At 43.3% G+C, this 72,089-nt stretch overlaps 1 pseudogene; it reads right to left on the bottom strand.

The window, feature by feature from the left end:
- Window positions 1–28,831: 28,831 nt before the first annotated feature.
- LOC115088466 lies at window positions 28,832–29,809 on the bottom strand (annotated as a pseudogene).
- Between the last annotated feature and the right edge of the window lie 42,280 nt (window positions 29,810–72,089).

Raw genomic sequence — 72,089 nt, 5'->3', positions numbered from 1 at the left:
TATGGGATTTTCCCATATTATTCTTTCTATTATTTGCATCCTTCACTTCTGTCCCAAGTGCTACCACAGCAGGCGGCGCGCGCCTCTCTTTGGGCCAGATTCATTAAGGCTTTTCTCCCATTTTTGTGTCTATGGGGAAAACCCTTAGAGAATCAGATACTTTGTTTTCATTACTTCTGAAAACATCATCAATAGACTTTTCAGACCTCTTTAGCGGCTCCTGTGATTCTTTCCCACAGTGGTCATTTGCTATCCCTGCTCTCTGAAACTTGCAGTTCAAACTTCTATTTATTTATCTATTAACATTGATATGCTCCCAGCTCAACATGCACACTCCAACATGAACTGGTAAAAAAGAGGTAAACAGTCTGATCTCTCGCTGGGAATCTCCACTTTTCTTGGCCGCACTGTTTAGTGATGGCTGCACGGTCCAAGGGCCAGCTCGTGATTTGCATTTCTGCCAGCCGTCACATCGGGGCCTGCTTCTCTGCTCTGTGGTGCTGCACCCCATGGCTCACACCTCTTCTTTCTGTGCACCACCTGGAAGAGAGGGAATAGGGAGATCCAAGTGCAAACCGTTTCTTCAAACGTTCCCCTGCACTGGAGCACACCCTAAGCACCTTACCAGATTAATTAAAAAAAAAACCCCAGTGCCTCTGGTTTATGCACTTCCCCCTTCTAAACCAGTATGCTGAGCCGCCGCTAGTCCTCAAGTCACCACATTCCCTCTTTAGTTCCCTGGTAGGTATATCTGAGCGCCTGGCTAAAACAGGCTTCTCGAGCTCCCCATGGCTCTCCAGTCTGCCTGGTCTGCTCCTGTAGATCCCTTCCCAGTCTTCTCAGCAGAATGGTCTGACTGAGGAAACCTCCCCTGCTTCAGTGCACTCACCCCTGCTGTCCTTCTTTTTCTTTCTACTCGTACCGACCAGGGCTTTTCTCTCCTTTCTTTCTTCTGTGCTTTGAATGTCTCTGTGATCGCATCTCCGCTACCATATGTCAAGGCTCACCATCATTCTTACCTTATAGAGCTGCTGCAGTGCTGACTTTTCAGTGGAAGCTCTGCCTGTGTTTGCCTAAACATTCTGTCTGCCACATAGAGGGTTGGAGATTAGCTCCATGCAGGAGCAGCAGGCTTCTCTCTCTCTCTCTTGCTCTTCTCTCATAGATGTTGCAGGACACACTCTACCATTCCCCATTTTATTTACAGTTATAAGCATACATTCTGCTAGACATTCCAGTCCAAACCTTAGCCTATTAATTGCAAACTTCCTCTAACTCCAACGTTTTAATAGTTCTTACATTGCAGCCCTTAACCTCCAAACTCCAATCTGCTGCCCTTGTATTTCAAGAAAAAGCATTATCCCACCAGAGCAGCATTTTCTGTAGCTCATAGTTCTCTCCCAGATCTTTGTATGCACTGCCATCCAGGACCTGCTGATTCCTGCTCTCCTTCCTTCTGGGCTAGGAATTTGGGTTTTTACCTCTTGCCAGCAGCTACTAATTAGTTCCAAGAGTTCAGTTTACCTTAACTGGAAGCCATGCTACAACTGTCCTTGAACCACATGTCCCAGAAGGCATTTCTTCCCTATGATGTCACTTCCTGTTTGATCTGGACACTCAAGGACTCCACTCTTCAAAATTCCTGTGGGATCACTTCCTCTCCAGTTTCTCATATGCTCTCACGAGCTCCCGTGATGCCAAACTGCTTCAAATCCAGTGACACACATAGATAGACATAGAAAATTGTTTGCAGAACCATGGGGCTTACCATCTTGTCAAGACACAGACAGAACAAGTAAGACATCTTAGGAAATGCAGTATATTTATTATTGCAAGCACAACTCTAGGTCTTCAACATCATTTCTAAACCTGGCACAATAACTTTTCTCTGTAATACCCTGGTGGTCACCTCCCTTATCCTTGGGGTGAACTTTGTTTACAATTAATGTGTATTGCCTGTCAGTCAACCTGCTTCTAATACATTTCCTGCCTTTAGGATGCATTCACAGCCTGTGCAGGTTGTGACTCCTATATAGAACAATGTCAAAAGTCTTAACTAAAATCCAAGTAGACCACATAAGTACACTTTCTGATAGAGTTTCTTGCCCACCCATTCTGAGAAATGACTCAGATGTGGTTGATATAATCTCCTCCGGTGAACCCACACTGCTCCGGATGCTGTAATTCACTGGATTCAAGATATTCCACAATCTGTTCCTTTAGTAATGGCTCCATTAATTTCTAAAAAATCAGGGTCAGACAAAATGGCCTGCAGTGGCTAATCTCCTTGCTCCTGCTTTTGTATGAAGGGCTACAGGAAAATGAGTGGTAATGCATGTTTTATACCACAACAGTTCATGTTTTTGTTTTTATTTTTTTTATATATATGTATATATATATATATATATATATATAAATACTATATTTGTGAGGGAGGTAATTAGAAAACTAAAAAAGTCATCCTGTTTTTGTAGGCTGCTACACTGAGTGTCAGTGAATATGGTTCTGAGAAAAAGACTGCAGCTGTGATTATAAGCAAAATTGTTTCAATGGAGAATAATAACTTAATAGCTGGTTATATCATTAGTAATGTTCTGCGGAGCTGTTAGAAGGTAACCCTTATTAGTTTTTCTCACTATCGTGTGTCCACAAACGTTTAGTGAGGGACAAGAAGACAATGCAGATTGTTCCTTGAATACCAAAAGGAAAGATTTGCTTGTATTGGATCTGCAACAGCAAGGGTCAATATTCCTTATTTTACTGTGGCTTATTTTACACTGGGATATTATTCATGCTACCCTTAGAAGAATATTGTGGTAATATTATTAATACACTGCTCCTCTATCTTGTACCCAAAAACAACTAGGAAGGACAATTAAGGTTAGGGTTACACATTTTTTAATGAAACAAATACCCTCTGAACCTCAATGCAATCCGGTGGGAACACTGAGAGGAGAGGATCACCTTGCTGGTGGCTGAAAAAATGAGAAAGTACTACTTGGTGAAATAAAAAATGAAGGGACGGATTTTAAAAGGGTTGCGCACGTAATATACGAGCCTAACCCTTTAAAACCCGCTCCTGCGTGCGCCGAGCCTATTTTTCATAGGCCCAGCGTCGCGCACAACCCCGGGACGTGCGTATGTCCCGGGGCTTTAAAAAGGGGTGGGGGGGGCAGTCTGGGTGCGTGGCAGGGGCAGGACCGAGGCCTGCAGTACAGGTGGGGGGGGGGGAGGGATTTAGGTAGGGTTGGGGGGGGTGGAAGGAAAGTTCCCTCCGAGGCTGCTCCGATTTCAGAGCGGCCTCGGAGGGAACTGGGAAAACCATCGGGGCTCCCCTAGGGCTCGGCGCGCACAAGGTGCACAAGTGTGAACCCCCTTACATGCGCTGACCCCGGATTTTATAACATGCGTGTGTAGATTTGAGCATGCCAGGTTGCACGCACAAATCTATGCCCGCACGTAATTCTTAACATCCGGCCCTAAAAGTACTGGGGTGAAGTAAAATATTGGGATATATTATTTAGTCAGAGGGCAGGCAAAAACCAGTAGTGTATTTGGATTTTCAGAAGGCGTTTGACAAAGTCCCACATGAGAGGCTTCTAAGAAAACTAAAAGTCATGGGATAGGAGACGATGGCCTTTCGTGGATTGCAAGCTGGTTAAAAGACAGGAATCAGAGAGTGGGATTAATTGGTCAGTTTTCACAGTTGAAGAAGGTAAATGGTGGAGTGCTTCAGGGATCTGTACTTGGACCAGTGCTTTTTAATATATTTATAAATAATCTGGAAAGAGTTATGATGAGTGAGGTTATCAAATTTGCTGATGATACAAAATTATGATACAGAATTATACAAAATCGCAAGTGAATTATGTTAAATTGCAGGAGGACCTTGCGAGATTGGAAGATTGGGCTTCCACATGGCAGATGAAATTTAACGTGGATAAGTGCAAAGTGATGTATATAGGGAAAAATAATCCTTGCTGTAATTAAACAGTTATGTTCTATCTAAAGAGTTACCACCCAGGAAAGAGATCTAGGTGTCATAGTGATCGCCATAGCTCAGTGTGCTATGGCGATCAAAAAATCAAACAGAATGTTAGGAATTATTAAGAAGAGAATGGGAAATAAAACAATGGATGTCATAATGGCTTTGTATCTCTCCATGGTGAGACTGCATCTTGTATACTGTGTACAGTTCTGGTCACCGGACTCACTGCATCTCCAAAAAAAGATATAATTGCACTGGAGAAATGCAGAGAAGGGTGATCAAAATGATAAGGGGCATGGAACAGCTCCCCTATGAGGAAAGGATAAGGAAGTTAGGACTGTGCAGTTTGGAAAAGAGACAACCGAGGGGGGATATGATAGAAGTCTAAATAAATCATGAAAGAACTTGAAAAACTTAATGTTAATCGGTTATTTACTCTCTCAGATAACAGAAGGACTAAGGGGCACTCCATGAAGTTAGCAAGCAGCTCATTTAAAACAAATTGAAGAAAATTCTTTTTCACTAAGCCCACAGTTAAGCTCTGTAATTCATTTCCAGAGGATGTGGTTACAGCAGTTAGTGTAACTGGGTTTAAAAAGGTTTGGATAAGTTCCTAGAGGAAAAATCCACAACCTGCTATTAATTAACAAACATTAGTAGCTTGTGATTTATCTAATGTTTGGGTACTTGCGACTTGGATTGGCCACTGTTGGAAACAGGATGCTGGGCTTGATGGACCCTTGGTCTGACCCAGTATGGCAATTCTTAAGCTCTTATCTCCTTTGAAGTGCCAAAAAGCGGAATATTTAAAAAAATAGATGATACCTCTGAAAGTAACCAACAGTTTTTATTGCATTCATTTTTGGATCCTATTCAAGTGCATGGCACAAGGAAAATTGAACTTTTTTTCACTACTAGGTAATTCATCATGGAGCAGGGGTGGGAAGGGACAAGGAAGATAGATGACCATTCAAGGTGAAGCACCTATGAATCAGCCACTTCCAGCCAGCATCTGTTTAGATTGACATTGAATTCCACAAATATGTTTTATTTTCTAACCTACCGCGGCGTTGTGAATCGCACGGTACAGAGCGGCGGGGGGGCGAAGCAGGAGACGGGCCTGAGATAGCCGGCAGCAATCGCACCTCCTCAACATAGGCTCGGCGCGCGCAGGGGGAACTTCGGGCAGGTTTTCGAGGGGTACGCTCGTATCTTACACACATACCCCTTTGAAATTCTGGCCCTATATGTTTTATTGTTAAACCTTCCTATGTATTCTTGTTTCACCTGCATAACGTTATATGTATTGTTGTTTCTGCTGTAAACCGTTGTGAAGGCCAGTTCCAAACAACGGTATATAAAAACACATAAATAAAATAAAAACACATACCGGAGTCCACTTAGACAAGAAAACTACTGAATCATCAAGACCTTCAGTTACAGCTAAAAGATGTTTTTAAAACAAATGGTATGATTTATTTATTTTGAGATTTATGTCCTGCATATACAAAGTTCAAAGTGGGTCATAAAATTTCATTAAAATAAATAGTACAAAAACAAAACAATGCAGCTCAGTGTTCAGCTATTATGTGCAAACATATCATATTTTCAAACACAGAATGAAAATTCTAACTCTCACTTGAGGCGTGTATTCCACAAACCCTGTCAATCAATGATTAATATTAAACAACTCTCTAAACAGAAAGGTTTTCAATAGTTTTTTAAATCTAGCTTTATCCAATGTTAGCCTGATTTCTTCCAGGAGAGAGTTCCACAGCGATGAATCCATCGACCACCGAGAAAGCTTGGTCTCGGGTCTCTACAAGATGAACCAGTTTTATTGACTGTGTCCTGAGTAAACCCTTGTTAGCATGACGGTTGTTAGACGAAGAGAAGAGAACTATAAATTGTCAGAATTATTCATAAGTATAACTTATCAAACCAGCAATTTTATATTTCAAAAGCCAGATTAGCAGTAGCAATGAAAAGACTGAAAGATCAGAATAATATGAGTAAGCAAACTGACTCCAAACAATAGGCACATTACAGAGTTCTGAATTATCTGAGAGAATTGTTGGGGACACCAATAAAGAGAGCACTGGAATAGTCAAAATGGAGGGAATATTAGTGACTGTAGTGTAGTGCAAATAGTGTCCCACTCCAGTGATGGCTTCAGCCTATGAAAGAGGCGTGACTGTAAAAAGAAATGCAGTTTTTTTTTAACAGTTTTAAAGTGATCATGCATGGCTAACGAGGTGTTAAGAATGGCCTCTAGATGGTTATACTAATCTTTTTTTTTATTTTGGTTTCTAAAATTGATAGCCCTCTTGAGAGATTACTTTACCCGTAGAAAATGTTATGTTTTTTAAGAGTGTGAACCCTGGGCCGAGGTGAGAGGTGTCTCCGCCCGCAGGGAGGAGCCCTGTGAGCCTCACCGTCAGTAGGCGTGGTCTCAGTAGTCTTGGACACAGCTGTAAGGTAGAGACTTTATTATGAAGGAAGGAAAAGCGGTAGTGGCCCACAGAGCGGGGTATGGCAGAAAGTCTTTTCAGAAGTGTAGCAAAACCTCAGACGTGCAGATCCGGTAGTACGCCAAAGTTGTCTGTTCTGTGTTGATGATGAGAAGGTAGTCTGAGGTGCAGGAACCCGGAAGAGGCTCCTGTAGATGGTGCGGTAATAACCTGCAACTCAGGGTATACCGGAGCGACTCCTACGGGGGAGGATACGGTAGTGGCCCGAGGCAGAGAATCCCACAATAGGTTCGGTATCGTTGAAGTCCGTAGTCATGTACTCACAAGAGGTAGATCCAGGAGAGTGTCCCAGGAAGCAGGACAGGTAGTAGTTCAAGGCAGGAAGGCCCTATGAGGAGCGGATAGCCAGAAATGCGGAAGGGCCCCAAAGGAGCGGGTACCCAGAGAATCTCACGCCAAGGAAGGAATCTGGAACTGGAAGTCCAAGGATGGAGCAGAATTCAGCAATGAGGAAACTCCTTGCTAATTCATCGAAGCATAGGGCTGGTGGGTATAAGTACAGCAGGGAGACGACGTCATTCGGAGGGGTCGCCCCCGAGGTTCCCGCCATGACGTGTACAAAGGTGGCCCTTGCCCGTGTGCGCGCGGCTAGGTGATTCCTGAAACAAGATGGCAGTCGGCAGCGCCGCCCATGCCGTCCTGGGAACGCCAGGCAAGTCAGCAGTGACTGGCGGAGGTCACACTTCCTAGGATTGACGGTGCAGCAAAGAAAGAGGTGAGCATAAGTGGTTGCAGCCGTCTGCGACCGATGGGTGTAACAGAAAATTTACTAATTTCATTGTACCTTGCCTTCAATGCAAATATGTTTAAAAAAAAACTATACAAACCAAAACACCACCATTAATCTAAAAACAATGGGCATCATAAAAATCATGAGGAATGTTGGGGGAAATGCATTAAAAAGTAACTGAAAATGAAGTTTAGAAAGATGCCATATTTGAGTTAGCAGTTTCCTGTTCTTCATCACCCATTCCTGAGTTACCGTTTGCCTTTTGTGGCCCAGATTCTCTCAGGAATATATATTTAAAGGGCAAAGCACTTTCTGAGTCCTTAAGGCCATAATAGGTCAAGAAAGGAACAAATACATGAGACTATTATCAATTATTATTGCAGCTTCCAGTAATTTCAAAGGTCATTGAGAGATCAATAGACAAGTCCTAGAATATCTTGTTAAGAATAAAAATGACACCCCCTTCCATTGAATTTTAACGCGTGGTTTCATTTTGTTAGAGTTTACTGGAAAAAAAATTTTTTACACTGGATTTAGACAATATCCATTGACCTAATAAAAGCTTTTGATCAGGTCGATCAGAAATATTGATCTGAAGCCAGGAATCTTATGTTTTTCCCAACAATGTGAGTTGTTTCACGTCTTAATTCTCTCTACTGCAGTCATTTTTTTTTTTTTTCTAAATGAGGTGTTCTTTATTTAAAGAGATATTGAATTGAAGGCCTACCCCACGAAGGCATATTTTCAGAGCCTTTGTACTTACATGGATATGCTCTTTTGGCCAGTATAATTAACTTGTTACTATATGGGATTTTAAGCACTATCTCTCTGATATGTTTCCTAATGAGCTTTGTTCTGAATTACAAGCATGCTTTCATTACAGTTATTTTTTTTTCAACTTACATCTTTAAATATTTGATGATGTGGTAAAAGAAAAGGTATTTATATTCTTATTAAGAACATAAGAGCATAAGGTATGCCTGTTTCGCATCCTGTCCGCGCCCGGCCCGCGCACGGGCCTGCTCACTTCCATGGTTCCACGGCAGGTCCCGGGTCGGCCTCCCTAGTGGCAGCTGCAAGCGCTTCCAGGCCTCGGCATCCTGCGGTGGCAGTGGCCGGGCCTTCCACTGCGCACCAGGCCTCACGCCGGAGCTCGGCATTCTCGGCTGTGCTGGCCACACCCCTACGTGCGTGCAGACCGCCCGGCCTCTTGTAGGGCCAAGGGCGGGTCCTAGCTCCGTGGCGCGCCCTGATTGATTCCCTGTTATAAGGAAGTCCCTGCTTGTACTTCCTTGCCTTGGCAATCGGGTCGTCATTTGTGCTAGATTGTCACTGCGTTTGTTTCTTGCTCCAATCTTGTTCCAAGTCTCGTTCCAGGATCCTTCTGTTCCAGTTCTGTTCCTGCCTTCTTCCTGTTTCCTAGTACTCCAGCGTCCTTCTGTTCCTGTTTGTCTGTTCGTCTTCCCAGGTAGTACCTCCGGACTGTCTTACTGGTACTGACCTCGGCTTGTTTCTTGACCTGCTTGTCTACTGCCTGCCTTCTGACTCCAGCCTGCTCGCCACCTGCCTTTTGACTCCAGCCTGTTCCTCGACCTGCCTGCCTGCCGCCTGCCTCCTGACTCCAGTCTGCCTCTCGACCTGCCTGCCTGCTGCCTGCCTTCTGACCTCGGGCTGCCTGTGACCTCGTCTGACCTCCAGTACCTGACCTCTGCTTTGCTGACCATTCTTCGGACTGACTCCTGGACTCTGATCTCTGCCTGCTTGACCACGTCTCTAGATTCTGGCTCTGTTCCTAGCCTTGTCATCACCTATGCTATTCTGGGCCTCCTTGTTCCATCTGACCTCCAGTCTCGAATCTGACCACGCTCCCCCTCTGTCTGTGGGCACGCCGGACTTCCATTCTCCCAGGAAACTCTGCGAGGCCCACCTAAGTCCAAGCGGCCCGGGTCCCTACGGGCTCCTCCCAGGGGGACCTCCAGTAGTGAAGCTCTTCCTAGCCTCTGTCTCCTCCAGTGCTCCACCCGCTGAGGGCAGTTGCTTCCTGGTCCCTACCAGGAGGCAGTTCTCCACTGCCTCAGGACAAGGGTCCACCCCCGAGTGCAACAATGCCATACTGGGTCAGAGCAAGGGTCCATCAAACCCCAATTATATACATTCCAAATAATATACTTTCATGCATGATTAAAGGAATACCAAGTCCTTCTCAAAGTTCCTGTTTGGATATTTGATAGGGCTGTGCATTTATTTGAAAACAAAAGGTAATTTGAAGTGAAGTGGGCATTTTTGTTTTGGTTCATTTTACTGCAAATCAGGGAGGTGGAAGACCAAACCAAAAGCAGAAAATCCAAATCCAATACAGTCCTCCATTCGGAACATGGTTCCATGTCAGGGGACCGTGTAAAACGGATTACAGATGCACTGCTAAAATTGCAATACACTTTCAAGCTGCTATTCAGTCATGTGATAATTTCCAAAAATTACTTATGGGCTGGATTTGTTCTGACCATTCTCCGTAAAATAAATGCCCAATCTCCCACCCCAAAATTCTAAAAAAAATGTTCAGGATCATTTGTCTGAAAATAGCAAGCACTATTTGCAAATAGTGCACACTATTGTACAAAATGAAGAAAAAATATATTAAAATGGAAACACAAATAAAAAATGATCCAAAAACAAAACATTAAAAAAACCCCAGAAAATAAAATGAAAACATTTCTCTTCTTATGTTCTTATGTTCTTATGTTCACTTCCCTAATATTTGATCAGATGAGTGATTACAAATTCCAAGCTATTAACCAATTAAGATGAATGAAAAGGACCAATTGTCCATGGAATAATTCAGTTTTTGTTTTCATTGGCGAATGTATAGCCACTGTTTTCTACTGTTGTCAGATTTGAACAAACTACATTTTAGCTGCTTGTGTTTTAGCATTCGCCACCAAATCAGTTGACAAACCAATCAGTTGTGCAGGCACAAAGCGGTTTGAGCCTTCACACTGCTGCAGTGTGGAGTGCATTTGTGAAGCCTCTTTGCATTGCGATTTTGCATTTGTTTAGCTGTTGTTCAAAATTGCAGCAGATCCCCGAAAGCTTGCCCTCCACCCTTATTATGATATGCATAGGAAGGTCCAGTAAGGACTGGGGGATCATTTTCAAACCAATTTACTCAACTTCACTTTTGCTTACAGGCAAAACAGCAACAGCCTTGGGCCTGTCATAATAGGGAGCCCATGGCATGAGCCCTCAGGGCTCTGTCTGGAAGACTTGGACAGTGACCCGAATCTCAGGCAGGAGAGAGGATCTTCAGGGGCAGGAGGGGAGGGAGGAAGCCCCTGAACGACAGAGCAGGGCTTTCCAAAATCCACTTCATATGACCTCAGATAATGATCAAAGCTATAACGAGATTCCCTTCTCCCAATATTGCTTCCCTCTCTCAGATTCCCCCTGCAGCGGATCCCTCTCTCTTACCCTACAGTCCTTCTCTCGCATCCTCTTAGTGGATCCCCTTTTACCTTCCCCCCACCAAGACCCTCTTACAACCCCCAGCTGATTTTCTGTCATCCTCTTTCTTACATCCCCTCATCTTCTGTCTTCTTCTAATCTCATTCCTTCCTTTCTCTAAACCTCCCATCCCTTCCTCTCGCTATCTCATCTCCTCCAGCTTTTCTCAAATCACCCCTAGCAGATCCCATCTTACATCTGCAATCCCTGTCTTCATCCTCTCTCACTCACCCCCTCAGTCTCACCCTTCTCAGTCAGACCTTTCTGTCACCCCCTCTCTCACCTCCATCCTACCCTTCACCCCCTCATAACCAATCCTCTTTTATTCCCCCCCTCTCATACCACCTACACTTGCCCGTGCTTGCTCCTCTAACTCCATACAGTTTATGGCCCTCAAGCCTGCCATCCAGTAAATCCTTGCCTCATATGCCTAGTCCTTTCAGCCAATCTGGCCCTCTCAAACCTTCCTGTGCCAGTCAATCCTCTTCTGAAACCCTCTCTTACACACCCAGATTCTCCTCCCCAGAACCCCTTCTGAAAGCCCGCCCTGCTGCCCCTCCCATCTCAAAGTGCTCCCCCCAGCCTGCCTCCCTTTGAAACCACCGCGGCTGAGCTTCCTCCTTCAAAGTCCCCCTCTCAGTCGCCCTCCACTGATTCCCCTGCCCCCATGGGTCCCCTGTTGTAAGCTCATCCCAGCATGCTGCTGCCTGATCGGAGGCAAAAGTAGGAGAAGGAGACCAGGGGCACGGTAGGGCCCTCTCCTCTTCCCTTTGCAGGGATAGTTTTAGCCAAGGCCAGTGGCAGCAGCGATCGCAGCAGGGAGGAGTGGAAGGGGCGAGCAGGCCTGCAGCAGTGGCAGTGAACACGGTGCAGAGAGCAGGAAGGAAAGCAGACCTGCAACACCGGCAGGCTTTTGGCCTGGGCTGGTGGAAATGGTGATCACAGCAGAGCAGACTAGTCTGCGACAGTGGCGCATATTCTGACATCTGGCCTAGCAGCAGTGGTTGTGGTGAGAATTTGTTTTAGTGGAGGAGGGGTTTAGTTTTTATGGCTGAAGGATGGTTGTTACGTTGACTGTAATTTTTAACATTGTGTTTGTGAACCACTCTGGCCAGATCTGATATCTGTGATGTGGTATATAAGAAACATTATTTCATTAATTATGAGGGGAGGGACAGGGAGGGGATACTGGCTGGAAATAGCATAAGGTTTAAGGGCTAGGTTATCAAAGGATGAGGAAGGGAGGTGAGGGAGGAGATCAGATGGCAATGTTTTTCGCCCTCGCATTAACATCATTTCACTGTAATTCCTGCTCTGACTCTCCTTCTCTGGCAGCAAATGCATGTGGCCAATGAAGAAAGTGTGGGCTTTCTGTTCTTACCAAGTCACGCATTAAGAAAGGAGGAAGGAAGGCAAAACAATTACCGGCATGGTTAAAAGGTGAAGTGAAAGAGGCTATTTTAGCCAAAAAAAATCCTTCAAAAATTGGAAGAAGGATCCAGCTGAAGAAAATAGGAAAAAGCATAAGCTTTTTCAAGTTAAGTGTAAAACATTGATAAGACAGGCGAAGAGAGAATTTGAAATGAAGTTGCTGTAGAGGCAAAAACTCATAATAAAACTTTTAAAAATATATCCAAGGCAATAGTGAGGGTGTTGGTTAGACTGTTAGATGACTGAGGGGTTAAAGGGGCTCTTAGGGAAAATAAGACCATTGCAGAAAGACTAAATTAATTCTTTGCTTTTGTGTTTACTAATGAGGATGTTGGGGTGATACCAGTTCTAGAGATGGATTTCAAGGGTGATGAGCCAGATGAATTGAACCATATTACTGTGAACCTGGAAGATGTAGTAGGCCAGACTGACAAACTAAAGAGTAGCAAATCACCTGGACTGGATGGTTTGCATCCTAGGGTTCTGAAGGAACTCAAAAAATGAAATTTCCGATCTATTAGTTAAAATTTGTAACCTATCATTAAAATCATCCATTGTACTTGAAGACTGGAGGGTGACCATTGTAACACCAATATTTAAAAAGGGCTCCAGGGGCAATCCTGGAAACCATAGACCAGTGAGAATGAATTCAGTGCCAGGAAAAATAGTGGAAAGTATTCTTAAGATCAAAATCATAGAGCATTTAGAAAGACATGGTTTAATGGAAGACAGTCAACATGGATTTACCCAAGGGAAGTCTTGCCTCACAAATCTGCTTCATTTTTTAGAAGGGGTTAATAAACATGTGGATAATGGTGAACCAGTAGATGTAGTGTATTTGGATTTTCAGAAGGCGTTTCACAAAGTCCCTCATGAGAGGCTTCTAAGAAAACTAAAAAGTCAAGAGATAGGAGACGATGTCCTTTCGTGGATTACAAATATGGTTAAAAGACAGGAAACAGAGAGTAGGATTAAACGGTCAATTTTCTCAGTGGTAAAGGGAAATAGTGGAGTACCTCTGCATTAATGGTGGGGGTGGAAGGGAAATAGAACCAAAAGGTTACTAAGAGCCAAGAGTAACAGATAAGTATGAAAAAAAAATGTGCAAAGCTTGCTGGGCAGACTGGATGGGCCGTTTGGTCTTCTTCTGCCGTCATTTCTATGTTTCTATGTTTCTATATGTACTTGGACTGGAAAGGATTATGATGAGTGAGGTTATCAAATTTGCAGATGATACAAAATTATTCAGAGTAGTTACATCACAAGCAGATTGTGATACATTGCAGGAGGATCTTGTGAGACTGAGAGATTGGGCATCCAAATGGCAGATGAAATTTAATGTGGACAAGTGCAAAGTGTTGCATATAGGGAAAAATAACCCTTGCTGTAGTTACACGATGTTAGGTTCCATATTAGGAGCTACAACCCAGGAAAAGGATCTAGGGATCATAGTGGATAATACTTTGAAATTGTCAGCTCAGTGTGCTGCAGCAGTCAAATAAGCAAACAGAATGTTAGGAATTATTAAGAAGGGAATGATTAACACAAGGAAAATGTCATAATGCCTCTATATCGCTCCATGGTGAGACTGCATCTTGAATACTATGTACAATTCTGGTTGTCGCATCTGAAAATAGATATAATTGTGATGGAGAAGGTACAGAGAAGGGCAACCAAAATGATAAAAAGGGATAGAACAGCTCCCCTATGAGGAAAGGCTGAAGAGGTTAGGGCTGTCCAGCTTGGAGAAGAGACAGCTGAGGGGGGATATGATAGAGGTCTTTAAAATAATGAGAGGTCTTGAACAAATAGATATGAATGGGTTATTTACACTTTCAGATGATAGAAGTGCTAGGGGGCACTCCATGAAGTTAGCAAGTAACACATTTAAGACTAATTGGAGAAAATTATTTTTCACTCAATGCACAATTGAGCTCTGGAATTTGTTGCCAGAGGATGTGGTAGTGCAGTTTGTGTAGCTGGGTTTAAAAAAGGTTTGGATATGTTCTTGGATTAACTGTTAATCAAGTTGATCCAGGTAATGGCCTTTGCTATTACTGGCATCAGTAGCATGGGATCTTCTTAGTGTTTGGGTACTTGCCAGGTTCTTGTGGCCTGGTTTGGCCTCTGTGGGAAACAGGATGCTGGGCTTGATGGACCCTTGGTCTGACCCAGCATGGCAATTTCTTATATTCTTATGAAAGGAGGCAATGTCCTAATGTGGATTACAAACTGATTAAAGAGTATGAAACAAAGAGTAGGACTAAATAATCAGTTTTCCCAGAGTAAACAGTGTTGTGCCTCAGGAATCTGTACTTGGACTTTTTAATATGTTTATATATGATCTGGAAAAGAGAACGAGTGAAGTGAACAAATTTGCAGACAATACAAAATTATTCTGCGTTATTAAATCACAAGGAGATTGTGAAAAATTGCAAGTAATACCAGCACATATCACAGGACCCTACAGCTATCCACGTGGTGAAAGCATTCAGAATAAAAGGTTCACATGCATGCTTCTCTATGAATATTGTGTCCATAATTCAGTGCAAAAAATCTAGACTAAAACTTTACAGAGAGAAAGAGAATGACAGCTTAATAGGTGATGAATTCTCACAGGAAGGACATAAGAACATAAGATATACCATAGGACCCCTCAGGAAACCACGTGAAATTAGGAGAATTAAATACTTTGAAACAAACAGAAAAAGATTCAATTAGGACATTGGACTTCTCACTCATTATCAGGCCCTTTGAACTGCAAAGCTTTACTGTCTCATCCCCTCTGTCACCTCCTCCCCCATTTCCCTTCCCTGAGCTGTAATGGCTTATGTAGACAGCCTGAGACCTACTTTTTAAACTCAGTGTAACTGTGCTGCTCCTTCTCTTACCTGATGAAGAGAGGGTAACTCTCAGATCTACGTTCTGCACCTTTTGTTGACCCTTAATTTCTCATGTTGGTCTAATAAAAGCTGTCACAGCCAGAATGAATCCAACATTTTTTTCCCCAGCACTCTTCTCTCTAGTCCATAGTAGTAGAAAACATTAACATTAAAACCTGACACAATTACTGTTAGCTTTTACTTGTCCTAGTGATGATTAAACAACATGAAACAGTATGGTTTGGTCTCCTGGGAAGTGCTAGGTGCTTGGCCATGCCTGCAGCTGCCCATTTCAGCCGCAGTAAAATCGGTGGAAGCTCTGTGCATTTTCTATTGTCCTGAGTGCAGCCTTTACGCGCTGCCCACATTGTGGTCTGGTCTCCTGGGAAGTGCTAGGTGCTTGGCCATGCCTGCAGCTGCCCATGTCAGCCGCAGTAAAATCAGTGGAAGCTCTGTGCATTTTCTATTGTCCTGAGTGCAGCCATTACGCGCTGCCCACAACATGTGATGTTGGTAGGGCAGCGTGTAATGGTAGGGGAAAATGCACAGAGCTTCCACCGATTTTATTGCAGCTGCCCATGTCAGCTGCAATAAAATCGGTGGAAGCTCTGTGCATTTTCTATTGTCCTGAGTGCAGCCATTACGCGCTGCCCACATTGTAGTCTGGTCTCCTGGGAAGTGCTAGGTGCTTGGCCATGACTGCAGCTGCCCATGTCAGCAGCAGTAAAATCGGTGGAAGCTCTGTGCATCTTCTCAGCAGACTGCTCTGTTAGGGCTTGTTATAGCAGGTGTAACTGTACACAGCATAATTTTAACAACTTGGTCATCTGTGTTTCCAGACATTGTACCGACTTGTCTCTAAGGTTCACCTGGTAGCATGCAACAGAATGGAAAACACTTGCTCGCTTTAGCTTTCATATATGTGGTACTATTGGAATTCTCCCGGATTTTGAAATGGTACAATAATTTTAAACTGTGCATTACAATGTAAGGTGACTTATGGTTAGTGAAAGCTGCATCTTTTTATGAACTTTCTAATTAGGAGATGAGTCAAACCAGAATGGTAGTGGTACTACAGCGTATCACCTCATATCCTTTTAAAGTTACATTACCTGAAGCAACTTAAAGGGTGATTGTGGATATTAGGCATCCTCTTAAAGATTCAAAGAATATCACGTTCTTGGTGTGCAGGTTGAGTGCATGTTCTTCCATTCGGTTGAATGCACGTTCTTCCATTCGGTACAATAACGTTTGTTGCTTCATGACATTAAGCACCTCTCTTTTTGAATCTTAAAAAATGTTCCAGTATCCAGCTGGATCCAGTATCCAGAGTATCCAGCTTTTCACACGTATTCTTCCCAAGAGGTTTTTATTTGTGGACATGCATTTATATTTGGAACAATTCCTAACAGGATAACTGGAGCTGGGGGGAGGGGAGGGGGTATCCTGCAGCATTTAGAGTTGGGGGTTGGTCTAATGAGCTAAACTCTTTTGGGGGATGGGGAACTATCTGGAGAGAGGGGGGATTTCTTTTTTGCACAGATGATTTCTATAGAAGGGGGGGGGAAGGTTGCTAAGGCAGGTTCACACCAGATTGTTGCCCCTGTATGTAAGTATCACAGAGCTGGACTATGATTGTGTGAGGTCGTGGCCAGGAAACTGTGAACATCTCTGGCTATGGCAACACACTCCCAGAACAAACACAAGAATCACTAACCACAATACTCAATCACCACAGTTTAATAAATCTCACAGGAATTTATTATTCATGTTAAAACAGCATGTTTTATGAAGTTTTAGCAGAGTTTAATAATTAGGCCCCCTGTTTTTTTGTTGGTTTTTTTTTTCTTTTGCATTATTGTGTAATGTTTTATGCAATTTCTTTTTCCATTGAATCACTTATACAATATTTATAGAGAAGCAGCATGAATGTGAACCTTTTATTTTGAATGTTTCCATGGTGCGGGTAGCTGTACAGTCCTGTGATAAGTGCCATTTTCTTCTATTTGCGATTCCATTTGGATCCTACTTCATATGGAATTTTTTTGTCAGAAAACTGTAGGAATGTTGTAGGAAGGCTAGGACTGGGGGAGCAGGGAATATATCTTTCAGCAATTTATCCTCCACTAATAGCTCATTAGGCCAACCCCCAACCCTAAATGCTGCACAATACCCCCTCCCCTCCCCCCAGATCCTTTATGATTTTCCATAGGTTACACTATATAACATGCATTAGAAACTTGCTCTAACAGATGAGGTGATTTGTAAAATTTGCATCTCATCATCTTTTATCATATGCAAACATCATATTAATATTAATGCAGGTATGTTCTTTTTTTCAATTTATTTATTAGATTTTAGTACATGCACATGAAAATAAAACCAAAGAAATGAGTCATAAATCACAAATAGGTACATATTGCAGAGTAAAAGAATCACAAGCCCAGGGGAAAAGAAGATAAGTCAAATGACATAAGGAAATGAAATTAACCCCAGCAAGCTATCCAGGTGATACCACCTAACCAAATGGGTCTTAACTATCCTGCACCTTAGCCACTGAGAAGGTTTCTAGATGAAGAGGGTCAACAAATCCTCTGATTGCAAGGAAACTTCCAGAAGCCCTAACACCAAGGGCTCCAGGTTTAAATTGAAGAAATAGCTTCCTCCGTACTTGAGTTTCTCTGGAAATGGCAAGGAAGGTTTGACTCTTCTGACCACAAATGAGACTATTTTTATACTTAAATATTGCGGAAATATGGAATGTTTATCAGATTCAAGTATGAATGTAACAGTAAAGAGTAACCTTAGTTACAATATATCTTAGGAGGGCTTCAAGGAAAGAGACATATCAGAACTATCAACTGCAGCAAGAATGCCAGACAAACCTTCTGCAGGATCAGAGATCCTCCTAGAGATTGGAAACCAGTCATTATTTTCAGGGGGAAAATGCAAGATTTCTATTGCATACTTTTAAAACCGCTCAATGCCAGATAAGAGTCTAGTCTTGGGAAAGTTAAAAAAACAAACAAACACAAGTTCATGGACCTCAGTTTCTTTTCCAAATGTTCCTGTTTGTAATGAAGACTTAAATTATCTTTAATTGCAGCTGTTGCACTGGCTTGCAAGATAGAAATTGCAGCCATGTGAGATGTACCAAGGGACTCAGTATGTTCAGCTCTCTGGTCTAACTTGGAAAATGTTGAGGATGTTTTAGGTGGGAACTGAGAGTTGTGAGACCGATTGAACCAAAGATGGTTCCATACATGTCACAACCTTCCAAATGAGATTTCTAGAGGCTCCAATGCATATTCAAGAGCTTCTGATGAGGAAACAGGTAGTGGAACTGCAACCTGCTGAACCATCAAACCTGTTGCGTGAACCGACGCAGAAGTGGAAGGGCCATTGTTTTCAGTTGAAGGAGTCAGATGGGGAGGATAGCGAGAAGGGAAAGAGACATTTTGTGCTCTTTGTGGTGAGGGTTACCAAACCAACCACTGAACTCTCCTCACCCTCTCCTAACAATTGGCATTGGGATAAAGTAGGTGGTGGATGACTATCAAGACTCAGAATGTGTCTAAGGATTTAACAGAAGCATTTTGAATTGCATGTATGTTAACATTGATATAACATGCATTAAGCTCCTCTGTTCTTATGTTCTTATGTTAGGGATGTGCTTTTGTTTGAAATCAATGTGCAAGTTGAACCTAAGATGCAGGACCGGTGCAGGGTTATTAGGCACCTTAGGCGAACCTTCTGCTTTGCACCTGAACCCCCCCACCCCCCACCCCCGTCATGCCTGCCCCCTCCATCGTGCCTTCCCCCCGGGTCTCAGCCCGACTCCTTCCTCATTTGCACCCACTGAGCGTGTGCTTCTCTGGGCTGCGAGCAGGATGAGCACTGCTCACAGCCTGCCAAATCTCTACTCCTCTTTGATGTGAGCAGGATAGGCTAGCTCCACTTGCTGCCCCACATGGCTGCTCTTCGGTGCCCCCTAATGGTCGGCTCCCACGGTGACTGCCTAGTTCGCCTAATAGGACGTGCTAGCCCTGCTAAAATGGCCATTTTTGGTTCTGTTCATTTTAAACTAATCAAATCCCTAAAGGGTGCAAAATCTTGAATTTGTTTAACTTTTTTTTTTGTTTGTTTCAGCAGATAGCACACACTTTGAGCAAATAGAATGCATTATTTTCAGAGATCTTTTCACTCCTGCCGTACTTCACTGGTCCAAGTTAAAAGGGTCAGGAACAATCCTCTCTCACTCCTGCCAGACCAGTTCCACTTCAGAAGGGTAATTTTCATCATCCAGCATAAGTCAGCACATACAGTATGATGGTAGCTCTTAAACGGGTGCACATGTGCACACGTTCATCAGCTCGCACCCAGGGACGTGGCCGTTTCATGACATGTGCATGTATAGGCACGCATGTTCTAAAATAGCCTGATCGCGTGCACATCTGCATGCAATTTTAAGGGGACGCATGCTTCTACTGCGTAAGGGGGAGGGGATTTTAATAGACACGCGCCAAAACCATTACCAGTTGTCCCAGTTTGTTCCCAGTTTGCCCAGACCCCCCCAGTTTAAAAGTCTCCCTTCTCCCCTGTTAGCCCTGACCCTTAAAACCCCGCCGATCTATTTATCTTTATTTCATTACTTGCATGACCTCCATAGCAAAAGTAAAGTTATGCGGCCGGGGCCCCGATGCGCGCTGGTGCGCATTAAGTATTTACGCGCTAATTTTGCTGAAATCCGGGAATGCCCGTGCCCCACCCAACCACGCCTACACCCTGCCCTTTTCTGGGGGGATTTTCGTTTGTGTGCGCAGCGGGAGATACGCGCATTCTCGGCCGGCTTTTATAATCCCCTTGGTGTGCGCCGGCCCAACATATTCATATATCTCCCAGTTTTGGCGTGCGTTGGCCTTTTAAAATTCATCTTAAAATGAGTAAGTGAGTGAATCTAAACATCTAGCAGTAATTTATGTACTGTTTGGCAGGAGATGCATAGTTTGAAAATTCAAACATAAAAAAACAAAAAAAAAGTGTAAGAATACTATAAATCAGCAAAAAATACAAATCTCACTTAAACATGTGTGAAAACATTTACTTCTAATAGAACAGAATGATCATCATATTGCACCATGAAGAATCTCACTTAAATGTGGGTGAATTTAATTTGTTCACTCATTTCCAGAATGACTGATGATTAATACTGAAGCACTTAAATGGGCAACTTTTTCTGCCCTATTTGATGTGTTCCTCCTTGTGCAATATGATGGTCAGTCTGTTCTTTTAGAAGTTAATGTTTTCACACATCTATATATGTTTAAGTGAGATTTGCATTTTTTGCTAGTTTAAAAATTCTGTATATCTTTGTCCCAAAGGAATGCTTATATGTTGTAAAGAAGGAAAACTCGTACCTTGTCTATTTTATAAAAGTAGATGCGTATATTTTATGCATGTAATCACTGCGACCTGTGCATGCAACAACCTAGACTGAAACATGAAGGCAGATGTTTTATAAAGGATGCGGGTTCTCTGCTTATAGAAATACATCCTTGTGCATGCACTGTTCATCCCCAGTTTTCTGACACTTCCGCCAAGTCACCTCTCCACCACCACTAGTTGCCGCTTACCCTCCAGCAGTTCGCCCTCACCCCCACCAAAAACCTGCAGGTAAAAGACCAGCACTATGGAAGGGGTAACGGTGCAAGGAATCATGGGGCAAGGGGAGCTGATTGGTTGGGGGGGGGGATGTTTCTTTTTGTTGTTTTTTCTGTTTTGCTGTTGATTGGGAGTCCGAATTTATGACAGTCCATTTGGGGCACATGTCCACTCTAAAAATGACTAGGTATGAGCATATCCCTGCCTGGCATGTGCACACACATTTGAGTCTGCTTGGGAAGAGCTGGGCATGCGCAGATGCACATTTCACACGCATGCTTTCGAAATGCATATACCATTTTGAAAATACTTATGCACGCTCTTGAAATCACCAGTTTGCTGATAGCCTCCGGCAGTTCAACCAGTCCATCTCCAGGTCACCTGCAGCCCCTAGTACTTCACCCAAATTCCCACCAATTCACCCTCATTTTCCACCCCGAAAATTGCAGACAAGAACAAATTCATTGGCACTAGCCAATTAGCAGGTGTAAAATTGCATGAATAAGTTTGAGAACTAATATATGTCTCTCTCTTACAAAACAACAACTACCTTGCATAGTTCTTGACCCCACCTTGGAACATCACTAGTCCACTCCTTTTTTAGTGCTGGTAAAATGTGCAAGTGATACTAAAAATACACGGGTGCTTTAGATGTTAATAGGATATATAAGAATATATGCACATATTGTTGTACCTCGTGGTCGCGCCGCACGTGACCACAACCTCCTACCTGATTCGCGTTATCGGGGCCACCGCAGCAGCGTCGGGGAGGTTGCTGGAATCTAGTTCCGTTCTCCCCTGCACCTCAGCGCAGGTCCCCGTGGAAACTGCAGGCAAGGGAGGCGCCCCAGGCCTCCCCTCGTGGCGTCAGGCTGCTCTGCACCGCTCCTGGGACCAAGATGGCTGCCCTGCCTTTAGGCGCGAGGCCACGCCTCCTCTGAAGATTTAAAGGGGCCTCGTCCCCTAAATTACCTTCACCTGCTCCTGATGGGCCAGGCACAGGGAAGTATTTAAGGAGCCTTCTTCCAGCCACTCCTTGGCTTGGCAATGAGTCTGCTCACTCCGGTGCGTCTCCTGGTGCCTCGGGTTCCTGGTTCCTGCTTCTTCTCGGACGATTCCTCGGTGTGTGACTTCGGACTGGCAAGCGGCGATCCTCTGGTACTCGACCTCGGACTTCTTCGACGGACCGTCCATCTTCAAGGGCCCACCTAAGTCTCAGCAGCCCGGGTCCCTATGGGCTCCTCCCGGGGGTGGGGGCCACGGGCTTCCAGTGGCGAAGATCCAGTTGGCCCTTGCACCGACTTCCTGCCTCTTCAACCTCTCCAAGCTCCACCTAAGTCCCTGCGGCCCGGGTTCCTATGGGCTCCTCCCGGGGGGGGAGGGGCGCGGGCTTCCAGTGCTGAAGATCCAGTTGGCCCTTGCCCCGACTTCATGCCTCTTCGACCTCTCAAAGGTCCATCCAAGTCTCCAGCGGCAAAGATCCAGCCAGTTCCAACCTCTGTTCTGCTTCGCCACCCGAAGGGGAAACCTGAGGAGCCATCTCCTAAGGTCATACCAACCTCCCGTCGGTCCAAGGGTTCATGTCCTTCCTTTTCATAACACATATAGGCTACTGTTCCATGCTGAACCCCTTTGAAAATGTACTCATTGGAATGAAATCTTCTTTGTGTCACACTTCCATTGCTCCTGCTGTGTTTCCAGTCTTCGTAGTGATGCCTGCCTGGGAATCTGATTGAGCGATTGCAGCACAGGAGAACTCTCCGATTACTTTGAGTCCCTAACAGTGTGAGCAGCTTGCACAGACTTTCTGGAAAGAAATAAAGATGTATTTATTTTATTTACAGTAATTTCTTACCTGCTCAATTACCAGACATCTGTCCTGGGTGGTTCACAGTTTAAACATTCACAATCTAAAAACAAAACAATGACAATAGCCCCCCCCCCCCCCCCCCCCCCCAAGGTTTCATGAAACAAATCTGCCTTCCCCTGCTTACAAAAGGTCTTATAATCCTGTGATTGACAAATTTCCATAGGAAGTCCATTCCACAAAGAAGGGGCAACCCAGAAAAACGCTCTATTGTATCCTTGCATTGGTACCTCCAGGGACTGATAACAAAAAGGCCCCCTCTGAACGCAAAGAATGACTTTGTGAATACCATGACATTTGTACCTTTAAATAATCCTGCCCCCACTCCATGAATTGCACAATATACCAAGGATAACATCTTGAATTTAACTCTTTGACTGACAGGGAGCCAATGCAGGGCCCTCAGCACCGGAGTAATGTGGTCCCTCAGCTAGGTCCCTGTCAGCAAACAAGCAGCCGCGTTCAGCACCAATTGCAATGCCCTTAGCTGACCCCTTTGCAATAATCCAAAGTGTAAAAGACAAATGCCTGAATCACCACTCTGAAATCTTCCTTGTCTAAAATATATTTCAAGCGTCGTAACTTACGAACTTGAAAAATCCATCCTGTACAACCACAAGCAGTTGTCCCTTAAAAGAAAAAGAAACAAATCCATCACTACCCGAAGATTTCTAACTGAGGACAGGACTGGAATCATCAGAGCAGCATGCAGGGGGGGTGGATGTTATGATCTGCTTTTCTTTCAGCTGCCACTTGAATGATCTAAAAACATGTCTTGCAGGTACCACTGTTTTAATTATTACCTGGATGTTGTTATTACTAATTTGCCAAATCCTCTTGGCATAGACAATTTGATTTGGAAAGGCTCTACAGTCTGTATAAATATTAAGGCGAAATGTCTATTGGCGTGCTTATCTTTTCAATTTCTAACTATTACTTATTTTAGTTTTTAATGAAAGTACCTTGTGTTCACAGCACATTCCCCTTGACATACCCAGCCAGCTGTACTTGATAAAAAATAAAACGTAAGTTCCGATGAGATACAATGTAAAAATAGTTTAGAATAGCCATCAATGCTATTGCCCCTCTTTCCTGAGTTACACATTTATACAGTTTCTGGTTGAAATAGACCAAAAGAATCCTTTTGACAGTATGTGGGACTTTATTTTTTTTTTTTGTATCATTTTCTTGAATGTTTTCACTTCAACGTGTTCTTGCAATCCATTGAACATCACCGACAGAATGGTTTGTGAGATATCTGCTTCCTAAGAAACAAGCCAAAAATCTGCAAACTCTGCAACTAAAAGTGCTGTTTCTTTCCAGATGCTTATCCCAAGAGATAACTGCCATGTCCAGTGATAAATTGGGCAAAAGAGAAGTGGCTTTTGCAGCATCAGACAGTGTCAAAAGGTCCAAAGAGAGCCCTCTATCACCAAAGAAAATGACTGCTGCAATCTGTAGCATTCCTTATATTGGGGGACTAGGTAGTACCAGTGTATTACATCAAACACATGTGTTAAGGCACTTTGCACTAGGGTGTGCAGGACAAAAAATGTCATTGCATGTCATGTCATTTGGCGATCACTTTTCATTGTTAATGTTTTCCCATTTTATTTATTTATTTGTGTTTGCTAATAGTGAGCGCTATTTTCCAAATTTTTTTTGTTTTTCTATCATTTCATTTTGAAAATAGCAAGAAATGATCATGACGGGAAGTGGCGGGCTAGCATAGAGTATGAGAAGGTTATCACAAATGGCATAGATGCATCAAACCCCCCCAGGGTGTAGTTCGGGTAGAGTTTCTGAAAAGCACTGAGGCATCATATCCCTCAAGGTGGAGAGTGCAAGCAGGGTATCACAAACATCAGACAGGAATCAAAATCACCAAGAGGCAGAGTGTAGTCAAGGAATCACAAACAGCACAGCGACATTAAAATCCCCAAAGTGGAGAGTGAGAGGAGAGATCATAGCACAGAGGATTCAAACGTCACAAAGCATAGTGTTCATTGTATGGAAAACAGCACAGAGGCCCCAAAGACATCAAGAGAACCAACAACAGTTATGTGGACAGCTCAATTTAGTGAAGGCACTAAAAAAGCAGCAAAGACAGCACAAAAAGTGGAATGACTTTCCCTTGGCACCATAAAGCAGTAAAATGGTACCCATAGTGGCAGTTGTTCTCCAAGATACCATGACAGAACCAGGAGAAAGCTGGGCAGTAACAGAGGCATACTTAGACAGCAAAGCAAAAGCATGGCATAAAGAGATGGGTTGGGAGGAAAAAATTGTAATATTCTTTTATATTTGATTTTGGGGACAAAACACCCCAAAATAACCAAGGGTGGGAAAAAATTGAAAAAACTGCCTTTGAAACTGAGAAGAGATTTCTGTGGGGAAAGCCATGATCATGAGACCCGCCCCCTCCCCTGACATCATCGCAAACTGAGCCGGGCCGTTTGAAAGGTGCCAAGACAGTAGGCGCCATACGTCGCGCGACAAAGGGGCACTCCCCTTTGTGCACCCCTTCATGCAACCATTTGTTTAATATGCTCCTTGTTATACCTTTTGCTCAATTGTTAAGAACTTTGATTTTGATGGTTTTATTTTTGTAATCTCTTAGCCTCAGGTACAAAAATTTTAGTTTGTAAGCCCTGTTAGGAGATAGTGAATTACCTATTGTACACCGATGTGATATCTCTTTTTGAAATGAACGTCGGTATATAAAAATTGTAAATAAATAAAATAAATAAAACTAGGCTTGGATCCTAGAGGGGTAAAACAAAACAGTAAGATGAGAACTAGAAAATCTTTTCAGGGGTGGCTAGAAAAACATATTTTTTCTTTTGTTTTTTCCATTTTATTCTCTGGACAAAACACCCCAGTATTACCAAGAAAAATTTGAAGGGAAAAAATAGGCTGGGATCAAAGTGGCAAACAACACAGAGGCATCAAAACCCCCAAGGTGTAGCTTCAGGGACAAGATAGATAGGCAGAACAATAGTGAGACTCCCAAGGTATAGGACCAGGGGAAATGCAGCTAGGCAGAGTTGCAGCAATACTTCCAAAGTGTAGCTTCAGGAACATGGCAGCTAGGCAGAATGGCAGCAAGACCATCAAGGTATAGCATTAGGGGAATTGTAGCTAGGCAGAGAGACAACAGGACCCTACAAGATATAGCATCAGGGGCATGAAAACTAGGTGGAATAGCAGCAAAAACCCAACGGTTTGCATCAGGGGCATTGTGGCTAGGCAATTTAGCAGGAAGACCGCCGGTGGGTTTTAAGTTATCTTGCTACTCACATAGAAATTCTAGAAAACTTAGCAAAGGTAGATTGAGTTTCATAAAGTCCAACTTTTCCATCAAATCTATCACCAGATGTGAAAGATGAGGGATCAAAATATCCCCTATCATTGAGAAGACACATTTGCAGTGCAAATGGTGGGCATGAAACATAATGCTGAGCTACTTGGTCAGGTCCAGGCAATGACTTCTGTGCCTAGTATTCCAGTGGATCTGTGCCCATGTTCTTGATGGGATCTGTTAAATATTTTGTCACAGAAAATTCTACTGGGTATTCATTGCTTTGATGGGGTGAGGGTCTCTCTTGCCACCTGCTTTATCTATAACCTGAATAAGGAGAGAGAATTATTTGAGATCAATGTATTTGTAATTAAGATATATGGGAGGAAGTGCTAGTTCACAGGGTATTGCTTGTGCTCACACTATTATCTAGAGTGGTCACTCTGTGCTACATTCCCACTGTCTCTCTGCCTCTACCTCTGGTGTTTCAGTTCACACACCATAGCCATCAGTATCTCCTTCATGTAAGTGAAATGCTGGGACCAGAGATCAAGAACTCCTTTCACCTGTGGGTCACCAACCACTGCAAGCATGTAAATATTGTTTTCTGAAAAAAAGGTTTTAGTCTCTCTTGCACCTGTTGCTACAAGGTGTCTACAAGCTGCAACATCTCTGCTTTCTTTCCCTCTTGCTTATGAAAACCATATAACTTTTCCTCTAGAATTTTTAATATGGGGATGGCTCAAGTCTGGGTGGCCTTTGTGGAACTTAGATCAATATATGTATTTATGTATTTATTTATTTATTATTTATTTATTTATTATTTTTATTGCATTTTAACACAGTTTAACAAGAATTCTCCTGCTTAAGCAATTTTGGAGCTTACAGCATAATTAAATAAGAAAACATATAATTAAATAACAAAGAAAACAATTCTCAGCCCCAAATATATAAGGACATTTTTGGGAGAGACATAGAAATATTGAGCGGATTCCAAGCAATTACTAGCAATATAAACATTGAGCCCCCCAGCTTTAATTATATTGTCGGATGCTCAAATTACAATACCCAAGAGCCCCTTGAGTTGGTCTGGGTTGGTAAACAAGTAATTCTCATTGTTGAATTTAACCAAGTATCTGCATGGATATTTTAACAAAAAATAACCTCCCCCCCTTAGACAGCACTTCTTGTCTGAGAGCAAGAAATCTTTTTCTTCGCATCTGCGTGTTTCTGGCTAGATCTGGGTAAACCCAGACTTTTTGCCCATAGAATGTTAACAATTGTGAACGAAAGAAAAATCTTAGTACATTGTCTCTGTCAGAGGTGAAGGCAAAGTTAACTAAGAGAGTCCCTCTTTGTTTAACCTCAAATTCTTGAGGATTTTGAAGCAATTCAGAAATATTGATAGAAATTTCCAATGTGGGTAATTCATCTCCATCATTTCCTCCATGCTGTATTTGATCTTTCTTTTGGAGAATATAGTGTGCTTTAACAATTACCGGCATACACCCTGATGGAATTTTCAAAACATGAGACACATAGTTCTTAAAAATCTCAATGTGACTCATTTGTTTAATGATTGGAAAATTAAGTATTCTTAAATTCAATATACAAGTAGCGTTTTCAATATTTTCAATTTTTTTGGAGACTTCCCCCTCATTCTGTATTACATGTTGCTGAATTTTTTCTACTTGAGTAATGCGAGTGTCCAAATTCTCAGTTTTCCCTTCCTGATTCTTTAAGGAATTGGTGTTCAGCTTGAGGGCATTATTAGTCTCTACCACCGCTTCCGTCAAAGAAGAAATTGAGGATTCCAGTCTTACGATAAGATTCCAAAGTGTATCCAAAGTAATTATGAGCGGTTTTGTAATTACAGTTTTACCAACCTGAGCTCTAGGGTTTGTCCCCGATTTGTGCCCGATGTTCTGGTCAGAGTTCTCTGGTAACGGCATACTCGCCTCCACAGGGGTCAGAGGAAAAGTTCCGGAGGCCCCACGAGCAGGTGTCTCTATTAATGCCTGCAAGTCGGGCTTCTTCTCTGCACACAAATCACTCTCTCCCACTGTATTCCACAGATTCTCTGAAGATATTGCAGTTTCCCGGGTTTCCCCTGGCATTTTTCCTGGTCTCATCACACCAGTGCAGGGGGGAGACGGTGTTTCCGGCGCTCCCGGACTTAATGAGATCTCCTCAACCTGGAAAATGGGACCTCGCTCCAAGTCACCTCCTTCAGCGTTCCTCTCAATGGGAGTAGCTGGGGGCACGACGGAACACTCCGGTATACTCCTCTGCGGCAATTCCATATTTGAGGTAATTGAAGTAACCTTCAGTTTAGCCTTCCTTTTAGTGTGAGGCATGATTATTTATTTATTTATTTATTTATTTGCTTAGTGACCATTTCTATATTGCATTATAGTCAGAAGGTCAATGTGGTTCACAAATCATTTAATGTATATATACAATTTAAAAACAAAAAATACAACAGACAAAATCTGTAGAAACCATGCTGTCTAGATAGATATTGGCAGATTTAGAGTACTTAACTACAACCCTGTGCAGCATCTCCTGATATGATATTCCCAAAATTCCTATTACAGAGCCAGGTTTTCAGTAATTTTTTAAAAGTGGTGGTAGTTACCTCAGTTCCTAATTTTTTTAGGCATGCTGTTCCATAATATTGGGTTATCTACAGAGAGCAGCCTTTGTGCCATGTTTAAAAACCAAACTGACAACAGGTTTTCTAAATCAGTTGATTAAAAAAAATAGGGCTTATTTTCTCCCCCATTTGCAAAGGAAAAATGCTGATCTCAACCATAAAAAGCAATAGGAGCAATCAATCCATGGTCTGCAGAAAGCAGCATGGAGGGAGAGATTCCAGCTCCAAGAGGGTCCTGGACATGCTTCAATCCTCCATTTCAAATTCACATTTGCTTTATAGGTTATGCATGTACATTGTCATATCCATGATACTTGGCCAGGTACACCAGCACACCAGTGGCATAGCTACCTTTGTGCTGCCTGCAGAAACTGCAGATGCATATTCCACGAGAAGGACAGTACCAATCAGGATCCAACAGATCAGTCCTGACATCTTCATCATACCGGTTGCGAAGACTCGGCCCACAGAACTGACCTTGCATGCAAGATTATGGCAGTTGGTCTTTATATCAATAGTTTTGTGATGACACTGGTGCAAGTGCTCCCAATAACTCTGTTAAACACTTTCTCTCTCTTGGAAATAGAAATATTGTCTAGCTCTTCCACAGTTACTTCTTCCACAGGCCGCACAGTATGTGGAAGAGCCAGTGAGTCCGGGTGACTTCTCCTAGGACCAGGGGCTTCATCCTCTGAGCTCTCTTCAGACTACTTCCTTTTTTTTACTAGGTAGAAGTGATCATCACTGTCATTGTCCTTACTCCATGGACTAGGAGAACCCTCCAATAAAGATCTCGACTTAGTGTGGGGCAATGCATGCTGCTCAGGGTTTCTCCTTGAAGTTTTTCCAGCAAATGATCTTGGGTTTTGGCATGACCATTGATAATGATACCCAAAAACAAATCCAGGAATATTATTTATTTCAGCCATGAGCTGTGCAAGCATTGCATTTTCTAATGTTCAGCGTTCCTCTTTCCAAGAAGTGTAAGCCTCTCTCATCTGAATCAGAGTCCTTTGTTGGCCCTCTGGATGCCTCTTCTTGGACTTTTGCTCCTCCAGGTCAGAAATGTGAGAGCTACCCTCAGTGGCCTGGAGGGCTTCCCATAGCCCATCTATGATTTCTTTCATTCTTCAGCCATCTTATCTTCCTTGTCACACTCAAGTTTCATTACATCCTGGAGCTCAGCATCTGAAAACCCGCAAAAGGATTCCTCATCTGTGGCATCCTTAAAGTGCTTCAGGATTTGTATCAGCTGCCTCATCACTTTCCAGTCATGATTCCCCAGGGGTGATTCACATCTATCTCTGTTTTCAAAGATAGGTCATGAATGGATGTCTTCTGCTCCACTAACCTCAGAAAAGTGGAATTTCTCTGGGTGCCAATATCTTGAATCAGATGCTTATGAAGCATCCTGAATTCTACCTCCTCTTATCTAGAAGCTACCGACCCTTTATGGTACAATGAAAATGCCCCACTATTTTCCTGCACCTCTCTATCAGATGCTTTAGGACTGGAATCATGTGATCCTCGAGTCTCAGGTCCAGGGCGCATCCCTCACTGCCAGGTGCAGCAAATGTGCAAAGCAATGGATCCCCATCTTCCACTGCCATTATCATATTTGCACCAATGTCTGTCACAAACAATCGAATTGCCAGCACTTCCAGCATCTTTCATAGGAGATTGCATGAGGTACTGGGACAATCTAGCTCCTTGGTGTGCATCTCAACCCAACTGCACTCTGATGCTTGTTCTCCACTAGAGCTTCTGCCTTCCCCTGCCTTGGCCAGCTTCCACCAATATACTGTCAGCAACAAGCACAATTTTTGTGCTTGATGCTGGTATATTGCACACTATTCCCCTCTGTCTTGGCCAGCTGCATCTGCATGTGCCTATGGCACTGGTTGTATAGGGTAGAAATAACCTGACTACTAGATGTAGATCTGGAGGGCACTTAGCAATTGGGGGATAAGAGCTGCTATATATGTTTAAAGACCAGATTCTCCAGTATCTGCAGGGGATGTCATCTAGAGTATTCATTTATTGATGTACCTTGCTACTATTTTGGATACTGCTTGCCTCTTGCCCCAGGACTGAGATACAAAACACCACCCCATTTCTTCTATGATGTTTTGCTTCTGCAGACATATGTCAGAAGTCTGCTGGCCTGCCATCTGACTTGTGGAAGGGGCTGTGGGCTCAGCTAGGGGAAAGTCCTCCCCTTTTCAACCCCATTGCTATGGCTTCTGCTTTGAGTGGAAGAGGGGGGGGGTTCCAGGCTCATACAGTCATAGTCCTCTGATGCCAATGGTAGCAGGTGGTGTTTCTGTAGATGATCCCAAATACTATCATTTGTCAGATGCCCCAGTACCTTCCCTCGTCAGAAGGCCTTACTACAGTGAAAACACTGAGCAAGAAACAGGCCCTCGCTACTTTAAAGAGCCTTTAGACCATGAATGTATTTCAAGATCCCCTCTCTGTAACCTTGAGGCTGCTGCTGTTCTGGCACTGGAGTTGAGGTTGAGGGATGACCATCAGGTAAAAGGCCATGGGCATTGCTCATTCTTTTTACCTATACTGCCTGATCTTTCTAAAGGTAGTTATCATCAACACATTCAGTATTATATAACTCGCTCCCTCCCCCCCCCCCCCATCCTTACTGGAGACTAAGATGCTACTGGCTAGAGCTCCCAAATTCTCTTTGGCTATTAATTCTTTGATAACTTCTGATTTTTGGAATCCCAGAAATGATTCTTCCTCAATACTACCTCCATTACTTCAGAAGCAGTAATCATGGAAGAGTGTGTTGGTTTTGAATGTTGCACTTATGCTGTCCCTGTCCATGCTACTGCCCTGTTAATGGCAGCCTAAGATGGCTCTTCCATCTTTTTATCCTGCTCCAGAACAAGAGGAAATGGAAAATAAAATGGAGGATGTCATAATGCCTCTGTATCGCTCCATGGTGAGACTACACCTTGAATACTGTGTGCAATTCTGGTCATCGTATCTCAAAAAAGATATAGCTGCACTGGAGAAAGTGTAGAGAATGGTGACCAAAATGATATGGGGCATGGATCGGCTGCCCTATGAGAAAAGGCTAAAGAAGTTAGGGCTGTTCAGTTTGGAGAAGAGACGACTGAGGGGATATGACAGAAGTCTACAAAATCATGAAACACTTGAATATGTTAATGTAAATCGGTTATTTACTCTCTCAAATAATAGAAGGACCAGGGGGCTCTCCATGAAGTTAGCAAGTAGCTCATTTAAAACAAATCAAAGAAAATTGTTTTTCACTCAGCACATAGTTAAACTCTGGAATTCATTGTCAGAGGATGTGGTTATGGCAGTTAGTGTTACCGGGTTTAAAAAAGGTTTGGATAAGTTCCTAGAGGTTAAATCCATAAACTGCTATTATGATAATTAATAAGCATTAGTAGCTTGTGATCTATCTAGTGTTTGGGTAATTGCCAGGTTCTTATGGCCTGGATTGGCCACTGTTGGAAACAGGATGCTGGGCTTGATGGACCCTTGGTCTGACCCAGTATGGCATTTCTTATATTCTTATGAGTGGAACATGCACTCACGTTCTCCCAATTGCAATTTCTTATGGCTTGTGCCAGCTTCTAGTCCTGGCTTTCTCTGATTAAAACAGTCTTTCTTAAATCTAGTGGAAGGGCTTCATTTTTCCTCATTTGCTACTTTTACTGCTTATACTTCTGAGAGGATCGGCTGGCTCTGCAGCAGCACCCAATCCTATGCCTCTGCCATTTTCCTGCTTGCTGCCATTCCTTTCTCTCCCTTTTCCTTACAGAGCCTTGATAGAATTGGACGTGCTTTCTGGGGGTTTTGATATCACAATATACTTTATTTACTCTATACCAGCACGCACCACTATCACTCTAATACTGAATGAATGTGTGTCACACACATTCAATCAAGTACACAGACTGACTTCACTGCTGTGATTTTCAAGCACAATATCGACTTGCCAAGCAGATTCAATCGCTTGCTAGTGGCACAAACTGTCTGGTTTTTTTAGGGCTATTTCTTACAATGTGTGCAAAAAAGGTGTGTGCACTGCTGACTCTCTCCTTTTGCACATACAATAACTGTTTGAAAGAGATTAAACTGAGAAAGTTGGCAAGGCTGTACTTCTCTTCAGTCTGTCTGCAGATAACCCTGCAGACAGACAAACACAAAGAATAAGTATTCACTGGCTTTGATTCTGTATTTCCAGTCCACTATCCTGCCCTATAGGAATGTGCATTTGTTTGGAATAAATTAAAAAAATATATATAATGAATGGGACACCAATTGCTTCATTCATAGTCCCCCGTCCCGTCCCCCCCCCCCCCCCCCGATTACAAAGAAGGGGGTTCCACAAATGAAATGCCTGTTATTTCTCCCATTTGTTTATGCTTCCCATTCATTTCTGAAGTAAGATCAAATAAATAAGGTAAAATAAGTGTTAATTTCTGAGCCCTGCTAGTTCCCTTGGGGCAGGGGTGGGGGAGGGGGGTGATGAGGGCAATCTGATAGAACTGGAAAATAAGGCATTACTGAAAATTCCCCAAATGTATGCTCTTAAAGAAGATGCACAGCATCATCTCAGCTTAGTAAGGACAAATCTGAAAGAAACTTATTCACACCTAAGAGTCAGCAAATAATGTTTATGTCACTGCACTGGAATACTTAATTAGCTCATTAAAGGTATCTTTAAAAACTCTTGCAGACTATAATATATAACAGTAGCAACTCTCTTACTGTGAAAGTTATCACAAAATGATTACACACAGTTAATGATATCTAATCAGCTGCTAGAGAATGAAACAGAGCACCCTAAAACTGAACTCCAGAATGTAGTTGAAGCTGTGACTAAACAAGAAAAAGAAGTTAAATCAGCACTGCTTCAAATTAAAACACTTGAAGAACAATTAGCAAGTAATCAATCACAAGTACCTGAGAAAGAAAGCCAAAAAAAAGCTTTAACAGTAGCCCAAGTGAGGATGAAACATAAAGGTAGAGTAAAAAAAATCAAGGACTAAGAACAGCACAGAGTTAATCCGGAGATAATAAAAACACAGCAGGAGACAATACACTCATGGAAACTGCAATCTGAATCCCAGGCACAAATGTTTATAAAAGAAATTACGTTTCTGGGAAAAAAAAACCCAAACAAACAAAACAGTTAACTCAAGCAAAAGTAACTGCTAATGTTGCTGAAAGTAAAGAAATAACATTCAAAGAAACATAGAAGTAAATACTGAAAGAGGTTCATATTCAAACACAGTCTGGCTATCAAAGTTAGATGGATAAACTTACTCAGCTAACTCTGGAGGGGTATTCAATAATCAAACCGCACTATTGAATATAGGCATCTATCTTAAAGTTAGCCGGCTAACTGTAACTGCCTAACTTTAGGACAGCTCTTTGGCCTGACCAGACTTAGCTGGCTAAGTCATCCGGTTATCTCTGAATATCGGAATTAGCCGGCTAACTAACTGCTAACTCAACTCCTCCCAGTAATGCCCTTGGAACGCTTCCAACTTAGCCTGCTTAATTCTAGCCAATTAACTTATTAACCAGCTAGAATGTAACCAGATAAGTTCACAAATATTCATCTAGCCGGCTAACATCTTAGCAAGCTGGCTAAATGCTTTTGAATATGGACCTCAAAATGGCTGATTTAGAAATGCAAATTCAGAGCTGAACAGGAAGGTAGAGAAATTAAACCGAGACAGGGAGAATCTATAGTTTTCTCAAAAGGCTCATCAATCAGACCTTGATAAATTAATAGCTATAAAGCACACCTTAGAACAGGAGCTGACTCAGACCAAACCACTTTTAAAAACAAAGGAGCAGGGGGAAGAGCAATTGGCAGGTAGGCTGCCTGAGCTGGATACACACTGCCAGTCCTTGTCCATGCAGAACACACAACAGGAAAGGATCTTAATTCAGCAACCCAAGCAGTTAAAACAGAGTAAAAATGAAACAGAAATGCTGCAAAAAGCCCTGTCCTGCCAGGAATTAGAAAAAAGTGATTTATTAGCTCAAGTAGGTACGTCCAAAAGAGTGCTTGATTTATTAAAGACACAGCCAGACACTGTCACACCAGATCTAAGTGCTTTAAATCAGATTATCCCCGCACTAGCCAAGGGTAGGGTAAACCCACCATGAAAACCAGGGTTGTTCAAGAACAACACCTCCCCTCATGCCCTGCTTGAAGTGTGAACATGGGGGAGGCCTACAAACAGCATTTTAATCAAGGCTGGGAGGAAACAGAGGACATCAGAGAGGAAAGGTGTTAGAATCCAAACCCAGACAGAGTTTCTCTCCCATGATCATGCCCCAGGAGCACACTCTTGACCCCCTGCCTTTGGGACTATGGGATGAGGGAAGATACAGACCCCCCCCCCTCCCTTCTCTAACAAGAGGGAGTCAAGTAGCCCAAGAGGAGAGGGAATAGTCCCTTTCTCCTATCCATAAAGGGGGAAGACTAACACACAAGGGGGAAGTCATGCAGAAGAATGCTGGGCTGCATAGAGAGAGGAATAAACAGTAAGAAAAAGGAGGTGATAATCCCCTTGAACAGGTCCTTGGTGAGGCTTCACCTAGAGTACTGTGTTCAGTTCTGGAGACCATATCTCAAAAGGGACAGAGACAGGATGGAGGTGGTCCAGAGAAGGGCAACCAAAATGGTGGAGGGTCTCCAACAATTGACTTACAAGGAGAGACTAAAGGACCTAAATATGTATACCCTGGAGGAGAGGAGGTGCAGAGGAGATATGATACAGACCTTCAGATACCTGAATGGTTTCAATGATGCACAATCAACAAACCTTCTCTTTTGGAAAGAAATTGTTATGACTATGTTGGAAACAGTGAACCCTGGGCCGAGATGAGTGATGTCTCCACCCACAGAGAGGAGCCCTGTGGGCCTCACCATCAGTGGGCATGGTCTGAGCCTCATAGGACACAACTATAAAGAGCTTTTATTAGGGAGAAAAGATAATGCATTACCCGAGGAGCGGGAAATGCAATAAGACAGTTCTTGAGCAGGAAATACTCAGGGTAGTACTGTAGATGTGAAGGTCTGGTAGTGGCCCACAGTGCGGAGTACACCAGGAGATTCCTGTAGGCTGGTGGAGATACCTCTGAGAGCAGATCCAGTAGTCGCCCACAGCGTGGGGTAAGCTGAGAATAGCTGGTCAGTAGATGAAGTAGCAGAGGTCTGAAAATACAGGAACCAGGTAGAGGATCTTGAGTAGTGATACAATACCCTGTAGCTCAGGATAGGTAGAAGAGGCATGCTGATGAATGGTAGTGGCCCGAGGTAAGGGGTTCACCGTGGAATTCCAGCAATGTAGACAGCGTAGGAAACAGAAGAAAGTACTCACAGAAGGAAGTTCCAGGAGCTGAACCCAAGGATTGTTAGGTGATGTCCAAGGCAGAAAGGCCCTCCGAGGAGCGGATAGCCGAGATGTGGAAGGGCCCCCGTGGAGCGGGAATCCAGAGCGTCCCAATGCCACGAGTAGAACTGGAAAAGAAGATCCCAATGTGGAGCGGATTTAACAATGAGAGAACTCCTTGCTAACTTGTCTTAGCAGTGGGCCGGTCTGCTTAAGTATACCAGCGGGTTGACATCATTGGGAGGGGACACCCCCAAGATTCCTACCATGACATAAACAAAAGGAGGCCCTGCGCACGTGGAAGTAAGATGGCGGTCGGCAGCACCCACACTGTCCTGGGGTTGCCAGGGAGGTAGGCATTGACTGGCAGAGGTAGCCGCTCTTCCAATGGTTGATGGTGCAGGGGAAAAAGAGACGAGCATGAGAGGTTGCAGCCATCTGCGACCGATGGGCACAACAGAAATCAGTAGAACTAGAGATCACCTAATGAAACTCCAGGAAGGACAACTCAGAACCAACATCGCAAAATATTTCTTCACGGAGAGGGTTATGGATGCCTGGAAGGTCCTTCTGGAGGCAGTAGTGAAGACAAAAACAGTGAAAGATTCCAAAGGGGCATGGGATAAACACTTTGGCTCCCTAAAAGCTAGAGAATGGGAATGAAGAAAAGAGTGTATGGGGGTATCTTGCTGGTGTACCAATAAGCCTTCATACTGTTGATGCAACTCCATTATTGCTTTCTGCTTTAATGGCAGGGGGAAAAGAGGAAAAGGGGAATTAGGTTCTGACAGCAACCATCAAGTACATTGTATTTTTGTTACTAACCTTAACCAATAAGCCTGATACTTTTGATGCAAATCCAGCATTGCCCCTTGCTTCAACAGCAATAGGGAATTGGACTCACACAGGAACCAATAAGGGCCCTGACTTTGATGGTCTGTGAAACTAAGTATGGTGGTGACCTGTATGGTGCAGCAGATGCTACCAAAAGTTTGCTGAGCAGACTGGATGGACTGTTTGGAACTTTTCTGCCTCATTTCTATGTTTCTATGTTTCTATGGGATGGGACACAGCTACCTAGGCTGACATATCAACAGCCATCACTAGAGGGAGACCCTGGCCATAGAAATAATTTAGCAAAGCAAGTCAAAGCCCTTTGTACACTGTTTCGACTTTTCCCCAAGCACTCAGATCTAAATATCCTACAACATCTCTCCAAACTGAATGAAACTTTTGTATTATTAGGCATTCATTCTGACAGTGATAAACCAGTTCTCCTTCCATGGCGTCTTAGCTATGAAGCTCGGGGGTATTTAGCCAGTATACTACAGGAAGTGAAAAGTACCTTAACCTGATCTGAGTCTGCCCTAAAAAAATATTTTGATGCTTATTCCAATAGTACAATTGCCAGGAAAGCAGCTTACAATATACAGAGAAGGGAAGTCCCAGAGCATTTAGCTACAAGCTAAAGCATTCTTTCTTCAATGGGGAACCCTACCCTATGGAAGCAGAGAATAACATTTTGAGAACAGTTTTTTTCCATCCAATTACAGAGCACACTTGTATGCCCACAGGGAAACACCCTTAGATCTCCTAATAGAGGAAGCTGAGCAGCTCCATGAAATTTACCAGAAAGGTAAAGCCACCACGAGGGGTCAGTATTTTTTTTTATTTATTTAGATTTATATTCCACTTTTTGCAGTTCTTCAAAGTGGATTACATTCAGGTACTGAGGGTATTTCCCTATCCCCAGATGGCTTACAATCTAAAGTTTGTACCTGATGTGGATAAGAGGAGAGAAAGGAACCAGGTGTCTAACATAATTCAGAAGTAAACCTTGAAGTTAATTCTCTGCCTTCTTATCTCAAATCTAACAGGGTCTTTCCCAGGAACTATGTATTGTCCCCAAGGAAAACCTGGAAAATGGCTCAGGTGATCCACAGTCTCCCAGAAGGAACTGCAACTGAAAATGAAAAAGAAGCTTAGGAGTGAGTGCCGAGGTGGTGGCCTGGATTGCAAACTGGTTGACGGACAGAAGACAATGTGTGATGGTAAATGGAACTTTCTCTGAAGAGAGAGCGGTTTTAAGCGGTGTACCGCAAGGATCGGTGTTGGGACCGGTCCTGTTCAATATCTTTGTGAGCGACATTGCGGATGGGATAGAAGGTAAGGTTTGTCTTTTTGGGGGTGACACTAAGATCTGCAACAGAGTGGACACACTGGAAGGAGTGGAGAGAATGAGACGGGATTTAAGGAAGCTGAAATTCTGGTTGAAGATATGGCAGCTGAGATTCAATGCCAAGAAGTGCAGAGTCATGTATATGGGGAGTGGAAATCCGAATGAACTGTATTCGATGGGGGGAGAAAGGCTGATGTGCACGGAGCAGGAGAGAGACCTTGGGGTGATAGTGTCTAATGATCTGAATTCGGCGAAACAATGTGACAAGGTGATAGCTAAAGCCAGAAGAATGATGGGCTGCATAGAGAGAGAAATATTGAGTAAGAAAAGGGAAATGATTATCCCCTTGTACAGGTCCTTGGTGAAGCCTCACCTGGAGTACTGTGTTCAGTTCTGGAGACCGTATCTCTAAAATGACAGAGACAAGATGGAGGCGGTCTAGAGAAGGGCGACCAAAAATGTAGAAGGTCTTCATCGAATGACTTATGAGGAGAGATTGAAGAATCTAAATATGTACACCCTGGAGGAAAGGAGGAGCAGAGGTGATATGATACAGGCTTTCAGATACTTGAAAGGTTTTAATGATCCAAAGACAATGACAAACCTTTTCCGTCGGAAAAAAATCAGCAGAACCAGGGGTCACGATTTTAAGCTCCAGGGAGGAAGACTCAGAACCAATGTCAGGAAGTATTTCTTCACGGAGAGGGTGGTGGATGCCTGGAATGCCCTTCCGGAGGAAGTGGTGAAGACCAGAACTGTGAAGGACTTCAAAGGGGCGTGGGATAAACACTGTGGATCCATAAAGTCAAGAGGATCTGAAGGAAGAGTGGGTGGCTCGCGGGAATGATTGCTACTACCTGGAGATAATACCCTTATTCAATAAACATACACACGGTTAATGTGACTCCAACATTGCTCTAAGACTCCAACATTGCTTTAAGACTCCAACATTGCTCTAAGCTTCAACGGCAAGAGGAAATGTGGAAAAAGGATTTGCATTCACAAAAGAAGCGGAGAGTAGCTTGCTTGTTACGGCCGTTACTACCCCAAACCAAATAAGCCTGATACTTCACTTTCAATGTATATCCAGCATAGCTCTCTGCTTCAACGGCAGGGGGAATGAAGAACAACCAACAAGGACTGAATTACATAGTCTGGGTAAACAAATAAGCATGGGTGTAGCTTGCTTATTGCGGCAGTTACTACCCCTAACTAATTAAGCTAGATATTTCACTTAGATGCAGCTCCATCACTGCTCTCTACATTAATGGTGGGGGGTGGAAGGGAAATAGAACCAAAAGGTTACTAAGATCCAAGAGTAACAGATAAGTATGATAAGTATGAGAAAACAAAAATGTGCAAAACTTGCTTGGCAGACTGGATGGGCCATTTGGTCTTCTTCTGCCGTCATTTCTATGTTTCTATGTAACATGGGCAAACCATGGAGTTAAACTGTGGACATGAAGGCCCTACTTCAGAGCCTTTGTGACAAGTGAAATACTACCCTCGCTCCTTCTGAGAAATTGCCCCAGAAAAATCACCTCCACCAGCGCACAGTGACTAACCAATCAGGTTCAGTTGGTGTCTGGAAAGGCTTTCATAAATAACCATGTTTTGAGTCGTTTCCTAAATGTAGGAAGGCAGGGTTCTTGTCGCAAATCTGGTGGGATGGAGTTCCATATCTTGTCAGTAATTAATCTTATTCATAAGCCATGGTATGTTAGGGATGATCTCAGTCTCTCAAATTTACTGCTAATGCCTTTGTACCAAAGAGAACCTCCTTCTGGAGTTCATAAGGTGTAATCTTAACAGACAAAATATTAAGATGCGCTTCAAAATTCTTCTTAATCAGACCAGTGGCATCCAATATGATTAGGACTATTTCTGTATCTTTCTGTCACATTTTCATCATTTCTGATTGCTTCTCTTGGTACTTAAGAAACTTTGCTTTCCCCATATGATCCACAGAATAATTACTGGGTACTGACACACCTCAGCAATACTGTTTTTGAGTTCTCCTTTATCAGAATATCTGATTTTCATGCATCAATCTTACTGTCAGTGGGAATAGGAATGTCCAAGGTCATCACAACTTCGACATTCTCTTCTCTTCTTTTAAAGTTGTGCTTCCAAAATTCGGTACATCAATATTTTAATGTTTACAGAACTTCCAATGAATTCATCATGCTACTTTGCTATGCCTCTGTATAGACAGGCCTTCTGATATCAGCACATCACATGCATTTTGGTTCCATGCCATCTGTATTTGTCTGTTTTACCAGTCTTTTCTATGCTGGGAGAATGCTTCTCTGCATGGAGAAAGGAATGGTCAAAAGAGAAGGGGAAGTGATAAGAACATAAGAAATTGCCATGCTGGGTCAGACCAAGGGTCCATCAGGCCCAGCATCCTGTTTCCAACAGAGGCCAAACCAGGCCACAAGAACCTGGCAAGTACCCAAACACCAAGAAGATCCCATGCTACTGATGCAATTAATAGCAGTGGCTATTCCCTAAGTAAACTTGATTAATAGCCGTTAATGGACTTTTCCTCCAAGAACTTATCCAAACCTTTTTTGAACCCAGTTACACTAACTGCACTAACCACATCCTCTGGCAACCAATTCCAGAGTTTAATTGTGCATTGAGTGAAAAAGAACTTTCTCCGATTAGTTTTAAATGTGATACTTGCTAACTTCATGGAATGCCCCGTCCTTCTATTATTCGAAAGTGTAAATAACCAATTCACGTCTACTCGTTCAAGACCTCTCATGATCTTAAAGACCTCTATCATATCCCCCCTCAGCCATCTCTTCTCCAAGCTGAACAGCCCTAACCTCTTCAGCCTTTTCTCATAGGGGAGCTGTTCCATCCATCAAAGAATATAGCCAGTTAAGAAACGATGAAAAATTAAAAATAAAAAATCCCTAATAGGCCTGCCAATCCGATCTCTTATCCCTCCCACCCCAGTGAAACAAATAATGGCCTTTGCAGCTGATTCCCCTTCTCTCAACCCCTCCATAATATTCCAAAAATATTGCAGACTTATAGTCCTGAAAAGTCTCACCCCCCTCCTCCAAATTCACTAAATAGAATTTGTACATTGGCCCTATCCTAAAGTCCAACCTCCCGCTCTGCCCCCCCCCCCCTTAAATCCAAACCAAATCCTCCTGCATCACCCAGAGCCCTCTAAACCCCTTACTACCCTCCAGGAGCTCAGTATGTGCATTGAGCTCCTGGTGCATCCTGGTGTTGGTTTGACAAACTTGAGCCTCTCTTCTCTCATCAGCACTAAACAAAAATATACAAGTAGTAAGACTGTCAGTCACAGAAGTACACTCAAAGCACTGAAACTAAAACAATACTGAGCTACTCAAACCCTAACAGACAACAATACCCTGTAGCTCATCGAGGTACTGCCAACGCAGTACATAGGATAAATATATATTTGTTTATTTATCGTATTTCTAGCCTGCGCTATCTTTAATCTTAGGTATATTACACACCAAATATCACACAATAAAAATCTTCTCCCAAATCCTAGTGGGTCTATCTCCCTTCCAATTGCATTGTCAAACTTGGCCATAAAATGACCCACTGGTGTTGCACGTCCCGGCCACATGGGTGCCACGGTCAGGCCTGCTCACCTCGCTCTGCCCTCGACTAGCTCCGTTATCGCTGTTGCTGCCAGCTCCCACCATCCCCGTCGCTCACCACGGCCCTCTCGGGCTTTGTCCAAGCCGTAGGCCTCACAGCGGAGCTCACGTTGGGGCTCTGCGCCTTTTGCCACCTCGGCCTCGCCCCTAGGTGCGCGCATGCGCGGCCGACGTCATTCCCTTTAAAGGGACCAGCGTGGGAAACCCGGCTCGGCCGCTGCCCGGTGATATCATATGAACTTCCTATAAAGAGTGAGGCCCTGTTCCCAGGACCTCGCCTTGGCAATCGGGTCAACACTGTGGTGTAGTAAGCTTGCCTATCCTGTGTTCCAAGTGACTCCTTGTTCTAGCGTTCCCCTGTTCCTGAGTCTTCGTGTGTTCCTGTATCCTTACTCAGGTAGTACCTCCTCAGACTGATCTCTGGTACTGACCTCTGCCTGCCTGACCATTCTCTTGTCTGCTGCCTGGAACTGACCACTGCCTGCCTGACTATTCTCTTTGTCTGCTGCCTGGAACAGACCGCTGCCTGCTTGACCATTCTCTTTGTCCGCTGCCTGGAACTGACTTATGCTTAACTGACCATTCTCTTGTCTGCTGCCTGGAACTGACCACTGCCTGCCTGACCATTCTCTTCACCTTCTGCCTGGAACCAACCCTCACTTGCCTTGACTATGCTCGGAATGATCTTGGTATTTGACCCCTGCTTTGGCTGACCACTTCTGGACTGATACTCTGGCTCTGACCCTTGCGCTTCACTCAGACACTCTGTTCTGGCCTACTGTGGCTACCACACCAACCTGCTTGGAATCCACCCACGGCCTTCACCTGACTAGACCCACAGGTGCTGTCTGTCTTGCCTGGAGAACCTTCCTGAACGTTACCTCCCTGAGGTCTCCGGGGCTTCCAGTTTGGGTCTGGTCCCTTCTCTCTGCATCAGCCGTGCACCCTTGCTCATGGTGGGCACACCCCTCCGCTACCTCTCCGGGAGACCATCTGAGGCCCACCTAAGTCCAGGCGTTCTGGGTACCCAAGGGCTCAACCTGAGGAAACCCCGGACTGTTATTGGTGAAGCTCCAGTCAGCCTCTGTCTCCTCGTGTGCTCCGCCTCCTGGTGGCAGGCGCTCTCTGGGTCCGACCAGAGGGCCGTACCAATCCTGCACCAGGCCAAGGATCCACCTCCAGCGCAACAACTGGCTTAAGGTTTCTTAAGATATTATGTAAAATTCACCTACTGAAAACATTGCAAGATATGCATTGCTTCACCTAATTTATTTTTATCATACAGAAACTGTATGTATGTAAATGAAAACCGTTAGCCATGATATTCCTGCATAAATAATTCTTGTTGACAAAAGCAAAAAATATCAGAGTTTTAATGGGATCTACGGGTTTGTATAATTTGGGAGTCTTTTTTTAAATACAACTGCTATTTTGTATCATTTCTAAATCATTACTAGATGTGTGCAGTACGGTACAGACAGTCCCTGATCCATGGAACTTACAATCTGCATGAGCATACATGAGAAATTAGATTCCATGGGAAATGTATTTATTATAGAGCAGTGGTTAAGATTTAAAAGCAGCCTCAAAAAGGTGACTAGTTCTGAATATGACCAGAGAGTGCACATGAAGTGCCACCAAGTCAGGTCACGTTAAGGCCGGCTTGTGCATGCTCAAAGTAGCAGGCTGTGCAAGAAGGCTTCTGTGTGCATATTCAAGGGGTCTGAAAAGACAGTATGAGCACACAACTAATGGATGTCCATGCTGGCGAATGAAAGAAATTCAAATGCAAATTAGGGATTGCAGATTTCAAGGTAACTTGCATGGCATGCTCACTCTCCAAACTATCTAGAGCTTGCTAACTGGATGCTATTCAGTACCTGCTGGGACCTGATGCATGAGCATATGGGGCCAAGCTAAATAGCATGAGCATGCCTAACCATGAATGCTCCTGAAATGGCTTAGATAATTGGAAACTGAGGTCCTGAAAAATGAATTTCATAAACAGGAAAATTCACTGTATAACTGTACTAATAATCCCTCTGGGCTGAATATTTTGATCACACTTCTCTTTGCCAAAAGAAAACATAGGTAACATACACTTTCTGCACAAATTCACGCACGCACACACACACACACACACACACAGACATTCATACTATAAATAAGCCTTCTCAAACAAAGCAATAATATATCAAAGATGATTTTCAAGCATTGCTCTACACTAGAAGTATAAATTCATTTTAAACAAATGCAAAATTTGTAACACATCAGTTGCTTTTCCATTTGCTACAAATGGAGCTAACACAAAATCAACTCAGCTGAAAATATTTTTATTTATTTTTTATTTATTTAAGGTTTTTATATACCGGCAATCATGAGCACATATCTTGCTGGTTTACATGAAACGGGAGTGCATTAAATACATCAACTAGAACTGTGGTGATCGAAGGAGCAGTTACAAATAACAAGGGTAGCAGAACTTGGATAAGAAGGAAGAGATAGGAAAGAATAAACGGTTGAACGGTATACAAATAAATTAAATGCTATGTAAAAATGGCATGATTAATGGCTGAATATTTTTATTCAATATCTGAACATTTTTAGATCCTTCTGATTAATCCAAAAAAATAGAAATGGGATCTTTCTGGATTTCCAGAGCTGAAATGGGATCCTACTTATCCCTTCCAAGGGACCCTCACTATAGAAAAGGACACGAGTGAGTGATCTTCAGTCACTGTAGGTATTCAAAGGCTCTGATTCTCAAAACGTTTTCAAGCTGACCAATTGTTTTACTTTGAGAACAGAGTTCACACAGTATCTGTGAGCTTCGAGGCTGTAGCAAACTGTGTTCAGTGCAGCCTTTGTGGTACCAATAGTGCAGGGTGGACATAGGGAGAGGAATGGTCTTCTTGCACTGGGGTAAAGATACTGCTGTGCACAAAATGATCTCAAGGTAGTAAAACAGTGCCAAATCCGGAGTAATGCTAAGGTGTGTAGGGAGAGGAAGAAAACAGGCGATGATAAATGGGGCCTATGTGCTAAGCCTTTTCCTCATACATACAAAAGGGAAAACCTTTTAGAATATCTGACCAGTGTCTCTCTGCAAATCATTGATGATATCTCCTCTGAAGTGCTGCGACCAGGTCTGGAGGTCAGTCCTCCAAAGGAGATAGACAGAATGGAAGCAGTCCAGAGAAGAATTAACAAAATAGTACAGATTCTTGACCAAATACCTCATGAAATGAGACATATATCTAAGAACACAAGATCATAAGAAGTGCCATACTGGGTCAGCTACACAGTTTGCTACAGGTCAAACTGTAGCTTCACAGTTTGCTACAGGTCATTTTATGGCCTTTCTTCAACACTGGCCAATCCCAAAATGTAGATCCAACTTCTTGATGTTCACGCCCAGTGGCAAGTAGTTGGTTTCCTGGAATCCCCTGCTTAGTAACATCTTAATGGACTTTCCCCCCAGGAGTTTGTGCAAAACCTTTTCTAAACCCAGATATGCTAGCAGCCTTCATCACATCCTCTTGCAATAAATTCTAAAGCATGATTGTGAGTTAAGTGAAAAAAAAATATTTTGCTTATCCTAGAAGATAAAAGAAAAGGGATCTGATAAAGACCATGATGTTGAGCTATCCAAATCTCTTCTTTTAATCTGGTTCTAGATTGCAACAAGAGATCATGGTATGAGGCTTCAAATTGAAAGGCTCTGAATTTCAATTTGAAGCCTCATACCATGATCTCTTGTTGCAATCTAGAACCAGATTAAAAGAAGAGATTTGGATAGCTCAACATCATGGTCTTTATCACATCCCTTTTCTTTTCTCTTCTAGGATAAGCAAAATATTTTTTTTCACTTAACTCACAATCATGCTTTCAATTTCTTTACAGAAAGAATGACGAGTGGATGAAGCAGCCACCTAGTGGAAGTGGTAGAGGCCAAAGCAGTATCAGACATAGAAATCAAGGGAAAAGCACAGAAAATTATGTTTTGTTTTGTGGAAAGAATGGAAAGGCAGAGATAAACTGGGACCTATGGCATTAAAACAGGAAATAAATTGAGCAAAGCTGGATGGGCTTCCGATTCTTTCTGTTCCTCATCTGCCATCACATTCTGTGTTTCTAGGTAGTTGTCATGGTGAAGACTGCTTACTTCATCACCGGAAAGGAGTGAAGGATGATGGCAAGTTCCTTATAGTTTGGGTGCCACGTCTTCTTTTTCGACCATACAATAACAGACTCTTGCTGTGCCTACAGGAAGAAGAGGAGGAGCCATAGGAGGGAAAAAGGACCCTCTGGCCTCCAAACTGCCGAAGGAGGCCAGAGGATGAAGAAGGGAAGAGTAACAGTGGAGATGATTGAAGGGAAGGATGAGTGAAAGTAGAGAAGGGTAGAGGGAAAGAATGAGGGTGAAGGAAAGGACACCTAGCAAGCAAAGATCGCGTGCGATGGGATCCCTTCCTGATCTCTGGCGCTCATTTTCTCTCTGCTCACCAAGGGCAAACTGGGGCAGCCAATGAGCCCTCCATAGACAAACTGTGATTGTTCACACAACAGCACAGAGTTGACCTTCTATTTGCAATCTGTCCCAGTGATCATTTAGCATAGCCTCTGGTTCTTTTAGGGAGTTCTTTTCCCCACTACTAGACCTAGAAAAAGTAAAAAAATCCTAACTCTAATGGAACATCTCTTCTTCAGCAATCACCATTAAACAGGAAGTTGGCCTTTAGCAGGTTCCTGGGCAAGGAAAGTAACTTTCACTACACAGCCACTAAGCAAGGGCGTTCCCATTCACTTTCCCGTTCACTGTAGACCAGGGTGGACAATTCCAGTCCCGGAGGGCCACAGACCTCATGAATTTGCATGAGAGAGATTTGCATGCAATTGCGACAGAGTGCATGCAAATCTCTCTCTTTTGCATATTCATGAGGTTTGCGGCCCTCCAGGACCGGAATTGCCCACACCTGCCAGAGACCCTTCCAGCCTCCTGCTCACAGCTTGTTCCTCATCTTCTCCATGTTCCTGTGGGATAGGTTTTTGAAGGCTGTTGGCGCTTCCTCCCTGGTTCATTGCAGCTGCTCTGTAGGAAAGGGAATGAGTACCTTATTTAGCCTTCTGCTGACATAAACTCCTTACATCCCCTTAGGTCTCTGATATATCAGCCACTAATGAGGAAGGGTCAGGGAGAGATGGAGGGGTGAGAGCAGCAAGAGTTAAAAACAGGAAGGGAGAGATGAATTAAAGAGAATGGGAGAGAGGGGTAAAAGAGGTGAAAGTTTTAGAGCAGGTGTAACATCGCCCATATACACTCAAGTGTTTAGCTTGTTGTTTACAGGTACTCATTTTTAAAAAAATCTATTTTTGACATATTATCATGTGAAATATGTACATTGCTATTTGCATATCATTAATGTTTTCAGAGTTTACAATGTACTTAACTATCACTGGCATACTGAGAGAGGCCTTGAAATTACTGAATTATATTATTTCAAGCTGTAACTCTTAAGTTGTTAAATTAATAATACAATTCTCTATTTTCTGTTTTAAATCTTTAGTGACTTCAAATCATTAAGCATGTTAACACTGAGGTGATCAGATAGGCAGAAGAGCTTCATAGCGTTCACTGAAACATAAGAACAAGGCTATCTTTGTTTTTTTCTAATCAGCATAGAATAAGAGAATCTTTAGTCAGGACCAAATGTACTTGAAATGTGTTGGACACATTAAAATAAGCATGGATGTGGTATGTTTGCATTTTGTGCATGGTAATGAGTTATGGGCAACTTATGCATATTTTGACTGCCACAAAATCTATAAATAAGTCCTAACTATTACAATCACTATATGTTATAGTAACCATGCTACTTCAGGGACAAAAAAAAAAGACACATTTAAGAAGGAAACTAGGAGTATTGGGTTGTCTCCCTTTTTCATGTTTTTAAAATTAGATCTTGCAGGAGTCTGTTTGCACAGTGACTGCATCATGCACTGATGTGCGGAAGATCTGGATTTGAGCTGGCACCTGCTCCTCCAGCCAGCAGGGGCTAGGAGGAGCAAGTGCCAGCTCACAGCCCCTAGGGAAGGAGCATGCACCACTCCCACTGCATGCAAAAGCATCTCAGGCACCTTCCTGAAAACCAGCTCGGCTGCAACATTCAGGAAATTCAGTTGCCTTCCCTTGTCCTAGATGTTTATTAATTCAGGGTGGGATGAAATACACATCATAAGGGATGGTTATTTACCCTAATAATGGGGGTACACCATGAAACTAATGACCAGCACACTTAAAACAAATCATATAATGTATTTTTTTTTCTCTCAATGTTCAATTAAGCTCTGGAATTTGTTGCCAGAGGATGTGGTCATGATTTTTATAAGCAGGCTTTAAAATAGGTTTGGGCAAGTTCCTGGAGGAAGCATCCATAAACAGTCATTAGCCAGATAGACTTGGGAAAGCCATCACTTACTCAGTACTTGTGTCCTGAACTGGCCACCGTCAGAGATAGGATGCTGGACTTGATGGACCTTGCCCATCATGACATGTCTTATGTTCTCATGTAGGGTGAGAGATGTGTGTAGTGGGGGAAGTCTATGCGTGAAGGGGAGAGGCGGTGTGGGAGATGGGAATTATCTGAATCTCTCACATTTACAGCTAATAACCTTCTTAATAATTGGCAGCATTGTGACAGAGCTTCCTTCTGTAAATGCAGAAGGTGCTATATGCACAAGCAACATGTCTACATACATAGTAACATAGTAAAAGATCATAGATAAAGACCAAATGATCACTCAGGTCTGCCCAGTCTGCTGAGCAAGGTGTTCAGGATTGTAACGGATGCACCAGAATGTGGGGAACACAGAAGAAAGATGACCCAAACAGATCAAGAGTGATATGCTTTATGGGGGTAGCTGTGATATATCTTTGGCAGAGTAGTTCAGGAATACCTAGGTAGACTGTCAGGCCAGTTGGCCTTTTTCTGCTGTCATTTACTATGTTGCTGTAGTAGAAATTGTGAGGATGCTGGAGGAGACGGAGGGAGAAGCAGTCCGTGGGAGTGTGAGAGACACCAGAACTTCAATATTACCTGGAAACTTTGGGGCGGATTTTAAAAGCCCTGCTCGCGTAAATCCGCCCGGATTTACGCGAGCAGGGCTTTGTGCGCCGGCGCGCCTATTTTCGATAGGCCGCCGGCGCACGCAGATCCCCGGGACTCGCATAAGTCCCGGGGTTTTCAGTCGGGGGTGTGTCGGGGGCATGTCGGGGCGGGGCCGATCAGCGCAGTGTTTTGGGGGCGGGATGCGGCGTTTTGGGGGCGGGCCCGGAGGCGTGGTTTCGGCCCAGGGCGGTCCGGGGGCGTGGCCGCGCCCTCCGGAACTGCCCCCAGGTCGCGTCTCGGCGCGCTAGCGGCCCGCTGGCGCGCGGGGATTTACTTCTCCCCTCCGGGAGGCGTAAATCCCCGGAGAAAGGTAGGGGGGGGGGTTAGATAGGGCCGGGGGGGTGGGTTAGATAGAGGAAGGGAGGGGAAGGTGAGGGGAAGGTGAGGGGAGGGCGAAAGCAAGTTCCCTCCGAGGCCGCTCCGATTTCGGAGCGGCCTCGGAGGAAACGGAGGCAGGCTGCGCGGCTTGGCGCGCGCCGGCTGCACAAAATCGGCAGCCTTGCGCGCGCCGATCCTGGATTTTAGCAGATACGCGCGGCTACGCGCGTATCTGCTAAAATCCAGCGTACTTTTGTTTGCGACTGGTGCGCCAACAAAAGTACGCGAACGCGCATTTTTTGTAAATCTACCCCTTTGTGTTTTGACCTGGTAAGGGTGAGATTTCAAGTTTTGCCCAGTCGGGAAGAGAATTTCCTTATTCTGACGTCATCAAAGAGGGACTATAAAATCGCCCCACTCACGGTGTGCAGTCGACGTTGGCATACGTCGCCCAAGCCGCACGCGGCTTTGTCTGATAATCCGTCCTCGTCTCCTATCCTTAAGTAAGTAAAATTAAATGTATTGAAATATTTTATCTCTCCTCCACTTTGTAACAGCATCTAATTAATTGTGTTAGAGAAAGTGTAGAATTTCTCAAAGAATTTTGAAATAAATGCCGCACACTAAGAGGAAAGGGAGGTTGAGAGAGATGGCAGCTGTGCCTCCCTCAGCATCTCCAACCTAGGGAAAAATTGAGAAATTCTTTAAAGTAGCTTCTGAAATACCTCCTGAGAGAAGCGCAGGAGCCTGGGTTAGACCTGCTTGCTTCGCCGTTATCACTAAGTCCGGGAGCACCAGCAACTCAATCTCCTCCCTGTCAAGATAAGTTACAAGCTATTACAAGTAGGGATATGAATCGGGCTTCGGATGATTGAAAATATTGGACGATATTTTCAAAACCGTCAGAAATCGGGGGCTCCCCCAAAACAATAGGAAAACCCATGATATTGATCGTGGGTGTTCTCTTATCATTTTGGGGGAGGGCAGGAAAAATGGCACACAAAAATAATCCCTTAGCTCCCCCCCCCCAAAAAAAAAAACAAAACTTTTTACAGGTACCTGGTGGTCCAGTGGGGGTCACTGGCGCTGATGGCCCTTTGCCCTTACCATGTGACAGGGTATCCGTGCCATTGGCTGGACTCTGTCACATGGTAGTAGCACTGGATGGCCGGTGCCATCTTGTGCTCCTACCATGTGACAGGGGCTGACCAATGGCACTGGTAGCCCCTGTGACCTAGTAAGGGCAAAGGCTATCGGCGCCATTTTGAATACTGGCAGCCGACGGTCCCAAGTGCAGGAGGTCACTCCCGGACCCCCGCTGGACTTTTGGCAAGTCTTGTGGGGGTCAGGAGGGTCCCCCAAGACTTGCCAAATGCCCCTGGTGGTCCAACGGGGGTCCGGGAGCAATCTCCTGCACTCGGGCCATCGGCTGCCAGTAATCAAAATGGCGCCGATAGCCTTTGCCCTTACTATGTCACAGGGGCTACCAGTGCCATTGGTCAGCCCCTGTCACATGGTAGGAGCACAAGATGGCGTGGGCCATCCAATGCTCCTACCATGTGACAGGGTCCGGCCAATGGCACAGATACCCTGTCACATGGTAAGGGCAAAGGGCCATCTGCGCCATTTTGATTACTGGCAGCCCTCTGATAGGGACAATATATTACGATTGTTCCTTAGAAATAGAGCAGTGAAATTTCAAGACCATCAAATCTGGATTTATCCAGATATTATGAGAGCAACTCAAATTAGGCGTAAGCAGTTCTTAGAAATGAGAGCTCTTGCTGAACAAGTAGGAGCTCAATTGGTAATCAGATATCCATGCAAGTGCCTAGTTAGGTTTGAAAACAATAGATATATATATTTCGAACCAGAGGATTTGAAAACATTTTTAGAAGTGAAGAAGTTGATAGGGAAATAAGGTGATTAAGATTAGTTGCTGTTTAGAATTATAGAAGCTTACACTTTCAGTTGTGTTAAAATTTTTCTTGAGATATTTTGGCTCTATTTCTAGAATGTTGGATGACTGTTTTATTTCATGGTATTTAGGAACTCTCAAAGATTGTTTTTTGAACCGTTGTAAAATGGTTATTATATGTTATAATGAAATTATCTGTAATGTAATGTGACTGTATAATGTCATAATGATTATATAAATTTAAAAAAAAAAGAAATTGTGAGGATGCTGCGGTGGTGGGATGTGTGAAGAAGGAACTCGTTTTCTTATGGAATAACTGCTGAGAATGCAGGTTAGGAGAGAGAGTGAAGGAAACCTTGTCTGAGAGAGATTGGTTTTCATTCGATACTAGTGCCTCTAGCCTTGGTGCACTGTGCCGATGTGTGAAAGGGGGTTGAGGTTGCAATAGTAATGCAAGAATAAAGGACTGTTTAGTGTGTGGAAGGGAAAGGCATACAGAGAAGGTCCTGCAAATGCCATTCCTTCATAGATAGGTCAGCTGTGAGTGAAGAATAGTAAATAATTCAATAAATAACAGTGTACATGGGGGAGGGTTTGTATTACATTTGGATACTTTTATGGTTATTGGTGTTTGGGTGGATCCTTGGACACTGTGGCAGCTGACCACGCCCATGGGGGGGGCAGTCCTGTGAGGGACCACAGTGTCAGGCTAAACTCCGGACAGATAAACACAGATTTGAATCTTTTATTAAACAGTTTATGGAACCACCAGAGGTGGCAGTAGTGAGTAGTGGTTGTAGAGCCCGGCTGGGTGCATCTCCCACAGAACGCTGGAACAGTGGATCCTCTGTAGAGCAGTGCTGTAGTGGAAAGAGACTGAGAGATATGAGTACACAATAAGCTTAGCATTCAGAGTCCCAAATAGAATTAGGAGCGCTCCAAGACAGGGAGAGCAGGCCCTCGAGGAGCGAGTACCTGATCCCTTAGAGCAGAGAGACTCATTGGTGTTGTACTTACTAGCAGTAGCAGAGATTCCACTAGATGAGAGGTCTGGCACCGGAGCAGAGAGCAAGCCCTTGAGGAGCGAGTACCTGATTCCGGCGAAGCAGTACTGTAGAGAGAGATGTTTCTTGTACTCACTGATGGTGACTGTAAGTTAGTTCCTCCAAGTAGAAGGGTAGAATTAGCAGGCAGCGACACAGGGAACATGGGCCCTCAAGGAGCGAGTACCGGTTTCCTGATAGCACCTGAAAGAAGCAGAGAGGCCCCCGAAGAGCGGGTACCCCGTTAGTGACCCCGAAGGGTAGTAAGAGTTCCAGGTAGAGCTGGAGTGGCAGAGTAGCTTAGGAACGGACAGCGAATCCCGTCCATATGAATCCTGTTGCAAACTCAACAAGCTAGCAAATACTGTAGGCAGATATACCCTGGAGTCGTGACGTCAGAACAGGGGACGCCCCTGAGGTTCGCGCCAACGTGACAATAAAGATGAGGGCAGCATGAGCACGCGCGCCCTAGAGGTACCTTGAAGGAGAATGGCGGGAGGCAGCACCAAAGCCGGTCCGGGGACGCTGGAGAGAACGGCAAGCAGACACCACGGCGGCCATCAGTCTAAGGTGAGCGGGAGGAGCCCCAAGTAGAGAGAGGTAGGCGGGGTGAAGCCGTCAAAGACCGATGGATGCAACAGATACATGGTGGCCTTGCATGCCAACAGTTCCATATCCCATGACATTTTTTTTGCACTGTAATATGGATTTCATATGTGTATGTGTGTGTAAATGTTGGTTTTTGGGCGTTTTCCCCACTGATAATTATAAGCCCGGGGTGAATAAGTGTTGTAAAGCACATGAAAATGAGGTAATGTAGAGAGTGAACTGTGGGAAGGTGCTTTTGACTTCTTACTTTACACTGATATCATGACCTTTGCTTGCTCAATGCAGTTGCCCTGCCTTTTATTTATTTTTGTGTACGGGACTTACTCACTAGAACAACTTGCACCTCCAAAAAAGGGCATGCAGACTGATTCAATATCATTGCGTAAAAAACGTGCATCCAAACTGGGCACCCATTTTTTGAACGTGTGGATCCACCTCTCCTGGGAGCTCAATGCAATAGGCAAATGAGCTGCTGGGCTAAAAGGGACATGAAATGAATAATTTGCGTGTCCCTAGCGAACTGCATCAGGCATCCAGGAGAGTCGCTGTGCGTCCATAACAGCCTGGCCAGAGCTCCCTCCCCATCCTGCCAGCAGAGCTGCTCCTGATTGGTCCTTTTCACTGACACTTGTCAGTGAAAGGACCAATCGGCAGTAAGGGAAAGAATGAATAAATGAACATTAAGTGTCAGGCAATGGGGCCAGAACTTGGGGATGCTGCTTTCTGTGGTTCCTCCTACTGGACCACGACAATATTAATAGGAGGAACCACAGAAAACAGGATTCTTTGGGGTTTTTTTCATGAGCCCTTGAGCGCAGCATGTTTTAATGCCTGTTCCCCCATCTTAAAATAGGCGCCTTGGCTGTGCAGCAATTTTTGACATTGTAGGGTAATAGCTAATGGCATGGTCTACATGGAACTTGCGTGTGATGAGCGCTATTAGCTACACGCTTGATTGGATGCGCATTTTGTATGCGCTAATCCCTGTATCGTACTGGGATTAGCGCTGGGAGGTACTCGCTCCTCGAAGTCTAGCGCGTCCAAAATGCGCGTCCGCCCACGTGTTAAGTGGCACGCAGACCTGAGTGCCTGATATTGCATCAGCCTGATAACTGGAGTCTTGAATATTATAAAGCAGCTGATAATTCATTACATGGCTCAGAGCCTAGCAGGTCCCAAATGCTTCATTACGTGCATAATGGTTTGTTTGTTTTGGTTTTTTTTTTTGGGGGGGAGGGTGGAGTTTACTCATCACCCATCCCATTTGACTGCTCACCTCTGCCTCCTTTTCTTAATATTTAAGATTAAATATAAATGCTATCATATAAAAATGAATTGTTGAAAGCCTGTATGACCAAACCATGGACCATGATTTTTTGGGGCTTGATTTCAGGAAAAATTTCTTCCTACCCCCCCACCAGAAGAAAATTGATAGTTTCAATCCTGGAATTGGCACTCTGCACCATTTCATTAATGATCCTGCATGTTCTATTCCTGCAGTATCCAGCAATATTTATGTAACACGGGATAAGTACATCAGCAGAACTGAGTAAAGACAGCAGAAGGAACAAAGTGCACCGCATTAATATTAATTCCTTCTGATATCATATGCATAGAGTGACTAGCTTCATGGTTTCCTAGCTTCATCAGCAGAAGATGATCGCATTAAATTACAGCCACTTTTGTCAACAAATGAATATTTTAAATTGTTTTCACCATACATTCGGCTCTTCAATCTTCCAGAGGAAGCTGCACTGTAAATCAAAAGGAGCTCAGTAAATGAAAATGAAAAAAAAAAAACAATGGGAAAATGCTTTATTATATTTGAAGGAGCTTAATATAAATTACTAAAATCTCTCATCTCATTGCTGTTTATTATCTCCCCCAGTAATGAACAAACCCCCAAACTGTATCATCTCGCAGTTGTAGAAATTAAAACGTGACATGACATTTTATACGGTTGAGGTGCACTAGAATTAAAATTACTGTTGTCATTCAGTCATCGGAACAATACTTCTTGCTCCCATGGGCCCGTTTTTGATGACTGTTTTTATTATTAAAAACAAGGCTACCAAATATTTTATAAACTCCAGTTCTTAGTGCCATGTAAAAGCCATTATTAAGATTGTGTACGACTACTTAGCATTTATAATGGAACTAGAAAATCAGAGGGTTATTTAAATGACTCCTCACAGAGAAGTAAAGTCTGCCTGTACATTGGGAAAGCAAGCAGACCTTACCAAGGATTTTCAAAGCAAACTTATCTGACTAGATGTGTTTTTATTATTTATTCCGCCTGTACCAAGGAGGTACAGGTGGAATTCTAGATAGGGAGCAGGAAAGAGGGGTCGCCAAGATCTGACGGAAGATAAAAAGAGGGCATGGAATGGGAGTCAGGGTAAGGGGCAGGACAGGAACATGGAGGGGAGATCTGAAGTAAGAGGGATCGACTGCTCAGGTAATGCTTGGCCTCCAGACCAAGATCCAAAGTCATGGAAACTGGGGTTTTCTATGTTTCGAATATTTGCAGCTAGCCGGCCAGGAACATTGCCGAGTTTCGCTCATGCAAAGTTACACCTCCTCTGTGGAAGGCGTAACTTGCACGAGCAGACTTATGCACTTGCTTTTCAAAATCCAAACATAGGCACATAAGATCCAACTCTGCCCCCCCTCCACTTCCAGGATGCCTACTCATTTCGCTGAAAAGGTAAACTTCGGAACCAGGTAACACAGGTACTTTGACGCGAACAAGGCCCCATCTGATTGTGTAACAGCCATTTACATGCATGAAACTAGGTTTTATGTTGATAAAGGACTTTGAAAATTCAGCCTGTAAACAGCAGCAGAATTAAGAGTAGAATATTTGGGATAACTAGCTTGACAATTTAGAAGGATAATTTTCAAAGAGATCGCCTCACATACAACACAGCATTGCGCTCAGACACAGCGTTTGAAAACTTGCCTGCCCAATATGAGGGTAACGTTAGGCACATACAGTCTGACTCTTTCGCACGTACGTTTAGTCAGACTGCATGGAGGTGTTCCTGGGTGCAGGAACTAACACACATGCTTTTCGGTCTTAAAATCAGTGCAATACATTTTCAGTTAAATTACAGATATTTGTGAGCAATGGGGGCAAGCAAGGGGAAATAGTAGTATCTAAAAAATTCTGGCACATCCCTCCTCACGAACCATTTCCATCATCATAACTTGAAGTAAAATGTAGGCTTATTAGAATGCCAGGGAGGCCGCGGCAATAACATTGTCAAGCATGACTGCCTCATAAACAGCTGAAGAGGAGAGAAGCAATGAAAGAGGTTTTAAAGCAAACGCTCTGCCTGTAGTGCTCTTCCTCAGCCTTATCCCATTGTGACAGGTCGATTTTGGTCAGGGTGCCTCTAAGCGTCTGAAAGCCACTTCTAAGGGTCTGAAAGCATAGCCGCCATTCTGTCTTTGACAAGGCCACTGGACAGATGATTGGCGCTGGCTCGAAAACAGTAGAAGCCAAATAAGGTTAAAACATTCTCTTTTCTCTAGATAAGGTAAAGCAATTATAAAAGTTCTTTATCATCAACCACTCACACAAAGAAGTTACATTAAATTCCATCCGCCCGAACTGGTACAGTTTCCTCTGCTTCCTCGCAATGTGTATGTGTGTTTGGGGGGGGGGGGGGAGGGGGAGAGAGCCTGAAATAGAGATCAGGTGGTGGAAGAGAGAATGAGGGCAGGAGCTATATGGGAGGGCATACCCAGACATAAAAGTGTGTAGGAGGGGGAGTGCAAATTTGAAGGCTTAGGAGCCATAAAAACTGCTATACTGGGTAACACCAAGGGTACACAGAGTCCGTTTCTAAAAGTGGGCGATCCAGGTCATAAGTACCTGGCAGGATCTCACATGGTATTTATTTTGTATATTTCCAATTTCTCATAAACCATACCTTCAGGTAAACCTAACGGATGCGGTGTACAACATCAGCATACATTAAGCTTTCAAGTCTACTTGGTTAAATGTTCTTAAACCCTGCTATGCTAACTGCCTTTACCACACCTCTCCGCACTGAATTCCACAGCTTAATTGTGCCCTGAGTGAAAAAAAAAAATCTTTTCTTCAATTTATTTTCAATGTGCTAATTAGAAACTTCAGGTAATATTCAGTAAGGTGACCAGTGGACAACTTATCCAGCTAGGGAACTGCACACTGCAATCCCAGAGCTGCAAATTGGGGGCTCCACTGTGTTCGATGATGGGTGGGTGGGAGGGAGGGCTAGGATTGGGATGGTGGGGTGGAGTGGAGTGGGGAGAAGAGGCCACATTTTCTATTCTATTTACCACGGTGGCAGAGGAGAGTGGGTAGGGCTGGCACTGAGCGTCTCTTCACTTGTTTTCATCAGAGGGGTTGCGGTGGGGGAGAGGAATTGGGCTGGGGGCCTACAATCAAATGCTACTTATTTATTTATTTCCTTTCTTTTTCTTTTTGTCTTTGTTTATATACAGGATTTAAAACCTGCCATCTTACCAGTTATCCTCTTCATGGTGGATTACAATCAAATCACATATACAACGACAATAGCACTCAAGCTAACTAAAAATTACACAGAACAATTAAAAGCCTCATAAAATAACTGATTCTTTCAAGCATTCCTAAAGCACTTGTAGTCTGTTTCCTGTCACAAATTCACCAGGAGATTGTTTCAGAGGTTTGGGGCTACCTACTAGAAAGTATGCCTTTTAGTACTTTGTAACTGAGCCAACTTAATTGCCAGAAGAGTCAACAATTGCTGACCCGAGGAACGTAATGATCGCTGAGGTTGGTATAAAGTCAAACTTTTCCTCAAGTAACTCGGCAATTGGTTGCCTGTTTTGGTGCTTTATTTTATTTATTTAACATGTTTTTGTATACCGTCATTCAGTTTCGCCATCATAATGGTTTACAGTAATCATAATAGGTGGGGAAAAGTAACATCAGTGTTTCTAAAGAGTATAATGGTTGAACAAATTAGGTAACAATGGTAGAATCAACAGGAAAGGTGTTAGTTATTATATATATTGGAGAAGTTCTTGAGCGGCGTATCGTGGGTTTTGTGGTTGTGCTGAGAGTTCATGGGTGAACAAGATGGTATCTCTGTTTTCTTGATGTTGTATTGGGTGGGAGTCTGTTGGTGTTGATGGTTGAGTGCATCTGAGTAGGCTCTGGTGAAAAGTCAGGTTTTTAACTTTTTTTTAAAGGTTTTGGTGTTTGGTTGAATCCTTAGATTGAAAGGTAAAGAGTTCCATAGTGAAGGGCTGGCGATGGAAATAGCTCTCTCATGGGTTGTTAACAGATGTGTGGCTTTTACATGAGGGATTTTGAGGAGGCCTTTATTCATTAAGCGAAGGTTCCTTTTTGGAGCATGAAGTTCTATGTGTTTGGTTAGCCAGTAGTTTTGTTGTTCTGTGATTATTTTGTGGAGGATTGTTAAAACTTTGTAGTCTATTCTGTATTTTATTGGGAGCCAGGGTAAAGAGATGGCTGTGTTCTGTAGTATTTGACGAGGACAGATGGTAGCAAGAGAGGTAGGCCAAGGGGTAGGGTATTGCAGTAGTCTAGGTTTGAAAATAAGAGAAGTTGCAGGACTGTTCTGAAATCATTGCGGTAGATTTTTAAAAAAGGCACGTTCGCGTACTTTTGTTTGTGCAGCAGGCGCAAACAAAAGTACGCTGGATTTTATAAGATACGCGCGTATCTTCTAAAATCCTGGATCGGTGCGTGCAAGGCTGCCGATTTTGGGCAGCCGGTGCACGCCGAGCCGCGCAGCCTGTCTCCATTCCCTCCGAGGCCGCTCCAAAATCAGAGCAGCCTCGGAGGGAACTTTCTTTCGCCCTCCCCTCACCTTCCCCTCCCTTCCCCTACTAACCCCCCCCCTTACATTTATCCACGGATTTACGCCTCCCGGAGGGAGATGTAAATCCACGCGCGCCAGCGGGCTGCTGGCGCGCCGAGACGCGACCCGGGGGTGGTTCCGGAGGGTGCGGCCACGCCCCCAGAACGCCCCGGGCCGGCGGCACGCTTCTGGTCCCGCCCCCGAAACACCGTGCCCCGCCCCCAAAACACTGCGTCGTTCGGCCCCGCCCCCAACACGCCCCCTTCCAAAAACCCCGGGACCTACGCACGTCCTGGGGTTCTGTGCGCGCCGGCGGCCTATGGAAAATAGGTGCGCCGGCGCGCAAGGCCCTGCTTGCGTAAATCCGGGCGGATTTACGCGAGCAGGGCTTTTAAAATCCGCCCCATTCTGTATGAGGAAAGGCTTAAGACGTCTGAGTGTCAGTAATTTGTGATAACCTTCTTTAATTTTATTTATGTGGGTTTTGAATGATAATTCTTTGTCTATGGTGATTCCAAGGTTTCTAGCATGGTCAACAGGAGAGATTATTGTTGTTATTATTATTTATCCTTCACTAGGGATGGTACGGGTCCAGGTTCAAGTCCGGATGGAGGGAAGATTTACTTCCAGGACCCTAAGTGCAATCAACCACTGTAGCTTCACACTGTAGTCTCAAAATCTCTTCAAGTTACCAGAAGTTAAATCAAAGGCAGGGGAACGTTGACATAGGCAAGAACCTTTGAGTCCCATCAAGGTCCATTCATCCCTTGCACATGTAGGGTCTGATTTTAAAAAGCATTTACATGCGTAAAACTGGGTTTTACGCATGTAAAACCCATGGCTTTTGAAAATTGCTACAATAGTAGTTACATTTATGCACGTAACTCCTTTGAAAATTACCCCCTAAGGAAGAGAAAACAAAGAAACCCAAAGTCAAGTTTGGTGTTCAAATAAAAATAGTCCTTACTGTAACTTAAACTATGATCCAAGCTACAATACCAAAAATCAAAAACAGCATCAGAAATAATGTGGCAATGAATATTATTGTCAGTTTATTCATCTTAGGTGTTATCTCCCTTCTCACTTCCTTTGCACCATTATTCTGACGGAAAAAATATCCTCACCAGTGAGGGTGGGATAATTAGAGTGCAGCTCCAATATGAAGGAGCAACCAGTGGAAAACTATATCCCCAAGTCCAAGAAAAGATCCAGCTGGGTTACCAAAACTTCCCCAAAACTGCAACTGTCAATCCAACCTGTCCAGAGCTGAGACTCTGGGTTCTTCTAGTCCAGTCGTTAACTCTTCCTCTCTTTCCACCCTCACTTGACTGGTCACCCTGGCAAAACGATATCCAAATCCCGATCCTCAAGGAGATGGTGGTGGGGGAGTAATCCTTCTCTCCAGACCAAGAAATCCAAAAATCTTCAAAACCAAACTCTTCTCTATAGTTGAGGCTCGGGAGGCATCTCTGCAAAACAGCTCCTATGAATTGAGACTCGGGAGTAATCTCTCTCCTTCTTTCTTTTGCAGCCAACTCACCCACTGTGAAGATCCTGGGAGGGATCTCCAGCTCCTGCAGCTGTGCCTAACCCTTTGACCGCAGAGCATGCTTCCAAGGGTAATAAACTTCTAAAATGTAGCCTTTCCCCCCCAAAAGGTGGGGTTAAAGCAATGAGAGGAGTGCTGAAATATCGAACTCTTTTTTTTCTATCTTAAAAAAAAAAAAAGCTTTAGGGAAAATACACTTTGGGGGAAAATATCTGTGATGGGCTGAGACACCCCCCCCCCTTTAACATATAAAAGTAATGAATTAAAGTGAAAAGTTTTAAATTATACCCGCTGCTCAATCAGTAACCAATGCAATTTATACAGGATTGGTGATGTGTGTGCTCTCTTAATGGACTTTGTGCCACAAAACGAGCAGCGACATTTAATAACAATTGCAGTGAAAGTAAATGACACTTTGGAAGCCCTATGTAAATGGCATTTGCAGTAATGTAAAACTAATAGCACAAAAGAGCACATCAGAGATTGAAAATCATTCTGATCTAAAATAAACCTCAAGCAACATATTTTTCACAGTTTACAAAAGCCACTTTGCACTACTTTCCACCATTGAGGCTGAAGGGTAAACTCTCTTCAAAAAGAATACCTAGGTCATGAGTAACTTCCACTATGGTGTTTTCAACATCTTCTACTTAAATTTTTGGGAAGGAAGTTAAGAACATAAGAAAATGCCATACTGGGTCAGACCAAGGGTCCATCAAGCCCAGCATCCTGTTTCCAACAGAGGCCAAACCAGGCCATAAGAACCTGGCAAGTACCCAAAAACTAAGTTTATCCCATGCTACTGATGCCAGTAATAGCAGTGGCTATTTTCTACATCAACTTAATTAATAGCAGTTAATGGACTTCTCCAAGAACTTATCCAATCCTTTTTTAAACCCAGCTACACTAACTACACTAACCACATCCTATGACAACAAATTCCAGAGTTTAATTGTGTGTTGAGTGAAAAATAACTTTCTCCAATTAGTTTTAAATATGCCACATGCTAAGTTCATGGAGTGACCCCTAATCTTTCTATTATCCAAACGAGTAAATAACCAATTCAACATTTACCCGTTGTAGACCTTTCATGATTTTAAACACCTCTATCATATCCCCCCTCAGCCGTCTCTTCTCCAAGCTGAAAAGTCCTAACTTCTTTAGTCTTTCCTGTTCCATCCACTTTATCATTTTGGTCGCGCTTTTCTGTACCTTCTCCATTGCAACTTTATCTTTTTTGAGATACTGCAACCAGAATTGTACACAGTATTCAAGGTGCGGTTAAATTTCAACTGCCATTTTGATGCCCAATTTTCCAGCCTCACAAGGTCTTCCTGCAGTTTATCACAATCCGCTTGTGATTTAACTACTCTGAATAATTTTGTATCATCTGGAAATTTGATTACCTCACTTATCGTATTCCTTTCCAGATCATTTATAAATATATTGAAAAGTACGGGTCCCAATACAGATCCCTGAGGCACTCTACTGCCCACTCCCTTCCACTGAGAAAATTGTCCATTTAATCCTACTCTCTGTTTCCTGTCTTTTAGCCAGTCTCTAATCCACGAAAGGATATCACCACCTATGCCATGACCTTTTACTTTTCCTAGAAACCTCTCATGAGGAACTTTGTCAAATGCCTTCTGAAAAACCAAATACACTACATTTACTGGTTCACCTTTATCTAGATGTTTATTAACCCCTTCAAAAAGTGAAGCAGATTTGTGAGGAAAGACTTGCCTTGGGTAAAGCCATGCTGACTTTGTTCCATTAAACCATGTCTTTCTATATGTTCTGTGATTTTGATATTTAGAACACTTTCCACTATTTTTCCTGGCACTGAAGTCAGGCTATCTGATCTGTAGTTTCTCGGATCGTCCCTGGAGCCCTTTTTAAATATTGGGGTTACATTAGCCATCCTCCAGTCTTCAGGTACAATGGATGATTTTAATGATAGGTTACAAATTTTTACTAATAGATCTAAAATTTCATTTTTTATTTACTTCAGAACTCTGGGGTGTATACCATCTGGTACAGGTGATTTATTTGTCAATCAGGCCTACCACTATGATTTGGTTTAGTCCATCTGAAAACCTTCTCCGGAACAAAGGAATCGTTTAATCTTTCATGATGGCCTTATCTTATCTAAGTGTCCCTTTAAACCCTCGATCATCTGACTGTCCAACTGACTCCCTCACTGACTTTCTGCTTCAAATATACTTTAAAAATATTTTACTGTGAGTTTTTGCCTCTACGGCCAACTTCTTTTCAAATTTTCTCTTAGCCTGTCTTATCAAAAATCATTTCAACCCATAACTGGTAATATCTTAGTTTTTGGGGTAATTTTGTAACATTGTGCCTAAATTACATGGCAGATCCATGCTTGGGTTACTCCAATTTTCAAAAGGAACTTGTTTTGAAAATTATCCCACCATAAATGTTTCTGCATACTCTTGCACCTGCTGTTTGGTTTGCATGAATGTTAACTGGAAAATGTAAATACGTATGTTTGAACAATCAAAAGTATGTGAGTGAGTAGCAATCCCCTCCCCAGTCTTACCTGCAGGAACACCCCCACTCAGTTTGGGTAAACGTACACACATCTGACATATACATGTAAGTTTACCAGCATATCAGTTGGGAAATTTTGTAAAAGGCCATTTCTGCATAAAACTATTGTTTTACCCTCATTATCCCTTTTCAAAATGTAAAAGGTTAGGCTGAGTGATATATATTGCATCATAGAACACACATACACAATCTTGCAAAAGCTAAACTTAGTTTACTAAATATGGTGATTATATGGTACATAAGCAATAAGGAGGCATATCACACAGCAGCACAGCAATATTGCATAAATCAATACAAGTAAATAAGATTATAATAATACAGATAGAAATAAGGAAATAATTTATACAAAGAATACTCTCATCATAGGTCTTCCTGGCTCTGGAATAATGTATTCTCACCAGAAGCGAAAGACTTACAAGCTTGGCAACTCCACAAACCAACTGTTTTTTCTCTGTTTGTGGCTCATTCAAAAGAATCACCATTGCATGCAGCTTTTTATTTATTTATTTTCTATACCGACATTCCTGTAAAAATACAAATCATATCGGTTTACAATGAAACTTCAACATTCGCTCAGGGGCGGTACAGGGAACATTGGTGCAAGTTAACAGTGGAAACAGGTCAAAAACTCGTCTGAACATATCCTAAAAATCATATAACTCATCTTAACATGACATAGAAATAAAATCCTCTCAAATCATCTCAGCAACAGAAGAGATGGTAGCTGGAGCAAACAGAAGAACTGAGAAGTGGCCTGAGGTGTCCAGCTGGAGTGTTCCTTTAGGAGAGAGAGGTCTCTCTAACTTTAATTCAGCATCTGCAAGTTAGATTTTCAATTTGCACCCATAGCTCTGACACTAGCCAGGCCATCTGGATCTTATTAAATTATGACCATTTAAGACTCAATGAGATTTTATGGCCGACTTTGGCTATTAAGGAGTAACCTGTACCCGACTCTTCCTCCGGTTTTATCTCTTAAGGAAATAATTGTTAGAGAAATCAGATGTCTTTTGCCTCTTGCCTTGTCTTAGCTCATCAGTACCAGCCAGAGACAATATGCTACAGTGTCTCAGGCTTTAATAATGGTTATGGTTATGCTGCTCCAAACCTTGCCATATGCTAAGCTGTGTTTTATATATATTGATCCACATTTATCAATTATTGGGGCTTGTTTTGACCCATAGCAAAATAACTCCCTAAAATAATCAGAACACACACAAGTACTTTCTGGATTTGTATGTTCTTGCTCTGCAGTACATAGGATGTCCAATGAATAGGTTTTGTTTCACATGGATTTGTATCGGTGCGCGCATGTCCGCATGGGTGACCAGTCGCGCACGTAGGGGGGAGTTTTTGAAAAATACGCAGGGCGACGCGATCAGCCCATTCCCAGTTCCCTCCCAGTCTGCTCCAATTAAGGAGCAGACTGGGAGGCAACTTCCCTATACCCCTTCCTACTCTGTTTCCCTGCCTACTCCTTTGCCCCTCTCTTCCCTAACCCCTAAATCCCCTTTCCCTACCTTTTTTATTTCGGAATTTATTTCATCTGAAGTAATTTCTGAGCGCCGGACGGCTGCTGGCGCACGCTTCCCGGGGATGGCTTCTAATGGCGCTGTCCCGGCCAGCCTCCACCTTGCCCCACCCCTCCCCCGCCCAGACCCTGCCCCCTGGCCTGCCCTTTTTGGATGGCCTGACACTTCCGCATGTATCGGGAGATCCGCGCGTGGCCGGGCCATTTCTATAATGTGCTTGGCATGCACACGGCCCGGCCTTGCGCGTATCTCCCGGTGTTTGCACGTGTGGGCCTTTTAAAAGTCACCTGTAAAGTTTTCTTATTTTAAATTTGTTACAAGGAAAAAAAGTCCAAAATAGTACATGAATGGACAGTGCAGTCCAGCAACAGAAAGTATATATATAGGGCACAAAATAACCACAGTATCTATTCAACATGTTCCATCCCACAAAGGTAAGCTCTTGGGGGAAGGTGCCTTCCACCTTCGCCCTCCCAATACCTTTAGTATCTTTAGATCTCTGCTCCTCTTTCTCTTTCCTTTCTCTTTATTTCTGTAGAGACTTTCGATTGCATTCCTTGATCAGTCTTTTAGTTTTGGATTTTCCCAGAGAAGCTCTCTATCCTCTGACACTACTCAGTTCTTCTGAAGAATGCCTTTCTCCGTTGGGTCTCCTCAGATTTTTATTCTCATCTCAGGAACTGATTTCTCAGCCTCCTCGGGACTCTCAGGATGTCTCATCTGGAATCCTGACCATCCTCTTTCCCAGGTCCCAATCACCTTCCCTGAGCAGGAACACATTTTTCTCCTGAACCTTGCCTGGGCAGGGACAGGCCCACTGCCACCACCCTTAAAGAGATGGCACCCCGCAGAACCCCAGATCTCAGAATCCTCTCTTTGTTCTCCCCACCTTATCCCATTTGTGCAGGGGTTTCATACGCCTTTGCAACCTTTCTCCCCTGGATACCTCCCTGATGCACCAACACTGCACTGGCATCACACAAGTAAAAGGTCTGCTGAGATCTGTGACTCAGATTGAGGGCACTCAGACCAGCTGAAGCTACCACTGACATTTTTGTAAAGGGCACAATTTTGGGACCTCATCACATCCTCCCCCCCAGAAAACAACATTTTTGTACATTTGTATTAACAAATGCTTTCACAATACAGAAATGCAGATTATACATCACACACATTTAAGACACATAAGGCACATTTTATATATCACTATTATCACATCAGCAATGCATCCCTTTAACCCACAACACATATTACATCTCTGGCTTGGTATCTTTCTTCTGGACTGATTGTCTAGGTGACAACTCACTGGATTCTCCACTCCTGTTTTTTTTCAGCACCTTCCTGCGACCCTCTGGGCACTTGAAAAACATACTGAAACACACACTTTTCTGCCAATCCATCCTCCAGGAGACACTGTCCCATATCCTGTAATGTCCCATATCCTGGTGAAGCAAAAACATGTTAAACAGGTACTCTACTGTTTCTAAAATGATCATGGAACCCGAAACATAAATTCCATATTAAGCATTAGTAACCACACCCCGGTGAGCCTCTCCTGCATGGCTGGGGACCCAAACGTATCTGTTACTCTTCGAGGCTGGAACCTCTCCCTGGCTGGGTGCGCTGTCTCCCTCACTTCCCCTCCTGTGTGGGTTCATTGGCCTGGGAGAAGAAAAGAGTCCTTCCAGGTCTCAATGTGACAAGGGTGGCTTCTTTCTACATTTACTTTGGTTTGCAGTTAATCCTCTGCAGTGTGTGTGTGCAAAAGAAATACTCTGGAGTCACTTGAGTAGTGTCCAAAATAAAAGTCTTTCCTGCTGATTAATGGCACACACAAAAAAAAACAACCCCTCAAACTGCAACAACACAAAATTGTCTTCTCAAATTCTTTGTAATCTCTTTTCTTCTATCTATGCAGGACTCACTTGTTTAAGGAACCAGGGAAAAACTCTCACTCTCTTGGATTTATTAAGTGGCACTGGATGGGTGTTTCCAGATGGTGAAATGTTACTCACTGTTAGGAGATCTTCTGGATCTTCTTGAATTGTACACGGTCTCTTTGATGTTCTCTTCAAGATCCTTGATGGTAAGGATCCTCTTGGAAACAAAATGTTCTCTTGTTTCAAACAGGAAGGAAGAGGCAGCCAAACTTTCTCCTGGATCTTCTAACAAAAATTGTCCTTTCCCCCAACAGGAACAGAATCAAAATAGCGGAGCCGCGTCCTCACAGCAGGTCACCACTCCAGGGGTGCATATTCCCTTTCCCTGGTATGCGCTCCCCAATCTACGTGGGCAGGAAAAGTCCAGGTGTCCAGTGAGGATCCTAATAAAAATATCAAAAATCCCTTACAGTAGACCCAGAGGGAAAACTCCCCCAGGCAGGTTGTGTACTGGAAGGAGAAAACCCTCCCGACCCTGGTCAGGACCCACAGGCTGGGCTAGCCTACGTTTTCTGACTGGGCCTGCTAAAACAACAAAAGTTAGCTTCTCTGCACCTCTGCACACTCTGAAAACCTAAAGGGACTTCCTTCCAAGCTCGGTTTGGAGAGCTTCTAAATAGATTCTCAGGGGTCGGCCATTTCAGATTCCACAAGAGGAGGAGCTGTATCTGAATGGTACCTCTCACTACACTAACCTTCTCTCTATGGGTAAACTTAGGGTTCATCCAGGTCTTATTAGTGGCAGGACTGTGGTCCCTATCACACATGGAAAAATGTAAATGAAGGCAAAATTTTGAGAATTTAAAAAAAAAAAATTCTCAGTTTTGTACATTTTTCTTAATTTTATCCTATTGTTTCAGCATTTTCAATTTTATTTCTAAAACCAAAAATCAAAGTCTTTGCAGAGCAAAGTTCCTTAACTCAAGATTTTAAAGTCCTTAAAACAGGACAATCTTCTTATCTTCTATCCCTCTTTAAATGGGAAGGCCATTATCTTCATTGTAAAAGTTCATTGCCCCAATGAGAAACCCATATCTTGGGAATGTTCAGGGATTTTCTTTAACCAGGATCAATTTCTTTCAATAAAAAGCAGAGGTCATCAGATCTCTGCATCCCAGCTGCATCTCATTGTCCCTATCTGTATCTGGAATTATCCAGAGGTTACACCTATCTAGACAACATCTCTGGGCCACACACCACACTGTGCATTGACCATGGTACCTGCAACAAATCACAAACTCACAAACAAGGACAACATAAAAACAAGTCCTTAGCTATAGTCCCATCTGATTACTCAGGTTACCCTTCTTCTTTCTCAATTGTACCAACAGGCTTCTCAACATCAGATTCTCCAGGCAACACTTGGTTGACAGCAGATTTCTTTGGAGCTTCATTCATCTAAGGTGGTCACCATGCCAGCATGTTTCGCATGCTCCTTCCTTACTGCCAGATCTCGACTTGCCTCTTCAATGTATCATAAATTATTTATTTAATTCCACTTTAAGGCACTTCAAAGAGGATTACATTTAGGTATTGTAGATATTTATCTATCCTCAGAGGGCTTACATTCTAAGAAGTTGATTTTAAAAGCATTTCTTGCCACATATGTGTGATTGTGGGCCGCATGTGAGTAACATGGATTTTTAAAAGTCACAAAATACACGCATATGTACAGTGAGGAATAAGGAGGTGGAAAGGGGATGGGGGCATGTGCAGAACATGGGTGATACAGGGTGGGGCCAACATGTATGTACGTAACTCTGAATTTTAAAACCTAAAACCTCAGCGTGCATACGCAAAATATCCGTGTAATTTTACTGCTGCTCCTAATTAGGAACAAGTCTGTAGAGCTTGAGTTGTATGACTTAGAGGACATGGTAAGGAGGATTGCAGGATGGGGAACTGGAAAGGTCTGAAAGTCCTTGATATTAACTGGACAAACTGGTGGACTAATTGGAAAACTGGGAATGTGCCTCAAGTGAGCATGTTTTAAAATTTACTGACATGCGTGTGTAAAAGCCAATAAGGTCCTTTGGAAGATAAAGCAGGCACTAGCCATGCTCAAGTAACTCTTAAAATTAGGAGCAAGTGCACAAGTAATTAAAAATTCCAGTGTGTATGGGCGCCCGCGTGCTTTAAAATGACAGTGTAAATTCGTATTTGAGGTAAAGAAGAGTTAAGTGATTTACCCAAGGATCCAAATGGCAGTGGGATTTGAACAGTGGTTTCCCAGCCTGCTCTAACTACTAGGCTATTCCTCCATTCCACAATCATAGGGTGATTAGAAAGGTATCCTTGAGAGATAGGATCCTTGTAAATTTTTTCCGACATTTCCATTTGCATCCACTCATCCCAATGAGAATCAATATAATATATCAAATCACATATGGATGATGTAGTTGTTTTGTCCCAGGACTATTTTGGTAGAGGGCAATGTCCTCCTATACCTCTTTCATATGACAAACAGCATGGTGTGGTCAGAATCTCCTCATGGTATCTTCTGAGAAAAGCCCACCAGACTTTGTTGGCTTTTACATTCACCACTCCTGGCTGAACTGGTATGTGAGGCCTCCCCAGATAGCAAATGGAAATTTGCTGGTAAGTCTCTTTTTATAGTTTCCATCCAAAGCCAACCTCAAATAGTCCTCCATGGTTTTCATTAATGGCAAGACTTTCTGGAGGTCCAATCTGAGGTTGGTAGTTACGAGGCTGTAAAGCACCAGCAAGGTTTCCTTAATTTCAACTTACAATCCTATGTGGTTCCCTGCAGACTCCCATACCTTTACACACTTGGGTTAGGACAAGAGGAATGCAGTTCAAAACCTAGTACACCATACTTGCTTCCATACCTCTGCTTCTATTTCCTACAACAATCAACTCTTAGTCTCGTATTCACCCAACAAGCTTAGTCGCCATGATGCATACAGTCATGTTGGCCTTCTTTTTTATTAGGACAGTCCCATCTTCTCCACTTTCCAATATGAGAATCTCCTCATAAAGTCTGCCTGATTCTGATCAAGATGCAGAAAACCTGCTGTGCCACAGAAACATTAATTCACAGGGACTCCAACAGCAACAAACTTAGCTATGAAAAAGCAGCCCTGCAAATATTACACCGGGCGCTAAAACACCAATACTCCTCCTGTTGTAAAACACAATGAATAAGATGCTATGGATTCCTACTCACTAACATAATACAGGGCTCCTGTCCATATTCTTGTGAAGAATAAGGGATGTTTTGCTATGGAATAGGGAGCTTTGTGCTTTTGTGGATTGCAAACTGATTAAAAGATAGGAAACAGAGTAGGATTAAATGGTCTGTTTGCACAGTGGAGGGCCTCAGGGATCTGTACTTGGATTGATACTTTTTAATATATTTGTAAATGATCTGGAAAGGGGTATGACGAGTGAGGTGATCCAATTTGAGGATAAATCAAAATTCTGCAGATTAGTTAAATCTCAAGCAGATTGTGATAATTTGCAGGACAGTCTTGTGAGACTGGAAAATTGGGCTTCCAAATGGCAGATGAAATTTAATGTAGACAAGTGCAAAGTGATGCATATAGGGAAAAATAACCCTTGCCTTAGTTACACAATGTTAGGTTCCATATTAGGAACCACCACCCAGGAAAGAGATCTAGGCATCACAGTGGATAATACATTGAAATCGTCGGCTCAGTGTTCTGTGGTGTTAAAAAAGCAAACAGAATGTTAGGAATTATTAGGCAGGGAATGGCAAATAAAATGGTGGATGTCATAATGTCTCTCTATCGCTCCATGGTGAGACCATACCTTGAATACTGTGTGCAATTCTGGGCGCCACTTCTCAAAACATAAGAACATAAGAAATTGCCATGCTGGGTCAGACCAAAGGTCCATCAAGCCCAACATCCTGTTTCCAACAAAGACCAAACGAGGCCACTAAAACCTGGCACTACATAAATTGCAGAGAAGGGTAACCAAAATGATAAGGGGCATGGAATGGCTGCCCTGTGAGGAAAGGCTAAAGAAGTTAGGGCTGTTTGGTTTGGAGAAGAGATGACTGAGGGGGGATAATGAAGAAAATGAAGAAAAGATGATTTATATTCAGCATCAACCAACAAGGAATGAATTGCACACAATGTGGACACACTTTTGATCAACTCCGATGGACCCATTGCACACAATGTGGACACACAATGTGGACACACAATGTGGACACACATTTGATCAACTCCGATGGACAATTTTAGAACAGATTTCCCCCAACACCCGTGGAGGAGATCCCAATCAAATTCTGAATGTTCGTGAACAGTGGTGGATTTACACCTTAGCTTCACAATCTCCTTTGGGTCTCAATGATTCTGTAGAATGGTCATCGGTCATTTAGAATTCCAATTCGTGTAAATTAATATCCTTTACGTCATTATTGATTGATCCCGCCCACTGCGGTAGGTACATAACGAGCAGCGCTAAAATGGCGGATCCTGCTGCCCGAGAATAGCTGCAGCCTAGTAGCAGAACCAGTTGGCAGTCCTGGGAATCGTAGGTATTATGCAGCTCAATGTTTTTGCATATAGTGTTGTCTATAGGATATGTTTAATTCCTTTCTATTGTATTACAGTATTGGCATAGTGCGGCCCCTGAAGAAGGTTCACAGAAACACGAGCCGTGTCGGGCCAACGCCAGTGTTATATCCCAGCTGCAAACCTCGCTACGATAAGTGCAATTTCTTACTGCCTTTCATACTGTAAACTGACACAGGTTGTCATTACAAAAATTTAACTGAGAGACCAATGATTATAATATTAAGACGGTGCAAAAGTCATTATATCACCGTACACCTTTTGTAGTGGCGTTTTGGGACGATTACACGAAAAGCCCGCCACAATATATGAGGTCTCATTAACTATAAAAAACACATATAGGACGGCAAATAACGTGGTTGTATATGATGTCATTATAGAAGTGCAAGTGGGTAAACAGATAAGCATAGGAGTAGCAGGCTTGTTACGGCGCTTACTACCCCCGAATCAATTAAGCCTGATACTTCACTTGCAATGCACATCCAACATAGCTCTCTGCTTCAACGGCAGAAAGAATGAAGAAAAGATGATTTATATCAGCAACAACCAACAAGGAATGAATTACATAGTCTGGGTAAACAAATAAGCATGGGTGTAGCTTGCTTGTTACGGTGGCTACTACCCCGAATCAATTAAGCATGATACTTGACTTGAAATAAGTATCCAGTGCAGCTAACTGCTTCAGCAACAGAGAGAATTAAGTAAAGAGGATTTTTATTCAGACAACCAACAATGGCTGAATTGCACATGCAGGGTAAACAAACGGGAGTAGCTTGCTTATTACGGCGGTTACTACCCCAAACCAATTAGCTAGATACTTCACTTAGATGCAGCTCCAGCACTGCTGTCTGCATCGATGGTGGGGGTGGAAGGGAATTGGAACCAAAAAGTTACCAATAAGGGCCTTGACCTCAGCGGTCAGAGTAACAGATTATGAAAACAAATAGGTGTGAAAGCTTGCTGGGCAGACTGGATGGGCCGTTTGGTCTTCTTCTGCCGTCACTTCTATGTTTCTATATGATAGACGTCTACAAAATCATGAAAGGACTTCAATAAGTTAATGTAAATTAGCTATTTACTCTCTCAGATAATAGAAGGACAAGGGGGGGAGGGGGGCACTCCATGAAGTTAGTAAATAGCTCATTTGAAACAAACTCAGCGCAGAGTTAAGCTCTGGAATTCATTGCCAAAGGTTGTGGCTATGGCAGTTAGTGTAACTGGGTTT

This window comes from Rhinatrema bivittatum, chromosome 1 (assembly GCF_901001135.1).
Source record: "Rhinatrema bivittatum chromosome 1, aRhiBiv1.1, whole genome shotgun sequence".
NCBI classification, from domain to species: domain Eukaryota; kingdom Metazoa; phylum Chordata; class Amphibia; order Gymnophiona; family Rhinatrematidae; genus Rhinatrema; species Rhinatrema bivittatum.
This window is presented reverse-complemented; position numbering and strand designations above follow the sequence as displayed.